The sequence below is a fragment of the Mirounga leonina genome, unplaced genomic scaffold, assembly GCF_011800145.1.
Source record: "Mirounga leonina isolate KUSES-001 unplaced genomic scaffold, KU_Mleo_1.0 Mir_165, whole genome shotgun sequence".
Lineage (NCBI taxonomy): Eukaryota > Metazoa > Chordata > Mammalia > Carnivora > Phocidae > Mirounga > Mirounga leonina.
The window spans coordinates 44,224,422-44,296,510 of record NW_023270415.1 but is presented as its reverse complement, the minus strand read 5'-3'; the positions used below and the strand labels follow the sequence as shown (position 1 = coordinate 44,296,510).

At 38.5% G+C, this 72,089-nt stretch overlaps 1 protein-coding gene across 8 annotated transcripts; it reads right to left on the bottom strand.

Moving 5' to 3' along the window:
* Positions 1-12,379: 12,379 nt before the first annotated feature.
* MTDH (metadherin) lies at positions 12,380-67,522 on the bottom strand. 8 transcript variants are annotated; one of them, XM_035011577.1, is made up of 13 exons: positions 66,798-67,521; positions 53,921-54,022; positions 40,540-40,624; positions 39,646-39,822; positions 38,167-38,232; positions 36,568-36,804; positions 33,970-34,056; positions 31,673-31,771; positions 25,716-25,840; positions 19,976-20,083; positions 16,960-17,100; positions 14,398-14,554; positions 12,380-13,772 (listed from the first exon to the last, which is right to left on the bottom strand). In XM_035011577.1, the coding sequence occupies exons 1-13, from the start codon at positions 67,182-67,184 to the stop codon at positions 13,702-13,704; spliced, it is 1,842 nt and encodes a 613-aa protein (XP_034867468.1). In that variant the 5' UTR covers positions 67,185-67,521; the 3' UTR covers positions 12,380-13,701. The 8 variants fall into 8 exon arrangements, with proteins under 8 accessions (XP_034867468.1, XP_034867472.1, XP_034867471.1 ...); XM_035011581.1 differs by having other exon boundaries at positions 36,718-36,804; XM_035011580.1 differs by lacking the exon at positions 33,970-34,056.
* Between the last annotated feature and the right edge of the window lie 4,567 nt (positions 67,523-72,089).

Sequence of the window (72,089 nt, the reverse complement as noted above, 5' to 3'; positions counted from 1 at the left end):
CCTTGTCCTCCCCCAGCAAACATACCATTCTGGTGGGAGATGTTGATAATGGGGGAGTCTGTACATGTGTGAGCACAGGTATATGGGAAATTTCTGTAACTTCAGCTCAATTTTGCTGTGAACCAAAAACTACTCTAAAAAAATAATCTTAGTTTAAAAATCATTTTAAAATCTCATATATATGTATGTATTTTCTCTTAAGACCCTCAACTGATCAGATGAGGCCCACCCACATTATGTGTGTATGCACACACACACGCACCCGCATTTTATTGGTTCCATTTCTTTGGAGAACCCCAATAAGGGCTTTCTCTGCTTCTCTGCCATCACTGACTGGTCTGTATCAGTGGCTTCTATGTTCAGAAGAGTTTCTCTTGAACACCTCTTTATTTGGCTGGGATGGCGGTGAAGAACATCTCCTCCTTCCACCTTACAGAGAGGGGAGGGAAAGCCACAGTGAGCTGCTCTAAGCCAACCACATTCTACTCTTGTGACTCTCTTCCCATCTCCCCTCCACAGTCTTTTTGGGTGAGAATCGGGGATTGACAAGATGGGAGAACGTGGACCAGGATGGTGCCTGGGGATGGCAGTTCTTTTTAGAATGTGGGGTTCCTTAGCGCTCCTCGGTCCTCAGCTGTAGACCTCAGTGGTCAGTTCCAGGACAATGGGAAAACTTCAACTCAGCATCAGTTACAGTAAGTTTTCAGGATGCTACCAGGCATTCCTTGAAAAAGAAGAGTTCCAAGTCCCCAATATATATTTGGGGTAACTAAGTGAAATAGAGTGAAACACTTTAATACCAGGTTTCTCTGAAACTTTAACACAATGATGTGAATGGCAAGCTCCTTCAAGAGGAAACGACATGCTGGGATTCCTGAACCTTGACTCTGGAACTCAGCTTTGAGACTTAACTAGTAATAACTCCCAGAAGTGTTTCACAGAACAGTGGGTTGGGAAATAGGGAGTTAGCGAGGCAGCTGAGATCCTGGCTCTCCCTTGCTCCTTTCCAACTGTGCAGCCTCTCCGGGATTTAGGACTAATTACTTGACTTTCTGAGCTTTTGTGAGCATCTGAGGATAACATACACAAAGCACCTACTAGAGAATCAATGTTCCATAAGTGATAGCTATTACTTAGTAAAAAAAAAAAAAACAAAAACACCCACAATTCAGAATTTAGACCCCTTAAGAGTATATCACACATTCAATTGTTCTTACAACAAAAGAGTCATTGGTAAAATATACCTACTGATGGTAGGATGGGTTATGAGTTGACTCCATATCCATGAACATCAGATCTTAAGAGGTCTAAATTCTGAATTGTGGGTGTTTTTGTTTTTTTTTAAGATTTATTTATTTGTTTGAGAGAGAGGGAGGGAGCACGCATGAGTTGGGAAAGGGGCAGAGGGAGAGAATCCTCAAGCCTACTCCCCACTGAGCGTGGAGCCCAATACCAGCTCAATCTCACAATCCCCAGGATCATGACCTAAGTCGAAACCAAGAGTCCCATCTGCTCAACCAACTGAGCCATCCAGGTGCCCCTGAATTGTGTGTTTACAAACATTTCTGCTATCATCACTCTTTATTTTTCTCTGTTTCAAAATTGGTACATGGAGGAAATCTGAGCATTTTTCCTAACTCTAAGGTCTGGACAGTGTTTATACTGGTCAAGTTAATTTTAAAGAGATCAGTGAAGTCACAGAGAATGGTTAAATATTAGAAAACTTGATTTCCTTTTACAAACATGCAATGAGTAAACACAATTTCCTACAACAAACAAACAAGTAAAGCCGACAGGACGTGTCCTGAGATAAGAGGGGTTGGGATATAATTAGATTGTCCCCATCCTCTGCCCAGCCCCCTTCTCAGGGGCAAGAGGGGACTCTGAAGGGGGAGTTTCTCGTCTTCTTGCGGGGAGGTTGAGAAGAAACTGCCTTGTGATGATCATTCAAAACCTTAGCCCAAGTTTCGGTCAGATGTGCTAAAGTCCCTTTATCTTTACTTTTGTGCTCTATGAGACAGTACAGATTGGCTGAAAACTAGTGTTTTTTGTTAATTTGCAAAAATACCACCACCTCATATTTTATGTGATTTATGTGATGAAATATTTGGGAGTCCATACATCTATTATTACTGTATTACACAGCATTGATGTTAAAAGCTATATAACATTTAATCATTAAAGTTCTCAGAGAGAGCTTCTTGTACATAAAATATTTAAATTTATGATGATAATATACAGAGTACCATACATTTTCCAGGAAAGACGTTTACCCCCAACTGACTACTGTTTATATTGTTGATGTGACTTGTAACATCCTCCAGCCTCTTATCCTCCCTGTATAAAAAAGGCAATGGCTGGGGCGCCTGGGTGGCTCAGTTGGTTGGGCAACTGCCTTCGGCTCAGGTCATGATCCTGGAGTCCGGGGATCGAGTCCCGCATCAGGCTCCCTGCTCGGCGGGGAGTCTGCTTCTCCCTCTGACCCTCCCCCCTCTCATGTGCTCTCTCTCATTCTCGCTCTCTCAAATAAATAAATAAATCTTTAAAAAAAAAAAAAGGCAATGGCTGGGGCGGTACTTTGTGTTCAGAGTTCAAAGATTCTCAATCTCTCAAGGATGCTGCTGTCAGAATCTCATGTTCCCGATTTTCATCGAAGCTGTCTTAAAGATGTGTTTATTTATTATTGTGCTTAGAACATAACATGAGATCTACCCTCCTAACAGAATTTTTAAAATATTTTAAAGGAAGCTCTATGCCCAACATGAGGCTCGAACTCATGACCCCAAGATCAAGAGCCGCACGCTCCACCGACTGAGCCAGCCAGGCACCCGCACCCTCTGAACAAATTTTTAAGTACACAGTACAGTATAGTGAATTAGAGGCACAACGTAGTACAGCAGGTCTCTAGAACTTACTCATCTTGCATAACTGAAACTTTGTACTCATTGAACAGCAATTTCTCACTTCCCCAAGCCCCTGGTAACCCCCGTCCTGCTCTCCGTTTCTAGGAGTTTGACCCTTTTACATGTCTTATGTAAGTGGAATCATGCAGTATTCGTCCTTCTGGGGTGGGCAGCATTACATTCAACAGTACTTAACATTTCACCCTGAAAAATATTTTTGTTATTTTGCTAATACATCTCCAGTAACCACTATCAGCCCAGAGCGCACTGGCCTCACCACATTTTTTTATCAGCTACCCGTAGGGTGCATAAAGAGATGAATATTCAGAATGTAACATTCACTTCAGTTATTCGGACGTGATGGAGCTTTAGGTGATAACAAACCAAACCAACCATCCCCGAGGGGAGTTTATGGTCTGTTATGCCGCAGCAAAATCTAATGTGGAGACCAGAGCTCACCTTGGTATAAAGCCTTACCTTCGTCTAATTTAATAATTAATTAATTAATCACCTCATTTTCAACAGAACTTGACCTTACTTTCGAAATGGCCTTTGTTTGGAAACCTTTGCTTTTTGGAAATGTAAAATGGTACATCCACTTTGGATAAAGAGTTTAGCAGTTGCTTAATAAGAGGGAATAAGCAATTACCATACAATGTAGCTAGCAATTTCCCTCCTGAGCCTTTAGCATAGAGGAGTGGAAACTGCGTCCATACAAAAATATGGACACAAATGTTTATTGCAGCTTATTCATAACAGCCAGAATCTAGAAACAATCCAACTGTCCCTCAATGGACGAACGGTTAAACAACCTTGGTATGTAGATGCCATGGAATGCTAGGCAGCAACAACAGTGGTAAGAAAAGGAATGGGTTATTTTTGATACAATAATTTGGATTGATCTCAAGGGAATTATGCTGGGTGGAAAAGGCCACTCCCCAAAGGTACATGATTCCATTTACATAACATTTTTGAAATGACATTATAGAGAACAGAGCACATGTTGCCATGGGTGAGGGTCAGGGGTGGGGCTGGGAAAACAGGTGTGGTTATAAAAGGACAGTTGCGCGGGGAGGGGGGGGAGCGGTGTGGTGAGGGGCCGTTGTGTACCTTGACTGGTGCTGACTACACGAATCTACATGTGATGAAATTGCACAGTAATAAATACCCACAGAGAAGGGCGCCTAACACTGAGGGACTCTGAACAAGATGGTGGATTATATCAATATCTGTTTCCTGCTTGCAATATTGTCACCATCGTTTTGCAAGATTCTATCTTGGAGGGAAATTGGGTAAAGGGTTCTGTATTATTCCTTAGGACTGCATATGAATCTACATTTATCTCAAAATAAAAAAGTTTAATTGAAAAAAAAAGGCTTTGCTTGTAGTTGAAGATATTGCAGGGAAAGCAAGCCTTTAAATCTGATAGACCGTTACAGAGCAAAAAAAAGTTTTCCATATCCCATGTATGAGGAATATCTACATGGCAAAATAGAACTGTAGGCCTCAGGAAAGTTACAAATCACTTCTGTTACCGAGAAAGCAATTTGGTATCAGTCTCCTCTGGAAGTCAATGAAGGAGAAGAACAGCATGAGATGAGAGTAACCTCAATTCTCAATGAATTCCAAAGATGAACTTTTTAATTACTGTTCTTATTTTTTAAGCTCAGAATTGGACTCTGTACTTATGCAGGTCCAGACTGCAAATTGCACATTGGCCAATCTTCCATCCCTGCTGTGTGGAAGGCACTGCGGGGGTGAGCAGGGCAGAAAGATGACAGACAAGGAGGTCTCCAGGAATTTACAGTGATATGGAGGGTAATGAGTACACCTCTGAAGAGATACAGATGCAGGCCAGGGCTGTGGGGGGGGTGTGTGTGTGTGAGAGAGAGAGAGAGAGAGTTAGAGATGAGGACTAAGGAGACAAGGGAAGGATTAGAGGAGATGGTATTTATTTATTTATTTAATTTATGAATGATTTTATTTATTTATTCGACAGAGAGGCACAGTGAGAGAGGGAACACAAGCAGGGGAAGCAGCAGAGGGAGAAGCAGAGGGAACACAAGCAGGGGAAGCAGCAGAGGGAGAAGCAGAGGGAGAGGGAGAAGCTTCCTGCTCGGCAGGAAGCCCGATGCGGGGCTCCATCCCAGGACCCTGGGATCATGACCTGAGCCAAAGGCAGACGCTTACCGACTGAGCCACCCAGGCGCCCCGAGGAGTCTGTAGCTCTTTAAATACAACACAATACAACTGAATTAGAAATTCAGTTCCTCAGCTGCAATGGCCCCCTGTTAAGTGCTCATTAGCCCCTTGTGGCTCGTGGCTCCTGTATGTGACAACACAGATATAGGACATTTCTGTCACTGAGAAAGCTCTGTAAGGGCTGTGCTTGCCTAGAATTTGGCTATGTGGAGATGGGAAGGCAACTCAGGGGAGGAGGCAGCAAGAACAGGCAGGAGGGCTTGAGGACAGGGCAGCAGTGGGAGATACAGGGGAAAGGGAAATTGGAATCCATTTCTGAAGGACCTGAGGTACGAAGAGCAGCACCTTTCTTTTTTCACTTAACAAATATATCCTGGTGATCATATCAGTAGATAGAGATTGTCCTTATTCCTTTCTACAGCTGTGTAGAACTCCACCACTGAACGTAATTTATTCCATGAGCACCGCTTGATGGGGACCTGGGCTGTTTTCCAGTCTCTCACTATGCAAGCAAACGCTTAATGTATAAGACACTTCGTATTTTTGGCATTGTTCTCTTGAACTCGGTGCTTCCAATGGTGGCCTCCTGGGGGCCAGCCTAGAACCCACTTCTCTAGCCCCTTCTCATTTGGAAAATAGCAGACAGGGGATGGGGTGAGGGTCAAGGATGCCCTGTGTTCAAATCGCCACCTTGTGGGGGTTTCAGCTTCCTTCTGAAGGTTTTGTTTTTTGTTTTTAAGATTTTATTTATTTGAGGGAGAGCACGTGAGCATGCATGGGGTGGGGGATGGAGAGTGAGCACATGCTCATGCATGAGCACAAGCAGGAGGAGGGGCAAAGAGAGAGGGAGAAGCAGACTCCCCACTGAGCAGGGAGCCCGAATTGGGGCTCAATCCCAGGACCCTGAGATCATGACCTGAGCCGAAGGCAGACGCTTAATGACTGAGCCCCCCAGGCGTCCCTCCTCCTGAAGGTTTTTAAACCTGCCGGGAGGTGGGCAGTGGCAGACAGCCGGGGCTGGAGGACCAGAGGCTAGTCCTGACCACTTCCCAGCAAAATTGCTTGGAATAAAAAAAAAAAAAGCCCTGAGTGAATATAATGGAACTGTTGAATCACTATATTGTACACCTGAAACTAACATAACACTGTATGGTAACTACACTGGAATTAAAAAACCTTCACACATTTTACAATGATTAACTCAAAGTGGATTATAGATTTAAATGTAAAAGATAAAACTAAAATTTTTAGAAGAAAACGAGAGAGTCTTTGGCACCTTGAGCGAGGAGAAGAGTTCTTAAACATGACCCCAGAGACCTGGCCCATGAAAGAAAAAGTCAATACATTGGACTGCAGCAAAATTTAAAACTCTGGCTCTGCAAAAGGCCCTGTTAAGAAAATGAAATGACCAGCTATAGACTGCGAAAAATTATTTGCAAACCACGTATCTGGCAAAGGATTTTTTTTCATGGAAAATAATGAAGGACTCTCAAAATCCAGTAGTCAGAACACACCACCCAACCACAAAATGAGCAAAACATCAACAGACATTTCACCAAAGATGATGTACAGATGGCAAATGACCACGAGAAAAGATGTTCAATATTATTAGCCATCAGGGAAATGCAAATTAAAACCATGATAAGGTATTACTACACCCCTATTGCAACATGTACAAAAATGACACTATCAAATGGTGGTGCTGGGATGGCCTGGGTGGCTCAGTCAGTTAAGTGTCTGCCTTCGGCTCAGCTCAGGATCCCGGGGTCGTGGGATGGAGCCCCACTTCGGGCTCCTTGCTCAGCAGGGAGTCTGCTTCTCCCTCTGCCTGCCGCTCTCTCTGCTTGTGCTCTCTCTCTGAAAAATCAAATATTAAAAAAAAAAAAAAATGGTGCTGATGTGCAGGAACTGGATCTTTCGTAAATTACTGTGGGAATGTAAAATGGTAAGCCGCTCTGGAAAAGGATTTGGCAGTTTCTTATCAAACTAAACCTGGGCTTACTGTTGGCCCTCCTGGCCCTCCACGCTCCTCCGGTGCTAGCATTTATCCTCTTGTCCCCCGCCACCGGCTTGCTTGTCTGGCCTCTAGGCCGGTAAGGCGAGCGCTCCATCTGTCACGACGCCTTGGTGGCTGCCGAATCCCTGCCCCTAGCGCAGGCCCTTGAGCCGTGGAGATGCTTAGTGCTGCGGAAGGAGCGCGCAGCTTCTTGACTGTGGGCTTGGGAACGCCCGTGACGTGCGTCCACCCTGTGCGGTTCAGCCCGCCTTCTCTATAAATGGGCAGCACGTCTGACACGGATGCGTTTATTCAGGTGGTCCCTGAACAAACACTTCGTGGAGCAGCTAAGTCGGGCTTGTTGTAGTTCAAGGAGCCGAAGTGGGCTAACCAGACACGGCGTCTTACTCAGTACTGTGCTCAGAACAAGTTCCTACCAGCAGGTCTAAGCCCTGCTGGGCCCACCTTCCTTTCTCCTTCAGATGTGTTTAATGCTATGCTTTCGTTTGTTAGGTTATTTTCTGTCCTTTTTTAAAGACTTTAGTTTCCATTTGGTCTTGTATTTTTCTTGAAAAATTTAATATTAGATGCTTCTAGTTGTGATGTAATTGGATTTTTTTTTTTTTAAAGATTTTATTTATTTGAGAGAGAGAGAATGAGAGAGAGAGAGTACATGAGAGGGGGGAGGGTTAGAGGGAGAAGCAGGCTCCTCGCCGAGCAGGGAGCCCGATGCGGGACTCGATCCAGGGACTCCAGGATCATGACCTGAGCCGAAGGCAGTCGCCTAACCGACTGAGCCACCCAGGCGCCCTGTAATTGGATTTTTTTCCCATTTTCTTTTCTAGATGCTTATTCTAGTACAGAAAATACTATTGGTTTTTGTATTTCTGTCGCTTGAGTATATTCTTTTCCTAGTGGTCATAGCTTTTTATTAAAATCTCTTGAGCTTTGTCGGTGTACAATCAGAAAAAAATACTTTTTCTCTTCTGACGTTAGTTTTTAAAATTTTATTATCTGTTAATACCGCCCCAAGACAGTCTTGGCGAGTAGGTAACCCTGCTCTGTTCTGATTTCAATTGAGATGACTTTAGTATTTCCCTTAAGTTTTTGTTTTTGTGTTTTAAATCTAAATTGGGAACAGCTATTGGATTTTGTAAAATACTTCTTCAGCAGTGTCATGATCATAGGCCTTCTCTGCTTTAAGTTTGTGGTGAAATGAAATGTGTTACTGGATTTCCTGATTATCAGCCCACACTTGCATCTTTCATGGTGTTTTACTCTGTTGATAAATTATTGGATTTTGTTTGCTAATAACAGGAATGTCCCCGGGCTTTTGGCATTTGGATGTCCCCCTTTCCACTTCCAGTACTAAGGCGGGTTTTCTTCCATCTTGCATTATTGTGAACATTTCAATTTTGATGAGAAATGGGAATAGCTGCAATTTCCCCAGGTAATCCCGTATTTTAGTAAGTTGCTATACAGTTTCAAAGAAAAAGAAATCATCCATAATTACACTATCTTAAGTTACTCACAGCTCCTGCTGTTTTGCCATAAACCCCTTTGTGGTGTTTGTCAGAAAATCGGCAGCCCCTCAACAAACTTCACCAGGAATCCGCACCCTAAATGGGCCACGTGCTGCTCTTCTGACTCCGGGGGCACGCGGGGGTGGGGTGGGGGCACGTTCCTGATAGAGCCTCGCTAGCCTCCTTCCTCAAGGAAAAGAGGTCGTGCAGAGTGCGCTACAGGGCTCTGGGGGCACCATTCACATTGAGCCATGGTGCCTACGTGTACTTACTACGACTTCCCAGCAGATGGCAGTGAACTGAGGGGCGCCAGTGAGGCCGTGATTCCCTTCCGAGACTGGCTAGAGGTTACCTGGACCCACAGCTACTCTGGGCATGCAAAAGGACCCGTGCCAGCTTAGAGTACCCGAAAGCAGCTATCTTCATCCATGCCTTGCCCCCCCCCCCGACCCTGTTAGCGAACGACAGCAAAAGTCAGGCTCACCCCCGATATCCCCTCTGCTGGTAAGTTTCTAGTTCTTAAGCGGAATGGTGTTTTCAGAGGTGTTCATTTTATTATGCTTTATACTTTATGTACATGTTACATATATTCATTTTGAATGCTTTAATACAATAAATAAAAAAGGAAAGCACACATATACAAATAAGAATGCCAGTATCATGGGGAAGACCTTGTATCTGCTGAAATTTTTCTTCAATTAGCCTATTCATAAATCTCAGTACTGTAACTATTAATAGTTAGCAAACATGTCACAATGTACTTCCTGTCCTGATGCTAGAGTTAGAAATCCTTCTCCTGTGAAAGCATTTAGAAAGAATAGTAATGCTTTTTTATTTTTTAGAGATTACTTTATATAGCAGGGCAATTTTTCTGTTGGAACTTGTGATGATACTTACAGGATAGGCATGATAGCAGGCTACTGAGTTTCCTTCAGCCTGTCTCTAGAATTTTTTTTTTTTAAAGATTTTATTTTTTGACAGAGAGAGAGACAGCGAGAGAGGGAACACAAGCAGGGGGGAATGGAAGAGGGTGAAGCAGGCTTCCCGCCGAGCGGAGAGCCCGATGCGGGGCTCAATCCCAGGACCCTGGGATCATGACCCGAGCCAAAGACAAACGCTTAACAACTGAGCCACCCAGGTGCCCCAGCCTGTCTCTAGAATTTAAAGCAGGAACTGAATGGCAGGAATTTCTTCCAGAAAGCTGTTACACATAAGTTTGAACATGACTAGCTGCTGCTCTTGAGCAGTATCTGAGAGATTTCAGAATTTCTGCTCCGTTGGAAACGGTAAAACCTGACCTTAGAAAGGATGCCTGGGTGCAGGAAAAACGCAGCGTATGTCCAACCCTGTGACAGGGACCGCTAGCTGGGCTCCCTGTCCACCTCCCCACCGCTTCCCCCGTAACGAATCCTGGAATATTCACTGGCCCACGACAGCCAGAATAAAGACTATTATTTCCTGTTCTCTTTGTAGCTAGTAGGAACAAGTGATTGAGTTTGAGTTGATAAGCCTACGTGGCATAACTCGAGAAGTGCTCTTAAAGGCAGGGGCGGTGTTACCCAGCTGTGTAGCTGTCGGCAGCCTTGACATGGAAGCCGCGCGCTGAGCGTGGGGGGACCGCAGTCGAGGGGACCGCCTTCCTGACTTTTACACGCACGCACAAGAAATAAACTTCTATCTAAGTCACTATTGTCTGGGGACATGGCCCAACTAATAGTACCAAATTTGAGTTTCATTTCCTTAACCTAAAACGCTGATGCAAGTTAGACACTGCACCTGGTGGGGTGTGTCTACTGCTAAGATGACCTCAGATGGAAGCGGGTTCCCACGGAGAACATCGTGCGTCACAAACGGCTATTTTACGAGGTGCTGAACTCCAAATATCTGACCTCCCACTGGCAAAGCCTGCAAATGCATCTATGGTTTGAAAGAAGCATCAAGAACATCAAAAACTAATTGCCTTTAGACTAGCTTAAGATGCAGAATGACTGAAGTCCCTTCCCATAAGAGAACTTTAACGAGCAATTTAAACAAAACAAAAATGGTTTGTTTTATTTACAACACTCAATGCATTTTACAAATAACATATTTGCATTCCCTAAGTCTTTTGGAAAGTAATTCCAGTTTGTGCAATGAGTTTACAGAAAAGTCTTAAGACATCTCTTAGACATCTTAAACCTAAATTCTCAATTTTGAAAGATATTTCACACTACGTTAATAGAGGACTGTTTTTAATTAAGAAAAACTAAACTCTGTAGTTAAATATTGCCTTTCAATGATCTTTAACCCAAATACAAACTGGATTCGCCTGTGAAATAATACCATTAGATTTGGATAAATTATTTCCACTGCTTCCCCCACCCCCAAAATGCATGCACAAAGTAAACATGGTAAATTACATTAACGACATTTTATTTCAACTCTTTTTTTTTTTGGACTCTCTCAACTATTGTTTTGCTCAATCTGGGGTACAGATAGGTAGGATTCCAGTCTGGGGAAATCCTAAACCCCACTCCAGGTTAGGGAAAGATTTTCAGTAAGTACGAGGAGAAAGGTCAGGATTAGGGAGATTTCTAAGCAGGTTCTCTGAGGACGCCTCATTTGCTAATTAGAACAAGGTTCCCCTTCAGGCTTGATGAAGCCTAAAGGGATCAGTTATCTTCCTACTGACAGTTTGGGTAGCATCTAATGCAAGTCTCCAAAGGACAATAGGTTCCTCTCTTTCCCCTCTTCCCTGAATCGCTACCTTCATTTTAGTGCCTTCTAAGGTTGATGATGGAGAAAAGTTCCTGTGTTCAGATTCCAGAAACTGATTTAATGCCATATAAAGATCTTCTGGAACAGGTAAAGAGCAATGAACAATGATACTTTAATTGTGCAAGAGTTTTCATCTCATGCATATGAAAAAAATTAATTTTATCACTCATAGCTGCCATCTCGTAAAACATAAAATCCATGTCCTCGCTCTTGAGCTGGAGAGACAGAGACATCTCCACACCGGATCCACCCATTTAGCAATGCACTTCTCCATCTCCACACTAGATCTCTCCTCAAAAGACAGTGTCCCTAACATCCGCTGTAGGTGGCTGTCTGGGAGATACTAAGCTGGAGAAATAAAGCCCAACATTTGACTCAGCCAACAAAATTCTAAGATAAAGAAATGGTGAGGTAGAGTTGAGAGAGTTCAATTGAATTTTCTGAGCTTAGATCTTTTGGCACATTCTAAAATTATACAGACTCCTTCTCAAACTCTCTGTGATACCTTTACAAAGTGCTGGCAACTTCAGGAATCCTTTATCTATTTAGGAAACATCTATGTAAAGCTCACAGAATAAAGTCATTTGAAGAAATGAATTCCTGGCAGTTGAGCTTATTTACCCCAATATTGAAGCAAATAAACACAATGCTGTCCATTTGCTGAATTTATTTAAACAAATCAATTTAGAAACCTCATAGAATGAAACAAGACTTCTGACATGTAAACATACTGCTGTGTTCCTGAAACAGATGGTAACACCTGATAGAAGTTAATAATTGCTTGTTAGGAAAGCTGTCCATTAATAAGGCCAGTCTTCAGCAGTTACTAAAACCATTGTGTTTCTTTAGCTTTCCTAGTGTCACAATGCAATACTATCAAACCACAATCAGATCTAATAAAGACAAGATTGGATGGACAGATCAGTACCATTGGTTACAGCTGTTAAACAGTTTCATTCTTGGCGCCACGTAAAAACAAGCCAATCACATCAAATAAATCATGGCTTTTTTTTCTTTATCACAATTCACTAAGTGATGTTAATTATGGTCTTTGTCAAACACGTTTGGTAAAGGCTATTTACAGTGTACATGGCTGAGCATGCACTATTTATAGTTACAAAGATACCTGCCAGTTTATTACAAGAGAATTACACAGTGCCTGAAAATGGTGAAACATCTCACACGTCATTTAAATCAATAGTTTCAAGCAGAAAACGTTCCTTATTTGACCACGATCGCAATAATTACATGAAAATTCTTATAAAAACACGAATCCCCCTCAAGAAATTGATGCATATTCTACGCACTATAGGTTAAGGCAGTAAAAAAATGTATTCCTGATAACTGGAGGTCTTGACAATGTCAATTAAAGCTGACTCTAGTTTTTCATTCTCCATCCTTTACTCAAAGTTCTGTCTGTATAACTAATTTGTGAAAGATTTCATTTTTAAAGTCGAAGAAGTATTAGCAATGAAGAGAAGAGCTGATATTGGAAAAAAGAAACTGCTAGGGAAAGGGAAAAAGGTTAAGTTGCATTTTGCCTGAAAGTTTTCAAATTCTAAACAAGAGCATTATTTGTGAGTCTGAACCTTAAAAGTATAAAACAAATACATATAGTTTATCTTTCTTAATTTAAAATATACTGAACTTTGAACAATTCAAGTAATGTAAGACTATCAAAAATAACTTCATAAGCCATACAAGCATCAACTGCATGTTCAATGTTTTTAATTAAGAACTTTTTAAAAATTGTAAACTAAACCAGGAGTTTAGTTAACAAATGATAAATGACCTTTTATTTGCACTTGTGATTCCTTTAATACAAATTGCTACCAACATATATGTAAAGATATGGCAGATTATGCATTTGATCAAAGCACTTAGATTTAAGCATAAAACAGATTCAAATGGTTTAAGTTCCGTGCATAAGATCGCAGATGTTGCCTACGCATCCGCAGGCAGCTCTCTCTCTAATCAGAATCCTTTATTCCTCAGCTGCAGATGAGACAGGGCACAAGCTGTTGTAAACAGGGCACTGCTGTAAAACCAGGATAATATGCTTAAATTAAGACCGTTCTTGTTCAATTGAAAAGACTTTCCCCAAGTGTCTTCCAGCACTGGAGTATATTCTGCTGACCTCTGAATTTCATAAATTAACTTTCCTTTGATTCCATTTTTATGGTGGTTGTGTTCACAGTTTTGTTTTAAAAATTGGTTTAAATTTATATAAAACTCTGTACATGTTCACAAATTATTGCATAAACAGCATAATCTTCCAGACAGTGTTTGAAAACACATGTCCAAATCAGGAAAAATATATTCACGTTTCCCGTCTGGCTTTTTTCTTCTTTTTTATTTGTTTGGGAGATTCCCAGCTAGTTTCAGACTTGGCTAAAGGGAAAAAAAGAAAGAAAAAACAGGAGTAAATACTGTTATGTCTCAAAAATGTAAAAGTAGCATCAATGAAAACATGCGCTGAAATAAACATAAAGGTTGAAGCATTATCAGGGGAGTTAAGTGTTCACGTTCCAGTGACATGTTTTATAGGTTATTCTATGGCTGCCGTCCTCTTTTCCTTTGAATCCCAATGTATTCTGTTTTTTCATGACATGGAAGGTATTTCACTGGTTCTGATCTAGAAAAGCCATCATTTAATACGGCTCAATCTAAGTAATGAAAGTGAAAATGGGCAAAAATGGACACTGAAGGGAGCTGAAGGGAGCAACGGAGGGAAAAAAGGCACAGAACAATTCCCAGTCCCAAGAACACGTGCACAGAAAAAGGGAGGGACCAGATGGACAAGGGCATGTCTCTGCCATCTATGTTCCTGGCCACCCCCTCTTGCTTGGAGTGATCTCAGTCCCTTGGCCCTCACAGCTGAGGTCCACAAGGTTCCAAGGAATGTAGCCTTTGCCAAGGAAGGAAGGATTATCTATTAATCCATTGGCCTTCTGAGATATTAGCGCTTATCAACAGTACAAGAACACACAAAGAATCAGAATGGAGGATTACTCACTCTGTGAAGGAGGCACACTGTTTTGCTTAGTATTTGACTTGGATTTATCTGTCTCTTGTAGCATCGGTGGCACTTGGGACGAACTCTTGTCAGAATCACTTTTTGATAAAAGAACAGATGGCTCGGTAGAAATAGCAGGTGGAAGAGTCTTGATAGGCTATTTTGGAATAAAATTATCTTAAGTTCTTTTGTAAAAAGTTTCAAATAAAATTAAATATAGTAATACCAAGAGGCTGTTTAGGACCAAGTAAGTACTAAGACCGTTTCCAAATAATTTACCAGAAGCACTACAGCCCGTGCCTGCCCTCTAGCGGCGTAACCAAATAAATCCTTACCCACAGGAGCCATCAATTTAGGTTGAGATAAAAATGGATGAAAGTATAAAATTACAAGATGTTTACTGAATCTCATATAGGGGGGAATAATTCCATTTTCATGAACCTTTCCATTTTTCTTTTTCATTACAAATAGAATGATTTTATATGTTTTAGTAATTCAATGTCTGTCCACTTCTTACCAACTCTTTAATTCCTCAAAACTTTTTCATGTGAAAGACAAAAAGAAAAAAGCGAATTTCTGAAATACCAATAGGTGATGTTCCCTTCTCTGCTTCTCGAGAGGTAAGGCTAACTCAAACAGGGCAACAAATCACTTCCGTTTCCTACCCACAGAAAACGGTGGCCTCAGACAAAAGCAAACTATGGCTACTAGTCCTATCCATTAAAGGAAGCAGTAAAACTCAGGTCCAAATTTTCAGAGTTCTATCCAGTCTGGTAGTGAAATCATAATGCTGAGGGCCTAGACTCTTACACCTTGCTTCTCCTCTCCAACCTGGAAGCAGAAAGGCCTCTGTGAGGCCTGTAAATGCATGGTCAGGAGAGGTAAGGATGGAAACCCCAGTATTTGGAGTGCCTTGAGGCTGTAACAGAGGAGATCAATTCATCCTTAGCCTTATCATCATGATTGAATATAGAAACAAGGCTAAGTGATGTTTCTCTTGCCCCTTGTTCCTCTAGGCTCTGTAGGTGTAAGAAAACTCAGCGGAAAAGGAAACAAGAAGAGGAAGCTGTGTGCATGCAAGTAATTACTAGGATTCCTTCCTTCTGTTTCAGGTATCCAAAGCTGCATTTGTCTTGCTTGGCTCAGCTTTCTTATTAGTGTTCTCCATATTTATTTCTTACCCAAAAGTTTTAGTATTTATTTCCTGTATTCTCCCCTCTATTCTCTCCACTTAATCTATGATAAATCACAGAAGGACTCAAAATAGTCTTTACAAAATGGCTTCCGAAAATGACTTGCTAGTAAGTAAAACATCAAAATGTCAAATGACCCTTTGTCTCCCTACTATTAAACCTATGCATGTACTGAGATCACATCCTTACATCTCAAAAGGGAATTCTTCTCTTAGGGAATTAAAAGCATCAAATCCAAATAGGAACTATGGTTAAGATTTTATTTTGGCACAAGACTGTTACCAATTACTTCTTTTAGCGGTAAATCAGGTTCTTTTTTTTTAAAGATTTTATTTTTTTAAAGATTTTATTTTATTTTTTTTAAGATTTTATTTGACAGAGAGAGAGACAGTGAGAGAGGGAACACAGGCAGGGGGAGTGGGAGAGGGAGAAGCAGGCTTCCCGTGGAGCAGGGAGCCCGATGCGGGACTCGATCCCAGGACCCTGGGATCATGACCTGAGCGGACGGCAGACATGTAACGACTGAGCCACCCAGGCGCCCCTAAAGATTTTATTTTTAAGTAATCTCTACACCCACTGTGGGGCTGGAACTCACAACCCCAAGATCAAGAATCATATGCTTTACCAACTGAACCAGCCAGGCGCCCCTGTAACTCAGGTTTGTGTCTGAAGCTGTTTCATTAAAAATATGTACGCTCCAAAAAGGCAGAGATGTTTTTGATCTGCTTTGTTCTCTGATATATCCTCAAATAGTGTGTGGCATTGTAATGGGTTCTCAGTAAATTTTTTTGAATGAGCATATATAAATGAACCATGCAACTCTAGTAAGATTTCATAGATTTCTATACAATTTACCTTTCTAGAAATTAGATTTTAAAAAACTATGCGTCACTGGCCTAGACCTTTTGTAAAATGATCCTTTCTGACACATCAAAATTTTCTACCAATGGCACAGATTTCAAGAACCTGTCACCGATTTTAAACAAATGTTAAATTTTGAGAGGTTGGACCACAGCCATATTATATATTATGGCATGCTTTTAGGAAAATGCAACCAGTTACATTTTCTCTAAGCCACTATCCCCTGTATGTTTTGCTATTTAATAGGAGAAAGCACAGTCTATTGGTTCTGGTTTCACCACTGACAGGCAGCTTGGGACTAGTTATTTAAGTTCTCCAACCTCATTTATATAATAGATCTTGACCTTTCTCATGGGGTTGTTATGAGGGTTAAATTAGTGTATTTAAAATACTCAGCACTTTAAATTAGTGATTAGCAATGCTTAGCACTTAGTACTTCGATAAAATATGAGTTATGACACAACTCTCAAGTCATCAAAATTTTATTCCTTAAATATCAAAAAATTACCTGGCTATTTTTGATGAGTGCTTCAGCTGGATCACTAGTGCTTATGGTCTTCAAAGAAAAAGCTTTCTCCTGTTTTGGACGGACTTTAGAGGTATTCACTGGAAGCTCTTCCCTAATTTCTTTTTCTAATTCTTCTGTGTCCTACAGAGGAAAGTAGTCTATTAGATGATATAAATCACTCTTTTTTACTAATTAAAAATCTATTTGTAGTGTTAATGTCCAAAAGATATTCCAAGAAAATAATTTCACTTCAGTAACTGTCCAAACAACTTAACAGAGCATATAAAAACAATCATTCAAAGATTTAAAATATACAGGTACATCTGGAACAACAGTGATCATCCCTGCTCTCCCCAGGGACTTAAATCAATTGGGAATTAAAAACCAATACACTCCCATCCCCAAATGCAAACCATTCTAATTTACTAAACCAACTCAAACGAAATAAACTAGAATTTTGTCTTTTAAACAAAATACACAGTGAATTAGGTGATACTCAAACTAAGACTTTAGAAATAACATTTTAGTTAATGACATCTTCAAGGAATATCTGTACATGAGTACATTCTGTAGATAAACGAAGCTGACATAGTACAAAGTACATTTCAGTTCCGGTCTGCTGCAGCCTAGCTGTGTAGTGTCAAAGACAAATCATTTCATTTCCCCGAACCTTAGTTTCCTCTCTCAACTATAAAATAAAATGTGCCTAGATAATTTCTAAGGTCCTATCCAAGCTTTAACATTTCCATTCTTAGGCCATCAGACTTTATTTTATTTTTTAAAAAAGATTTTATTTATTTATTTAACAGAGAAAGAGAGAGAGAGAGAAAGAGCACACACACAAGCAGGGGGAGCAGTAGGGGGAGAGGGAGAAGCAGGCTCCCCGCTGAACAGGGAGCCCGATGAGGGGCTCGATCCCAGGACCCTGGGATCATGACCTGAGCCAAAGGCAGATGCTTAACCGACTGAGCCACCCAGGTGTCCAAAGGCCTTCAGACTTAAAAAAAAAAAAGTTTCAACAAAGCAATTCTAAAGCACATTACATGTGTAGGTATGTGAAATAAATATGAAATAGAATACATTAAACAGGACCATCACTGCTAACTGTATGATTCCTTAGCCAACACATACATAGAAACAACTGGCTAGGGTGATCTTGGAAGTCTTCTGCTAATACTGATACTTTATAAAACTTGTTCAGGATGGTAGTGGGTTTAGACAGTAATATAAATTTTGTTGTGAATTTAAGTTGAAAAGTAGCTTTGGAAGTATATATGTAAGATTTGCCATCTGTACAAAATTAACGTGAAGACATCAGTTAGTTTTATCCTAAGCTGTACTCTAACAGTAAAGACGCCCACCAACCACGTACCCACAACTAAAAAGAACAAATTCCCAAATGTACTACGGATAGGATACTATGTTCTATGACCCTGACACAGAATTTCATGGCTGTCTCATTTAATTCTCAAAGCAACCTATGCAGTCAAGTCATCTGTGCAAAGAAAAACAAAAACAACCAGTAAATGGCCAAACTGAAATTTGAATACAGATCTGACTCCAAAGACTGTATACTTACTCAGTTATTTATTTAAAAGATTTATTGATCTGAGAGAGAGAGAGAGAGAGAGAGAGGGAGGGAGGGAGGGAGGGGCAGAGGGTGAGAGAGTCCCAAGAGGACTTGGCGGTGAGCGCAGAGCCCGATGTGGAGCTCAAGCTCAGGACCTGAGATCTCAACAGGAGCCAAAACCGAGTCAGATGCTTAACCAACTGCGCCACCCAGCTGCCCCATACTCACTGTTATTTTTAAAAACATTTCAAACATTTTTAAAAGAAGTATAACAATACCAAAAGAACTTTCACAAGTTAATGACCTTTGCCAGTAAGTTGAAATTTACAGATTATATCTGTCCCACAAAATTTCTTTTAAAAGGAACTCATCTAATCCACAAACCAGAAAAGTAGTCTTTAGTAAAGGCTATAATGTAAGTCACAGAAGTCCAGGAAAAGTTTGGCTAAACAGAGTTCAGACAGTATTACTAACAAAAGATAGCTGTCCATAACGGTTGTCATCAGCTAGCTCAGCTAAGGAGAGAAGCACCCTTATTACACAGTATATCCATTGATCTCAGTTACGTATATTACTGTGAGAAAAAACAAGCACTGAAAATGGATCAGTGTCATTTATGATGGGCTGTGCTTCCCTCAACAAAAAATGAACGCAACACGTATTTCCTTATGCACCAACTTTTCCCAAAGAGAATAAACAGGAAAATTACTATGGAGGCTATCCTCTAGAAACTCTGGCTCTCTCCTACATTTAAAGGAATAAAAACAAGTAGCCACATGGTTGTAGGTAAGGAATAAGATTTTTGTAATTTGTAATATAATGGTGATAGTGCTTTCAAAGAGAAACCCATGCATACTTCTAGTAATCTAGTATGTTTGCAATTAAAGTACCTTTGTTTTCATTTATACTGTCATTTAAAATTAGTTTTCCCAATAGGAGAGACCAATGAAAAAAGAAGGAAAATGGAGTGACGGAAGTAGAAAGTTTCTGTCAGAAGCCAAACAAGCAGATGAAGATACTAGGTGAAGGTATTAAGAGGATACTAAGTGAAACAGAGAGCAAACTCTGGAGTGACACTCCACTTGTGACTCACACGTTCTAAGCTAAAATTCTAACTTGCTAAATTCAAGTTATTCAAAAAGCATTTTTGTATGTGAGAAATACTGTACCTCTTTTTCCATTTCACCTTAATATAAATCAAAATGCATCTAATTTATTACTTTTGGGTTTACACCTTTGGTACGATTTTTTTTACAGCAATAGTTATTATTACAGTAGGATATAGAAGATCTTTAAAACATTCTGTGACTTTTCAAATGCTTTGCAAGTAAACCTATCTCCTATAGTGTCTTTTATCTCTACATATTCTTAGTATCTGCATATTATCTTTTCACATTTGAGCAGTAGGTGCTTAACGAATGACATCTATCTGTTTTGATACTCTACCTGTGCAGGAGAGTTATCTTCACCTTGCTTCTTCTTTTTCTTTTTTTTCTTTTTAGATTTCCCAGTTGGAAGAGCTCCCTCTCCCTTTTCTTTATCATCATCTGAAACCTGATGTTAAAAGCAAAAGTATTAAGTAAAACAATTGGTTAAGTTTTCATTATTCAGAAATTATGGAATAATTTCATTCATTAGGCTCAGTCTTTATCTCCTAAATGCTAAGTAAAGAATTAGTAATGAGTAATAAAATGGATCTAAAATTACATATTTAAAAAGAACAAAGTACGTGGAACTTCATTCTCCTATTGTCTATGATAGACCACTTTTTTTTTTTTTTACATCTTTCTGATTGTTTTTATATGCTCTGTTAAGAGAATGACAAGCTACCGAGTGGGAGAAAATATTTGCAAACCATATATCCAACAAAGGACTCATGTCTCAGACTATAGAAAGAACACTCAAAATTCAACAGTAAACAATCCAATTAGAAAATGTGTAAAAGATATGAACAGACATCTCACAACAGAGGACAGATGGCAAAGCAGCACATGGGAAGATGTTCCACATCATCAGGTATTAGGAAAATGCAAATTAAAATCACAGTGAGTTCACTACACACCTATCAATAACGGCTAAAATAATAAACAGTGACAAACAAGTGTTGGCAAGGATTCAGAGAAATACGATCACTCATTCACTGTAAGCAGGAATGTGAAGTGATACAAGCACTCTGGAAAACAGTTTGGCAGGTTCTTAATATATTAAATATGCATCTATTATACAACCCAGGCACTGTCCTCCTAGGCACTTATCCCAGAAAAATGAACACTTATGTTCACACAAAAACCTGTACATAAATGTAGATAGCAGCTTTATTCACAATAGCCCCAAGCCAAAAACAATCCTGATGTCCTTCAACAGAATGATTAAACAATCTGAGGCATATCCACACCATGACTGCTCAGAAGTAAAAAAAAACCAGCTAATGATGCACACAACAATCTAGATGAGTGTCTAGAGAATTATGCTGAGTGAAAAAAATAACAGTATGAAAAGGTTACATGCTATTATTATTCTATTCATAGAACATTCTTGAAATGATAAAATTATAGAAATGGAAACAGATCACTGGTTGCCAGGGGTTACCAGGGGGGTGGTGACAAGAGGAGAGAAAGGGTGGCTATAAAAAAAAAAGGGCAACATGAGGGGTCCTTGCAGGACGGGAATGTTTTCTGTATCTGCATTAATGTCAGTATCCTAGTTGTGATAACTGTTCTCAAGTTTTTCAAGATGTTACCACTGGGGGACACTGGGTAAAGAGTACAGGGAATCTCTCTGTATCATTTCTCACAAGGGCCTGTCACTCTACAGAAGGCTTAATTTAAAAAAATTGAATTTGAGACGGAATGTCATTGAAAATAACATTCCGCAGGACAAAAATAGTGAATCAGAACTGTTAAACTAGTATTCAGACTATCCCTTCACACATACCATATAGTTGACTTTTCTATGAAAAAGTGCTTTTTGTTTCTTCTGAACAGATGACAGCCAAGATTCCTAGCCTATCCTTATAGGATGAGATGATGGGGTAACTACTATTTCTCTGCTCAGTAGCACAGTCATTAGGATGAACCACCAAACAGTTCACAGAAACTACGAACAGATGGAAAAACAAAATCCTACACAAACTTAGCTAAGAGATGTTCAGTACAAGTTGGTTGTCAGTTGTGGAGAAACTTCCACAGAAGTTTTCACCATAAGCTCACAGTGATTAAAATACCACGTGAAAAAATGTATCCTATAAGGAATATTCAGGTCACAAGGACTCTGAGCACTCTGCTTCTCAGCCAATTATCATCCAACCATGAGAGAACTGTAGTTCCTGATGGCAAAACACTAGTTTTGTTCATGGGGAAAAAGGCTGAAATCAACTCCATACCATCTTTTAACTCACACAAAAGAACTGACATTTTGACACATTTATTTTAGATTATTAAAAGACATTACTGATAAACTTAAAATTCCTTAAACCCTTCCCAATCCCATTTCCACACCACCTCCCCTAGGGGTTTACCCTAGGGTTAATCATTACCATTACCACTACCATGAACTTCTTTTGTGTCCATCCAATCAAGTTTCTTTTTATAAATTCTGGTGTGTTCACACATACAAAATTTATATAAATGGTATCATACTGTATCTTTCTGTAAACCTGTCCATCATTCAACATGTTTTTGAGATTCTATTCATGTTGATATTAATGTAACTTATTTCATTGATATTTAACATCTAATATGTGATTGTACAAACCTGTCACATTTTATTTCTCCATTCCTCAACTGATGGGCCTTTGGATATTGCCCCATTTTTGCTAAGAGAAATGAAAGACGATCTCCGAATATACTCAGAAAAAGAAGTGCTATGATATGTAACCGTCTTTACTCCATTCAGTGATTCTACTCTGTAATTCTGATGATCGGGCACAAGGAAGTTTCAGTTAAAGAAACAGATTTTTGGTTGCACATTCACTAAACATTCAACAAATATCAGAATGATTACTGTGTGTTAAGGTACCGTACCAGGAAGCTTTTCTTTCCTAACAGACTTTATTTTTTAGAGCAATTTTAGGTTCACAGCAAAACTGAGCAGAAGGCAGAGATTTCCATATACTCCCCAGCCCCACACATGCACAGCCTCTCCCACGATCACTATCCCTCCCCAGAGTGGGACATTTGTTACAACTGATGAGCCTATACTGACACATGATTACCACTCAAAGCCCCTAGAATTTACCTTAGGGTTCACTCTTGGTGTTGTACATTCTACAGCTTTGGGAAAAATGTATAATGACATGCATCCACCATTACAGCGTCTCTACAGAGTAGCTTTACTGCTCTAAAACCCCTCCATGCTCTGCCCATTCATCTCTCTCTCCCCCTAACCCCCTCGACCTTCATATTACCTATCAACTGCCCCCCCCCCCGTACATTTCTTTACACCCTTAATAATAAATCCCATTACTACCTCTTCCTTCCTGTGGTCTCTAAAGATCAGAGGTACTACCATCCTATTATATTAAAGGCCAACCCACAATCCACTCATGCCTAAGATTCCTCTACATCTACTGCCAGGAACTTACCCTATTAGCCACATCTCTCAGTTATGTTTAGCTTTTACTTTACTCTAGATCCTTTCCCTTTGTGTCCACAGATATGTTAAAGCAGGGGTTGACAAACTACAAGTCTGGTCCGATGCCAGATTTTGTAAATAAAGTTCATTTCCCTACAGTCTACGGTTGCTTTTGCACTACTGTATGGAACTTTAATAAAAAGTTTACCGACGCTGTACTAAAATCTCTCCTATCATTAAAACACAAACAACCCCCAACAAAACCCTTCCTGATGCTACAGTGTGCTGTCATCCACTACCTCTCCTCCATTTCTATCCAAACTTACTTTAGAAAAACCTTGTAATTGTTACTACTCTTTCCTAACCATTTACTCAACTTACTGCAATATGGTTATTAGTCCAAGATTTCTTTCTTTTTTTAAGATTTTATTTTTTGACAGACAGAGAAAGTGAGAGAGGGAACACAAGCAGGGGGAATGGGAGAGGGAGAAGCAGGCTTCCCGCCGGGCAGGGAGCCCGATGAGGGGCTCGATCCCAGGACCCTGGGACCATGACCTGAGCCGAAGGCAGACGCTTAACAACTGAGCCACCCAGGCGCCCCTAGTCCAAGATTTCTAACGAAACTGCTCTTAATTACCAGAGAGCAGATGTCTCAGCCTCTGTGACCCAGAACTCTCTTCCCCCAGTCTCTTTCATGGGCTTTTTTCTCCTTAAAACTTGGGAGTTTCCCAGATTCCTATGTTCATTCCATTGCTCTTTTCAAGTCTACAGATTTTTCCTAGATATTTCACCAACTCTCAAAGTGTTTAACAACCATATACTAATAACGTCCAAACAGATCTTTTCCCTAAGCTTTAACCTGGCACAAAACCAACTTCTCTTAGGCATTTCAACAAAACGCTCTGCATTTAACATATCCCAAATGGAACCAACCACCCTTCCCCCAATTAACTAGTCTTTGCTCCTATATTTTCTCTGTTGGGAGGACTACTTCCACCTTCCCAGTTACCCAAGCTAAAATCCTGGAAGTCATTTTGATGACTCTTCCTCCATTCAATTCTTTTTCTTTTTTTTAAATTGTATTTTATTATGTTATGTTAATCACCATACATTACATCATTAGTTTTTGATGTAGTGTTCCATGATTCATTGTTTGCGTATAACACCATTCAATTCTAATCATGTTCTGTGGATTTTATTTCAATGTATTTTTCAAGTCCATTCTGTATTCCGTGTACCATTCTTACCACTACTGTCCTAGACTACTAAGCAACCTCTGAACTGGTCTTCCTGCCTTTTCTCACATATGCCTCCACCTTTTCCTACATGGGCTACCAGTGTAACCCACGGAGAAAAAAACACTTTAGCTTAAAATCCTTCCATTACTTACAGGATAAAATCTATGGTTTTAAATATGACATTCAAGAACTTCTAGCATCTGGTCTCTGCCTCCCTCTCTAGTTTAATTTCTGACCACTCTTTGTTTCGCATTCTGCTTTTACCTTCAGGATGCTTTTGCTAAAACTCCCAAGTGCTTCCCTAATACCCAACACATACCGTAACACGACTTTTACCTGCCGATGTGCCGGTCTCCTTCCTCTCCTCCCTAACCAGACTGTAGGCTCCTGGAAGGCAGTAACCGTGTCTTATTACCGCTTCTCTACTAACCAATACCTGACTTATGGCAGATGTTCAATGAATATTTGTTGAATACTAACGGCCCTATTATCTTCAGAGCCTCTTTGATTTTTCCCAGTTGCAGTTTGATCAGTCGCTTTATATCTCTGGTAAACACCACTTCCATTTATTTTTCAAAGCTATCAATTTAGTTCATTATCTCCTACCTGATTCATGTAACTGCCTCTTTAACACTTACCCCAAAATAGTACAAAATAGCTTCCCAAGCTTCTTGTCTTTCCGTTGTATCCAGCCTAATTTTCCTAACCCCAGTGATGATTAGGTTATCCCTAGTTTAAAAGCCGCCAACAGGTTATCATCTACAGAACTTCACAAAAATGTGGCAAGGTTATCGATCATTCCTTTCATTTATTTACTGAATGCCAAGCATGTTGCTAGAGCTACAAAAAACAAAACAAAACAAAACAAAACTTCACGGTCCCTTTCTTTAAGGAACGTAGCCTAGAAGGAACGTACTTTTCATCAACTGATTCCACACATGTGTACTATTTATCTCTCCACTAAATTATTACCTGTTTTCTTGCCTTGATGGCTTTTTCATGGTGTTCTCAGTCTTATCTGCTGCTATGAAGCCTTCCTAAATCTTTCACTGGCAACTGATCTAGTCTTCTCTAAACACACTAAGAGTTGATATAATACCAACTATTATTAATTCTGATAAGAGGAAAGTCACTGTGTTTTCTTATCAGTGCCTAATAGTGCTTTCCACATATCACAATTCTCAATAATATGTGGAAAGAAAAAACAGTGATACAGAGAAGGCATGCAGGCATAAGGATTGAAGCAAATATAATCAGAATGGCTCAGAAGCAATTCTATCACTGGATGTATTTATAATACAGAATGTAACCCCTAATAATTATAATATAGTTGGGTGCACAGAGAAATAGACATACCCGCCAATGCCTTTACTCACTTTTTGATCATCAGGAATTGGTTCCTGGGACTTTAGAAGTGAAGCTCTTTCTTCATCTACCCAATTTCCCCACTCTTCTGCTGGTGCATTCCAATCAGAGCTGGGATCAGCAGAAGACAGACCATCTAAAATTTAACAGTGTGAATTAGGTATCTATCATTTCTGCCAAAAACTAAAATGCAAAAACTAAAATTCCTTATGTTGAACTAAGCTGTATTTTTAAACTGTTGTTCTTCCTTCTTTCTCCCATGCACATTTTAAGAGCTAGAAGAAAACCTAATCATGATGGTAAAAACCTCTGTCCCACCTGTGCTAGGCCCATCATATGGCTAATTAAATGGAATTTCTAAGAAACTCTAGGCAACTTAAGAATTACCTATTTAATTCTACTCTCCCAAATTCCTTTGTGATCAACCACCTGACTTTGCTCTGTTTGTACTTTTTATGTCTAATTTGGTCTGGGTCCTGGTCATTTTTTTTCCCTTGGTCATTCCATTTTTGTACTTGATTTATTTTCTAGGGTCCAGAATTAGTGAATCTTGAACAGCAGTGCCAAAATTATGGTCCCCACCCGTCCTTTTACACTACACCTCCTCCCCTCCTTAGGAGCTTTTCAAGATTAGGTTCTTCTTCAAATTCACCAAGTCACGACAGAATATTTAATGTCTTCTTTCTTCCTTTTTTTGGGGGAACAATTACTTTGTCACTTTTAATGGTTAATACTTAATCTGTATCTTCTTACATTTTCCAAATTATTCAATGCTACTTTTATCATTCCAAAATATTCAGGTCACTTTCAGGGTTTCTATCATCTATTCTCAAGAATAAATTTTTATTTTAGACCTCTAGATCCCTTTCTTTCACTCTAAAAGGCACTGAATTTTACCTCCTTTCGGAAGCTATCACTTGCTTATTCTAAAAAGGGAAAAACAATCTTTGGCTTTATCCTGGTTAAGTAGCTCTCAAAGTCAATTCTTCTCTCCTCTCCCTGGATTTCTGAAATGCTTCCACATCACCTCTGCAAGGACTACTTACAGCCAGGTTTCATTTCCAGTGGTTTAAGATGATAGGGGTTAAGCTCTATTTCTAAATGGTGAACAAGTCATTCTAGCACTGCTTTATTGAAAAATCCAATCTTTTCCCATTTATGTCAAATGTTACTTTTACTAACTACTGAGGTCTTTCACATACACTTCAGTCTGTTTCTGGAATTTCTATCCTATTTCACAGATATATTCCTGGGATGGTGCCATATATGACTCTGTAATACTTTTTAGTAACTCGAATGACAAATCTGCCTGATTCTTATTTTCTTTGCTGTTCTTATTTTTTCATGTGAACTCTATTATTTTTGTTTAAAGGGGAGGTATTATGATACCTCACGAAGGCTTTAAAACCTATGTTTCGGAAGAATATAATCTGGGAAAGTGCTCACAGAAAAAACAATAGACAAAATTGTCTTTAAAACATGATCCCAAATTTATATGAGGAAGAGATTGAAGAAAATAATATAGTAACAACAGATATATCTTAATAGTAGAATTACAGGAATTTCACCTTATTAAGCACTTACTATATATTAGAACTTGAGCTGGGTAGGTACTAGACATACAAAAATGAGTACAATATACCCCCACCCCCAACATGGAGCTCCTGGTCTTATCTATTCAGAGATGAAGATAGGTAAGTACAAGAGACATTTAAGTACAGAATGAGACTTTCTGTCACAGGGGTATGGAAAGGGAGAAGAGGGGCTAAAACGGTAGAGGATGGAAAGAGACTGAAAATAAGAACTGATAGTCTAAACATGTAACAAGTGATGACAACTGTGAAGTATGTTACAATAAAGGAAGTCCCTCCCTAAATTTACTACTACGAGCAGGAATCCAGAGGCAGTATTGCACGGTATACCCACATCGGGGTTAAAGGCATGGACCTGGAGTCAAACAGATCTACATGTGAATGCTGATCTACCACTTAATAACTATGTGATATGGGTGAAATTTCATAATCTTAGTGGGTTATACACTAACTCTCCAGGATGACTGAGATTATATTAGATACATCTAAAGCAGTGCACAGCAATGCAGTACGTGCTCAATGAATGGTAGGTGTTCTGTTTAGGTAGCACTGATGACATTAACAATAGAAAGCCAGTTTCTAAGCTATCAGGCACACACAACTAAGAATTTATTTCTTACAACCCCGGTAAATCTCTCAGTAAGATACATCTGGTGTGTCGTAGTGTAGAAATCATATTTATAAGTATAAAGGCATCTAGTAGACATCTGGAACCAACTGCTCATCTTACATTAAGCATTCATTAAGAACACTGTAAGGAGATCTGAATGTCACAGGTTTTGCTTAAACCTCACAAAGAAGAAATACAGATTTGGCATATTGCTCTCCATAAGCCAGGTCTCTAAGGCCTCTGGCCAGAAAAGATACTCTCTTTTATAGGAGAAAAAAAAAGTTTAGACAAGTGGGTGGGCAATATACTAACATATAAACTATTTTCTTTCCTTTTTTTTAAGATTTTATTTATTTATTTGACAGAGAGAGAGAGCGAGAGCAGGAACACAAGCAGGGGAGTGGGAGAGAGAGAAGCAGGTTTCCCACTGAGCAGTGAGCCCAATGCATGGCTGGATCCCAGGATCAGGACCTGAGCGGAAGGCAAATGCTTAATGACTGAGTCATCCAGGCGCCCCATAAACTATTTTCTTAATAAATACGGTGGTGTGGGGGGATAACAGGTAAAAATCTAGTAAGTATTTAGTAACATTACTTTTTTAAAGGCTTAGATAACCAGAAAGGTTGGGGAATGACTGCAGCCTATGGTTTAACCTATGTAAGAACATTAACAGAGGCACAAATCTCTATTGGCTTTATAAAGGTTTATGGTGATTTTTTCCAGGTTTATTGATTTCAGGTTTGTTTGTTTTCTTACTAACTGGGATCAAATAAAACTACTTTATAAAACAAAAGATTACCTAAACATAAAAGTTGTCACCAGGAGACTTTTCAACACATAATTCTTAAGATTCATGGGCCTAATATGCTAAAAACTTCTTTCCTTTAAGGAAACTATGCAGTATAGTTTCATTCACTGGATAGTTTTCTCCATTTATAAACAGGGTAACTTCTCATTTTTCAAAATTCTCCCATCGGTTTGCCAATATCTTTTCAAAGAGCTGTATTAGTGTCTTTTCAAAATGGTAAGGAATTTATCTATTTAATTTGCTTGAATAATGCTTTAGGTTTAAGCATCTCATAGCTAATCTCTTATGAGTAAAAAAATGGCTGTCAGCTGCTTCTGGTCAGAACTTACTTTAGTATTAACTTTAATACAACAAAACAATTATGTTAGAAAGACTCTCCAGTGTTCAAACAAACAATACTAATTGACTCCACCGAGTAGACAACTGTTGCCCCTAGAAGAATATCAACAGCACCACAGCACTTACTGAATATTCAGGCAGTGTTCTAAGTGCTATATTTATATACTTTATTATTTAATTCTCTCAACAACTGTGGGAGAAGAACTATTCTTTTTGCAGATGATGAAACTGAAGCATACAATGACCATGTACCCACCTAAGTTTATGTCAAGGCTAAGATTCAAACCCAAGTAGTCTGTCCTCAAAGCTCATGCTCTCAACCCCTAACTATGCTGCAGCAAATTCACTCACTCTGGTGTGCCAACAAAAACAGAGTTCTGCTCAAAATCTGACTTTTTACAGGGGTTATGATGATGTTGTTCCTTTATGATCCAGACAACGGATAAGAGTAACACCTGCCTTTAAAAAATGTATCTTCTGTACTTTAGCATCTTAACTTAATATTCAAGTGTTCGGGTAAATCCAATGCCTTTCTGTCAGATAATGATGTCTATGCCTCACACCAGAGGGTCAGTATATTAATCATATCACACTACGAAATGTAAAGCCAGCGTATGTGTATACATACATACATACACATATACATACTCTGTGGATTAGTAATCTCAAATACTAAATCATGCATTTTGTAAATTTAGAAGGAATAATTAAGTGCACGGAGTACCAAAATTAGCCACATTATAGATGATAAAACAAAAAATAAAATTCACAGAGAAAAACGAGGTTAAAGAGAAACTTTGGACTTAAAAGACTGCTAAGAGCCTAACCAATGAAAGATGGTGTCAAAGATGGTGTTTCTGATACTTTTAACTTTCAACAGAGTCCTGTGGATACATCTTTTGCTTCAGTCTTTTATTTCGGCAGCCAATCATGTTTTTCATGTTATAAGAATTCTAAAATGGATAAAAGTGGAGTAATCCTGTGCAGGCAGGGAAGCCTAGAGCCCTGATGCTCAGCTGTCCTCCGCCTCAGCCCATAGCTGCCTCACCGCTATTCTCTGGCATTCCTACAACCCACTCTTCAATTCTATCCTGCACAGAGCTAATCTTTCTTCAAAAGTACAGAGACTTCATTTTCCAAAATCGTTACCTTCACATCCTGTAATATACCCCTGGATTTATATGGTACTTTGTAATTACAAAAAGCTTTCATGTTCATTCACTACCACATTAAAACCTCACAACAATCTACAGAAGTAGATGGGACAGATTATTTGCTCCATCTTACAGCTCAATTAATCTAGATTCCGGAGATAAGTGCTGAAGTCAAGCCGTATGAGGTACAACGTTTTAAAGTGAGGACTAAAGTAGGAAATACCTTCTTCTCAAGTAGCACGCCAACCCCACCTCCCTAATCTTTAGCCAGCAATTCAAGGCTTTTTATGGCCTAATCTACCTTTCCACCTCACTTCCTTTCATCTATAGGAATTGTGCTTTGGTGAATCTATGGAGACTTATTAATCTACAGACTAATTTTTGTACTGCATTGCAAGTTTACCTTCGCAATTACCATCATCATTAAGGCTGGACCCTGTGGTGGTTAAGAGCATGAACTCTGGAGCCAGACTACCCAAGTTTGATACCACTTCCTCCACTTAACTAGCTGTGTGACCTGGGTCAGATAACATTTCTTTGCCTCAGTTTCTTCATCTGGAAAGTGTGGGGAAAAAAACACGTACCTTGTAGAATTATTGTAAGCATTAAAATAAGCTAATAAAACCCACAAGACTTAAGACGAGTGCCTGGCACAGTCAGCTGTTTGCTTTTCTTATCATTATTACTACTGAACACCTCTGTATAAAGCACTGCGCTAGGTACCGAGGATCCAAGAGTAACTGAGAGTTCCTATTTTTAGAGGGTTTCATTTCAACTCTACTTGAAGAAACACAAGATATTCTTCAAGACTTTTTTTTTTTTTTTGCACTAGCCAAATGGTGGAGAAGTCCACAAGGTAACGTATAAATGCTAAATAAAAAGAAAAGGATGGCTGTAAAAATTCTAAGGAGTACATTCTGAGGTTTGAGGTTGTGCGGGGAAAAAAAATCTCAGATTTTTTTTTAAGTGAAGATGGCATAAGTTCTCTGAACGTAAAAACCATATTCTTTTTCCCTCCTCTTTTTTTTTTTTTTTTTAAATAACTCTGGTCATTAACCTTCCTAAGTTTCTACTGGGAATCAGGCTAAGAAAATTATTTTAAAATACAAAACTTGCATACCTCACAAACTGAAAGCCATTCCTATATATTCACTCTATTATACTAAAAGTAAGAAGAGAAACAGAATGTTCATATAAAACAAAAAATTTTTAAAATAAAAAACTATAGAGCAACTATAAGAAAACATCATGTTTAAATATTGCCTCAATCACAAAAAGTATAAATTTAAATTCTACAGTTATTCAAAAACATCAGTTTAAAAGTAGTACACATTTGGTATTATATTACTATGGCCTAAGAGGTGAAAATTAGGATTAAAATTAAAACATAAAGCATGAATTTAGGGTGCTAGAAAGAAAATTCTGAAAAAACAAAAACAAAAACATAATTTTTAAAAGGACATACTTAACCCAGACCATTCATCATCGATATAGGGTTGATTACGGCTAACATCCCACTGATAATCAGAAGTGGTAGAATGAGAAACTGGCTCAGCAGTAGACCCTTAAATGAAAACGAATGCAATAAAATTAAAAATGGAATTTTCTAATGATGCTTCATAACAATAGTTCTATACTTTGCACACGGAGTCTAAATTATTTTTTATTTCCCCTAAAAGGAAAAATTCAAACATTAGAAAAAGAGTTAAGATAAGGAAAAGTAGAATTGAGGGTAATTTCAGATTAAGCATGATAATACTTGACTGAATTCACTGATGGGAATTATATATTGTCCCTAGCACCAATCCATTCGATTTTGTCTTTTATAACACATATTTCAAACTGATTATCTACAAATTTCAAGAAGGTGAAAAAAGTTGTTTTATTTTTGTTCTTAATGAAAAATAATAAAGCACAAAAGAAATCCTGAATGTTTCAGGATATGCCTATAACCTGACGACCTTGAAAAGAGAGAGCTAGAAAATATCTAGGTTTGCTGGAACCTTCTGCCTAAGAAAAAATTAAAGAAACAGAGGATTATCTAGAGAGGTGAGACAGAGGGAAGCCGGTGGTTTAGAGGCCAAGTTAAGTTCAGGTGCACTTAAAGAGAAGAGCCTATTATCTCCTAAGTTCCTTCTGTTTTCATTTTTGGGGAGGAGGTGGGGTGAGAATGGGGTCACATAATTTTTAGAATCTGATGAAAGCTGTGATGGACTCTGTCCAGAACCTACACAAAATTTTGCAGATAATTTTGGGGGCACAGAAATTCATGGGTGCCAGGTCAAAAACCCTTGTTCTATAGCTGTAAATTCATTTTAGAATGCAAACATAAAGCAGGGATTCTCCACTAGGGATACATATCCCCCAGACGCTCTGAATCAGAATTTTCACATGCACTGGAATCCTTGGGAGACTCTGATCCTCACGTAGGATTTGGAGCCACTGATACAAAGAAATGCTTAAGAAAACCTATTACCGTAAAAGCCTTACATACAATCATGTCCTCTTATAAAAGCCCTTCCTAACTTAAACGTTTTCACCTGGTTATAGATGATCTTCCCAGCCTTCCATAATATAATGGCTTGATACATACTTAAAGTAGTTACGTATTTTTTAATAAAAATTTTAACAGAACAACCCTATAAATCCATATATAATTAGTATATTAGCTGCTTATAAGCACCACAGTAACACTATTGCTATTTCTTTAGCAGCCCATGCTGCTTTCTTTTTCTCTCTGAATACACGAAGAGAATAGCATCTGTGCTGTACCAAGTCACCAAATGAAAGAGGCAATTAATTCTATCTCTGGAACTGAAATGTAGTCTATGAGAGCAGGGGTTGGCAAACTATGACCCACAGGCCAAATGCAAACAGTCCCTTTTTGTGTGATTCATAGCGAAGATCAGTTTTTGTATTTACAAATGACTGAAAAAAGATCAAAAGAATAGTATTTCAAAACCAGACACAGCCCCCTGTTTATATGTATCGTCTCTGGCTGCCTTCCTGTTACAATGTCAGAATTAAGTGGTTCCACAGGGACAGTATGGCCCACAAAGCCTAAAATATTTATTACTGTGCCCTTTACAGAAAAAGTCTGCTGACCCCTAGAGTTCTAGTGACTCCAGACACTGTGGAGCTACATAATTAGTACACTGGGTCCATAAATGCCATAGTGAACAAAATGTTACAAACTAAACACCTCCCATATTTATGTAGTATTTGTTAAGTACATATGACTTCTACATGATTAATAAAAGGCACATCCATTACAGCATTTAAGTAATGCTGAATTGGTAATAGTTTATTAGTAATACTCTATTTTCTAAATCAATAGATACTCTTAGAGTTATTATGTGAGGTTCTACATAACCTAAAAGGCTTAGATATAAACTCATGATGAATAAGGGCAAATAGAAATAGCAAACTGCAAGTAGAAGTATGGTAGAAATACACTAGTAACAGAAAAGTATAACCCTGAAGGGAAGGCCTTCTATTTGTATTTATCTGTATGCCAAGGAACTTTCACTTATGTTATGCCACAGAATCTTCCTATCTTCACTACAGAAAGGAACCAAGCCACTTGCAGATAAGAATTTAGGTCTTCTTTTCTCTCCTTTTATTAAGGCCTCAGCTACTTTATATATCTATTATTTATGCTGATAGCAGTACTTGACTCTCTTATTTTTCGAATAGCATAAGCTACAAAGAATTTAAACAGAAATTCTTTTGTTAACTAAATGAAAGACTGTTTTCACATACCAGAAACAGCAGAGTTAAGTGTGAGAGATGCAAAAGAAGAATTCTGTTCAGAGGTATTCATTCCCCTATCCACACTAGACCAAGCAGCTGTTAAAATAAAGAACGTCACTTGGAACCTTCAATTTGCAAAAGAAAAGGTGAAAGATATGTACAGATTTAAACTATGATAATAATATTTAAAGATAACCTTAGAAATTAGGACAATATAGCAATAGCTACTATTTACTGAATGTCTATTACAGGCCAACCTCTTCATACCAAACACCTCTAATCCTTAGGGTAACCCTGCTAGGCACAATTTCAGAGTAGTTAAATGACTTTCTGACAGCCAGAAAACAGCTGAGCCATGACTGGAACTTAAGCTCATTTCCAAAGCCTATGCCTTTCTCCACTTTAGCAAGCTACCTTATTATTTACCATAATTATGCTACTACTTGGGGCCAGGCACTGAACTTGGTACTTGACATTCATTACAGCCAATCCTCACAACTACTGAAATAGAAGGTTCATACAGGTTAAAAAACTAAGCCTGATTTCCATAAAAGTTATTATGTGGGAAAATAGGGATTCATTCCAAATAGGTCCATTTCCAACTAGTCCACACTCATTCCACTATACTGTACTATTTCCTCAATATTTTCAAGCTATTTCTTACTTATATAAATGAGTATTTTAAGGAACGTATACATCCATGAGACCAGTCACACCAGTCTCTTCTTAGTGATTCACTACAAACCCAATTTAATATAGTTCCCTTTCAATTTCAACAAAGGTCCTAATCCAACTAGGCAGGAGCTCTAACCTGCTGCTTAATTTTATCTGTAGCAACCATTCAGCAAGTACCATCTAATTTATGTCCTAATTATGAAAATGCTACGTAGCTTTTATAAGTAAATTGCAAATATCTGAAAAGGCCACAGTTTTTAACATTACTCGATAAAATCTGATGATCTTCTGTTAAATATGAAAGGATGCTTTAAAGCATAGACATTTCTGCTTTCTTCACTATGGAAAATGAGGCTGGGAATTTAGGGACTGTCTTCTTCCAAACAAATTTTGATATTTCTACACAATTTCTGGACGTTGTAGGGAAGAACAAGCTTAAAAATAATTATCAGTAAATGATCTAGAGTTTGCTTCTTGGGGACAATAGTCAACATGAATCTTTTTAGGCTTAAAAGTGATGGGAAAAGCAAATAACATTGGAAGAAGGTTTTTTGGTACTTAATCACGAAAAACTGCAGTGTCTTTTGCTCTCCCAAATAAAAGAAATAAAACAAAAATATCTGCAACAAGCATAACAGAAAAAAAGTGTATGTTTAACGTACAAGGAATTACAACTTGATTTAAAAAAAAAACAAGAGGCCATTAGACAAATGGGCAAAGAACATGAATAGACAATTCATAAAATAGAAATGACCAAGAAAATTGTGAAAAATATTCAACCTCATTTAACCAGAACAATTTATGTATTTTTTGTTTATCAAGTTAGAAAAGATTTTTTAAATAAGAATACCCAATCTTGGTCAGGACAGGATAAATGGCACTCATATAATAGATGCTGACAGTATAAATTAGAACTACTCTCTTAGAAAATACTTTGACAACATGTTACAGAGCACTGTATGTTTATACTCCCTTTAGCCCAATAATATCACTCCCAAGAATCTATCCTAAAAAAAAAAACAAACCCCAAAACAGATATATTAATGCCATGCTACTTACAATGGTTAAAAAACAGAAAATTCTCTTGATAATATGGGAATAGCTGAATAATTTATATGTTATGCTTATACAATATATTACAGGGCCTTCAACTAAAAATCCTTACAAAAAGGAAAATGTTTATGTTACAATATTAAGTGTGTGTGTGTGGGAGGGACATAAAAATGCGTATCTAATTTAGATTATGTAAAAAAAATTAAAAAACAAAACACAAAAAAACCCCAAAAAACTACACAGGAAAAAAAAGACCATTAACGAAATATAAAAAACAGTGGTTGTCACTGGGTGGTGTAATAACAGTGGGTTTTTCCTTCTAAGTTTTCCATATTAAACATGGACTTCTTTTCTATAACACATACACACACACACACACACACACTGGAATTAAGCTGCTTTTTATTTGATGGCTCTCAACAAGAATAAGCTTCTCAACTATTGTCTTCATCTTTAAAACCGAGGAGAAAAATTAATTATATATACTGCAAAACAGTATAAAAGTGGATGCTGTAAACTTTTATTATTCTTACTTAAACTCAACAGAACTGTTGAAATTAATCAAAAAGTCTGTTCACACACTACATTTATAACATCACTAAAAATACACAATTATACCCCTTAGCTACACTGATAATCAGATGTGATAAAAGTATGTGAGAGCACTAGTAAAGAGCGAGTAATACATGCTATTATTGACTTTTTTAGTTACCACTTTGCTCTATGTGAAGGTTTGAGATGAGTTAGTTATTACTATTATTTCTGAATAGCTTTACTCATTTTTCTACTCATGGATTTTTTTTTTCATTCCTGGAAAATTCAAAATGTACTGGAAATAAGCAATTGTAAATGAACTTAAAATTTTCTAACACTTCTTACCAATGCCAGAAAATATTGAACGGTCACTCCAACTCCTTCCCCAGTCTTTTCCATTTACATTAGCATCTCCAGTGTCTTGACCCCAGGCAGATGGCTCACTTTTCCTCTTGCCTGCAGAAGCAGGTGAAACAGAATTCCACTTCTCCTCACCTGCACTGATCTGTGAGGAGAGTTTTACAGACTTTTCATTCCAGCCTCCTCCATTTACAGTGAGGTTTTCGTTCAATCCTGAAGGAACTTAAAGAAAAGAAAAGAAGATTAAAAACTGATACATGACTCCTTATGAAAACTGGGATATTTTCAAATTTGCTTGGTTTATATTTATCACTCATTTTTTCCCCTACTGTCCTCTAAACAGCTTGAGCTTTAAAAATAAAAATGATGTCCTAAAAGTGACATGACCACCAATGGATGACTTTAATTTAGAAACTAAGAGTAGGCTTGAACTTTATATTTTAATGATGTGTTCAACAGCAGAATGACTTGCTCAAAGAAAGTACAAAAGACAGGAAAACAACACATACTCTGCTATGCTCAGAATACTCACCCACTAAAAATATGAACAATTCTCCTTAGTTCCATGTTCCGTTCTTATTTACACACACACACACACACACACACAGAGTATAAGGCAGTGATTCTGAAACCTGGCTGCACATTAAAATCAACTGAAAAATTTCTTAAAAGTAGACACTGGAGCCTCAGCCCAGACTAATTAAAATCAGAATCTCCAGGGGTGCCTGGCTGGCTCAAGTTGGTAGAGCATGTAACTCTTAATCTTGGAGTTGTGAGTTCAAGACCCATGTTGAGCATAGAGATTATTTAAGAAAATAATAATAAAATAAAATCAGAATATTTGTATGCAGGTATATGTACATATGTGTGTGTGTTGTTTTTCTAAACTTCCTAGATGACTGTAATGTGTAGCCAGGATTGAGAACCATGGGAATGAAGGAAGCTGACAGGGTTAAAATAAGCCTGAAACAAGAAGGTGCTTTTCATTTCTGAGTTTATATTTTACTACCACACTTTTAGTTTCTAGGTAAGGCATATCACTCTACTTAATTCAATCTTTATCATAAACAAGTAAATAAAATATATTTTCTAATTGTGAAGCACAGTATAACTTCAGACTGTAGTCCATTTGTTGTAAAATATTTGATATTGTTAAGGAAGCAATTTAAACGATTATAGGTATTAAGGTTTTTTTCTTAATAAACAGGGGTAAAATATTTTATCCCATATATGCCTATATTAAAACCAAGTCCTCCCCCACCCCAAATCTTTCTTTTCTCTATTGGCTTACACAATGCAAGCAAGAATAAAAATCACATGTAAACTACTACTAAAAAAAATGTTTTTACATATGGGGAGAGGGAGAAACAACTAGAACATACCAAAGACTGTTAGGAAGTGGGAATGACTTTTCTTTTTTTCCATTTTCCAAAATCTCTGGATTGTGATTATGTTACTTTAGTAATTAAAAATCATTTCTAAGCCTTTTTTTTCCTTCTGTATCATTCATGTGAGGAAACAGACATGTATATAAGTTTCTATTTTGATGGGCCTTCAATTTAAGTTACATGTAATTTCTCTCACCCTGAAGTGTAGAATCTCCTTTTCCAGACTTAAAGTTGCTAACTTGAACATTTAGATGAGAATCACCTGGTTGAAATAGAAATAAAATTTATTTAATACTGAATAGGCCACTATGCACATTAATTAGGAGTTAACATATAAATTAAGTTTTCACTTATTATTTTTAATAAATTGTTTCTTCAAGTATTAAATTCTTATACTGGAAAAGAGTTTTACTCACAACACACTTGACATGTCCTTAAGGAACTGAGTTCTATAGTTACCATATTCTTAGTCAACTAAAATGGCAATATAGGAACTGGAAAATCTCGTAAGTATACGTAGAGTCTGCTGTTCTGTAATGCTTATGAGATTCTTTTAAGTAGGAACTGGAGAACTGGGGCTCTGTAATTGGATTCAACTTTGCCACCTCTCAACAATACCAGCTGCCTTTTCAGTAATCCTGGAAGCAAACACATCCAACTTAAGAACACTGCCAGTATTTGGGACCAGGACTTAGGAAATATGGCAAGAGGTACGAATACATATTATAACAAGGATACCATTTCTCTGACACTAAAAAGCATTTAATGATTACAATGTATCAAAAAGCCAGCAGACAGATTGTGCTAGCAAAGGCAGGCATGCACAAGACAGTGAAAAAGGGTCCCCAACAAAATGGAGTGCTAAGACATGGCTAACATGTAACAGCGAAAATGCATAAATAGAAGTCATTGCTGTACCAAAGCAATACATTTCAGCAAGTCATCAAGCAAAAAAGTAAAATACACCAAAGCTAAGAAAGTGGTCTGGAGACAAATGCAGGGTGAGGAGGCAATTAATAAAAAAGTGAAGGAAGAAAAGTCAATGCTCAAGTTGAATAGTATCACTCTGCAGACTGATGTCTCCAGGGTAAAAATGATGGCAATGTAAAGAGCTTTAAGAAGCCATCAGTACTGGATAGTGTGAGCACTTGAAATACTTGGGAAGAATATCAGCTCAACAACCTCTGAAGTTTCAGTCTAGCTTTATCAAACACCTATGGCATTCTCAAAAAGTTAGGGTGATAAGAAGTCCAGATAGAGCCTGCACTATCCAGAACATGCTTGTTTCATCTTGGAATGAAAGCATCCAACATGCAGAATGGTGACAAATAATTTTATTTAATAAGTGTCTTGTCCACTGTAAGAAATGGAGATGTAAGAGAGTTGGGGCAAAGCAATGCACACAAGAAAAAAAGGCAACATCATTTTCTCACGTGACTCAAGGCAGAAAGGCAATTTTAATTTAGCAGGCCATTCATCAGGTGTTACGTAACAAGTAACACTGCTGGTTATCAGGTAAACCAGTATGTGGTCCACAGTGCTCTCACGAAGAAGGGTATATCAGCACAATGATGTAAGCAGTTCAAAATAGTCAAATTTTGACATAATGATATTTTGTACATCTGATTAAAAGGAGCTGGATTTGATGTATGACTCTTATGTTCCACTAATATACCTTTATTCTTCTTGGAACCAACAGGAAATGATGCAGTTGTAAGTTGCTCGGTGGTAACTGTGATGGTATTTTCTATCCCAGGGATAGTTGAATCCAATGAACCAGAATCAGTCTGCACCTTATCACGTTTACGCTGCTGTCGTTTCTCTCTGTGACTAATTTTAGTTTCCCAGGCTCCTGACATAGCCCCAGAAAAAAAAGTGTTATTCAGTAAAGGGGAAGACAAAACGTTGTAGTTCTGAGGGGGGAAATGGGGGCAGGGCACATAAGATATCATGATAAATTAAGAGAGTAAACTAAAAACCCAGAGTACTGATTATATTAATTTATCCTAAGAATTTATTCTAATCCCAATATGTTGTTTTAGGCAGCTAACTGCCATTATTATTTATTCTGGTAATTTTTATCAACTGTCATCTATGATTTAGGAAAAATGATAACTATAAGTCATCCTGTAGATCTTTTTATCCCGCTGGAGAGAATTGAGAGTGTTATAAATAATTACTAATAAATGGGTTTATTTGGTGATGACAATAAAGGGCTTCCTCAAGAATTTTGTACACAGCCTTCTAGGGATAGTGTATTTAAGAACAAGAGAGAAAAAGTCCAAATCATATTTCTAAGAAACAAAGACAAAACAATTGCTCAAGATACTAAGCTACACCTTAAATCTCAAAGTGGTTCCCTTCAGGAAAAGCACGATTAGATTCTTATAACTTAGATTAAAAAAAAAAAATGTTTTCTAACAATGTCACAGATCTGTACATTAAAATCTGTAATTATTAAAAGAAAACTAGATACAAGATTAAGCGACACAAATGCAGCTTTTATATAATGCACCATGGTAAAAAAGGATTAAAACTTTTTCTATAGTCCTTTCACTTGCTCAAGTACCTTCATCAACTTCCTTTCCATCATGGCGTGAACTGTTTTGCACTGCTTTAGCATCTGACTTTGATTTCTTCTTATTTTTCTTTGACTGAAAGTAAAATAGAATGTTACTTAATATTTCATTATGTTTTTGAAAAGGTAGGAGTCAGTAAGATACATAATGAAATGTATGATGCTGACAACCAAAAAATTTAATGTTTGATTAAAAAACTTAACATTAAATGGCAATAATAATATGAGGTTACCATTTATTCAGTGGTTACTCTATGCTAAGTACTTTGCACTCGTTTTCTTCTTTATTCCCTAAAAAAAAAATCACTAGAGAAGGTATTATTCCCATTTTAGAGATGAGGAAATGGAGACTTAGAGCTGTTAAATATTAAATAGGCTGTCTGGGGTCACATTAAGAGTTAGTAAATGGTAGAGTCAAATTAGGAAATAGGTCTATCTGGCTCCAAAGTCTGTGCCCTTAGAAACATGCTACCCTAATTTACATCATAAATAAGGTACTATAATATGATGTGTTCAGAATAAAATAAAAACCTACTGCTAATGTTCAGAAAGAAAATGATGCACTGATTATTGGTTTTTGGATTTCATAAAACATATTGTTGGAATACCCTACTGTATAGCAAATTAGTGAGTCAACTGTACAAAGTAGATAATATTTTGTTGGTTTCAGAGCAATGTGAAAATACCTAGAATTCATATATGGTAGATGTTTAGTATTTAGTAATTCATTAAAGAAAAAATACCTACACACACAGAAGGTAAGGATATTTTGAAATAGCCTTCCAATTCCCTTCCGCTAATATTTTCTCTTCTCAAAAGTTCATTAAAACCTCATAAAGCCATGATTCCTATAGATTAGTGCTTCGAGAAGAGTACTAACATTCATGAAACAGTGATTTTATTTATAATTTGTATTCACACATTTAACTATTTATTAATATTGGCTACACATATGTATTATTGTACACTATCTTAAAGTTAAGTTTACCACCAAAGAAGATTGTATCTTGATAGTAAGCCTTTTTCATGGGTAAAGCAGTAAAGGATAGTTTGAGTAAGCAATGAATGACAGCTCTTCAGAGTGATTAAAAATTCTTTGACAACAGGAGTACACAACAAACTATTCAAAACAATGTTTATTTCCCATAGTTGATCTGTACTTGTTTCTTCGCATGTTCTCATGAACATCTATCATGTCTCGTGTACTGCTTTATTACACCTACCAAACCAGGCTCATATCCACTTTACAAAAATTGAGCTATCATCTACATTCCATAATATTTATCCTTCTTAAGTGTACAATTCGGTGGTTTTTAGTATACTCGAGGCTGTACAATTATCACCATTGTCTAATTCCAGAATGATTTCATCATCCCGAAAAAGAAAGCTGGTACCTAGTATTAATCAGTCCCCACTACCCTCTTCCCACTGGCGTCCACCACCAGGCCACTTTCTGTCTGTCTGTCTCTCATATCCACTCTCAAGTACACACAATACCTTGAGCACTTTTCGATTACAGCCTAAAGTAGGGGTCAGCAAACTTTTTCTATAAAGGATCAAACAGTAAATATTTTAGGCTGTGCAAAGCATATGTATCTCTACATGTAGCAATTGTACAACTCTGCTATTATAGCATGGAAGTAGCTGTATACAATATGTAATTAAATGGGTATGACTGTGTTCCAACAAAATTTTATTTACAAAAATAGGCAACTGGTTGGATTTCGGGGGCCAGAGTTTGCCAACCCCTGGTCTAGAGCAGCACTGTCCAATAGAAATATAATGCAAGCCATGTTAGTAATTTAAAACTTCCTAGCACACAGGTTAAAAGGTTAAAAGAAATAGGTAACATTAATTTTAATAATATATGTAAATCAACACATTCAAAATACTATTTCAAAATGTAATTAATATAAAAAACTATTAATAACATAGTATGAGAAAGAGTGCTCAATAGCCATGTAAGTAGCTACCACATTGGATAGTACAGACCTACAGGAACTACCTAAAGTACCCTCATTTTATAGATGCGAGAACTGAGGCCATAGATTATATAAATTGCCTGAGGTCATAGGGTTATTAAGTGGTAAAATGAGCTAAAATTCAGTTCCAACTCTAGATCCTGCCCTCACAAATACTCTGCTATTCTGTCTCTCTACATTTAACTCTAAATACAAATTTAATCATGTATTAGGTATGTGATTTTGGGCTAAATCGCTCTAAACCCTTTTCCCCAACTGCCATACGGGACAAAAATTCCTAACCTCACATAAGGTCTTTTAAGGATTAAGTAAAATGTGAAAGCGGATTGCCAACTACAAAACAGTATACATAAATAAGACTTTTTCAAGGAAAGCAACTATGAAAAAAGGATAGAAATTACATTCACACTGAAATACTGTGATGTGTCACTAAAATAAAATCTGCAGAAAAATAAAGACAACTATCTTGGCTTAGGTCTTGTTTTAGTTACCTTTAAAAAACTAACCAAAAAATCATGCTTACCCAGATGAGACTTAATAACATATTATAAAAAGCATTAAAATGAATATGCATACATGCTACTATTTGCCCCAGTCATCCTACTCAGAGGAACACCTTACTTCTGGGCAGCTCCACTACAGTTAACACTTTTGAAGGAAAATTGCAAATACAAAGTTCTAGCTCCCTTGTTACTATAGTTCTTTCCCCCAATTCGTTGTCAGACTCTACCATGGAGCTAGCCTTAGCCTCTCTTGAATGGCTGGTCATCATGCAATCAAGATTTATTAAATACCTACAAAGTGCTAGACATACACTCCAAAATGCTTATTTGTAAATTTTACACATATCCTACTACTGATGATGTATACATGTGTAAAACATCAGAGCAATAGGACTGAATATGCTTCATTATTTTTGAATAATCTTCTAAATTCATGCATTTTAATACTTTAATACTTTTAATATTAAAAACTATCATACCTGACAAAGGTACACAGATCCATTTAAATGAAGGCCACGCTTAGGGCGCCTGGGTGGCTCAGTCGGTTAAGCGACTGCCTTCGGCTCAGGTCATGATCCTGGAGTCCCGGGATCGGGTCCCGCGTCGGGCTCCCTGCTCAGCAGGGAGTCTGCTTCTCCCTCTGACCCTCCTCCCTCTCATGCTCTCTGTCTCTCATTCTCTCTCTCAAAAATAAATAAATAAAATCTTTAAATGAAGGCCACGCTTACTAAAACATGACATTAATTCTTCCACCTCATCCTCTAAGTAGGCAAAGGTTTTTGTGGAAATATAACTAATAAAATTTAGTCTTCCTCAACACCAGGTGTTCCTGCAATTGAATCTGATGGTTTTACTTTATTTTGGCATTTTTAAAAAATGGATTCACTAAAAACACTTAAATTAAAAAAAGTTGGTTGTAATTGCTATCACTTATAGACCTTTCTAATTAACCCAGTTAAGTCTCAAAATAGCTCTATGAGGCAAATGCTATTATTTCCACTTTACAGATAAGAGAAGGGAGGCACCGAGTGGTTAAGCAACCAACCCGAAGATCACATAATTCTTAAGTGCCAGAGCTGGGATTTGATAAGCATGCTCCAGAACCTGGGCTGCTATGCTATTTTTCTGTTAGAAAACTGCTCCTGAGCTGTTAAATTATGCAGATATGATAATTTTCACAAGTAACAAATAATTTTTAATAACAAAATCACACAATGGTGTAAACTTCTCAGAATACACTCTTCGTTGCATTAGTTTCTTAAAAAAAAAAAAAAAAAAATCAGCTACTTTCTGACACACCTCGTTAAAGTTTCCTTAACATTGACGGGACAGATTAAGTACAAATTTTTCCCAAAAAGATCTGCTAAGTATAATCTGTCATTATAAAAAAAGATCAACATATTTGAAACACTTGAATTTTAGTAAAAGAAAAATGTGTGGCTCGCTTTTTAAGTTGGTCAGCTTTCTAAAAGTATTTTGACAAATATAATCAATGAATCTCTTCTTTGTAGAATAAAAGATGATGATTCCCACCTTGCCCTTACCATAAATTAAAGGCCTCATTTTCCAATTTACAGTCTGGCTTTACACCTTTTTTGCCACCACAGATTTCTAGAAATAATGCAGTGAATGAATTTTGTGCATGCTATCTCTATGGCTTCATCTCCCTATTCCCCAAATTTTATTTTTTTAAATTAAATTCCAGTTCACATGGGCCCTCCATCAGTGGCTTTTATTTAGTTTTTCCACACCAAAAAATTTAAATTAAGTGATCTATTCTTGAGAAGGTATCTTTGTATTTTTTTTTTTATCTTTAGTTGCTCACAAAACTAGTTCTTTATGCATTTCATTACTGAAATAGAATATACCGAGTTCCCCAAGTGTAATGTCAGAATCATCTGTACATTTTTCCAATTTGCAATTTGTTCTGCTACTGATTTACTTAATTCATCAACAATGTTTTTATGCTGCACCCAACAGTACATGCTGATGAAAGAATGTGTTCCGGGTGATTGTCATATTGTTTTTTGCGATTTTACCATGGCAGAAAGAACAAGTGTTTCCCCACATATGTCTTTCCCTTTTTAAACAAGAAACCTCCAAGAGTGGCTTCTAAGCATTCTTAATTATATTTAGTAAAATTCTGTACTATTGGGTACTGCATAAATAATCATCTTTAAAAAAAAACTGCGGAGGCCAATCTTCACATTCTGAATGCTTAGATATCCTGCTGATTGAGACAGTTTCAGAATATCACTAGCTAAAATCTTAAGTCACAGTATAAATGGGCAAGGCTTCTTACCAGAAGTAAGAATATATTTGTTTCAAAAATCTTCCTTGATGATTCCATTTTTTGTGACCAATTTCTTATTAGGTCTGATTAAATCATCTTAACCTCATGATGATGTGACTGACAGAGGTCTTAGTAGGAATAGTAGTGCCCACTCTATTTTTCTGTTTATTTGCATTATCATCATCTACAGTCGGCAGCTTCCTAGCCTGTTCACTAAAGGTTAGTCTAGTTTAAACTGGGTAACACAATCAAGAAACCCACAGAGTTGAGCACACATCAATTGCAATCTGTCAAAATATATTATGAGAAAAGAACCAATGAGGGCAGTCTTTCCACTGTAGCTTCCCATTCTTCTCAGGATCTGGCCCACGTAGTGTCTTACTACCCTCTAATATTCCAAATGAGGATGCCAATGACATCATATATTGAAATGAATAAAGCTTCATTTGTTTTAATAAAAAACTAAGTATAAATAGAAAGTCCAATATTCTCTTCCTTCATCCCAATGGATCCTCCTGTATACTCCACTCTGGAGACAATGGTCTTAAAAAGCACAGCTGAAGCAGTTCTAGGACTACAAGTAATATGCTTTCGAATTCACAGAACTTAAAATATCAAAAATTATAAGCTGAGTTATCAAAAAAAGACACTAAAATGACTTCCATAAATAAGCTCAGCCTCTACCTTTAACTTCCTAACATAAATGAATATTCCTAGTATTAGACAACACCCAAAAATAAGTGATAACACTTATTAGAGCAGCAAAAGGTATTTGTTGGCAGCAAAAGCAGATCTACCGAAATGGCTGCTTCTTAGCAGATTTTAAGGAATTGTGAAGTATTAAAAAAAAAAAAAGGCAGAGGAGTGCTCAATTTTAGGGAGTCTAAATATTCGTATAGAGTCAAAAACTATCATTAAGAGAGATACTGTACAAATTTTAAGTTAGAGGATACTTTATTTTGCAATCAGTTATATGCACCAAAGTAGGCAGCCAGATTCTAAATGTAATCCTTACTCAATTTCTTAATTTTCTTTTCTGGAAAATACTGGTCCTTAAAATTTTGGTGAACTGACATAACTGATATTTAAAGCCCTATAATTATCTAAAGCCACTGCTGGTAAAGTCAGGAGTGATAAAGGAAATGGAACCTGAAAAAGAGGAATGCTGAGTATTTCCTAGAGGTCAGAAGTGGATACTATGATGCTTTTGTCTGCGGATGAGTGGCTAGTATGTAAGATTTTCCACTAATTCATGACAAAAACTATTCTGTTTTCTGAGATTTTTGTTCTTTCTCTTTCCACTGTGTCAAAATTCCTTTTTTTTTTTTTTTGTAATGGTGACAGTGGTTTTAAAAATGTACATACCTGACAAAATTAAAATGTTAGTTGGTGAAATCAATTGCCACTTGGAAAATCTGAAAACTATTGCTTTAAATCAATTTCATTCGCTTTCTGCCTAAACAAATATGGCAAGTCCTTATTTTACATTGTTCCATATTTAGCACTCTTTTTCTCACTTGTCTCAAACATATAAACAAGCTGGGCATGGTTAAATGGCAAAGGATGGACAGTTCAAAGAGCATATTACTTACATTTTGCTACACCAGCAATTCTTAATCTTAGTAACTTGGTGACACAATATTAGGATGAGATTAATTATAAAAAGTGTCATAAACCTTTTTAAAAGTAGAGAGAGTTGCAATTGATGTCCCCCCCTTTTCTGGAGGAGGTGGTGGTGGTGGTGGCTGGCAGAGGTGGTATAATTCAAACTAGAGCCAAGACTATTCTACTCACTACTATCCTGATGCATTTTCCTGAATGCAAGGAAGGAGCAGGATTGCAGGTGCAGGGAAGTGCCCACAACTTAAACTTTACCTCTTTCTCCTTACCCTAATTATATTTTCTTTCACAGCACTTACCACCATCTGACATGAGAGAATATATTTGCTTGTTTTCAGTTGTCCCCCCGCTCCCATTTTATCAACCATTATATTCCTAGTGCCTAGAATAACGTACCTTGCAGAGAGAAGGTATTCAATTAATATTTGGTTAATCAATGGAAGAGCCTAAAAGTAGACTGCATTACATATAGCCCTGTCTGCCCAACTCTCACTGTCCCCAAAATAAAACCTCTGGGCTATCATATTTGTATACTTGATCCATCATCCAAGCCATTAAATTATTTAAATATGTTTAGTGTGAGCTCATGAATTATGGTACACCACATAAGTAGCATGGCTATCTACCCAGAATCTTAAAAAAATTACAAGAAACCTTCCTTAAGAACTCTTTTTATCTAGCCCCGAACTCTTTCCCAGATACGGTTCTCATATTTCCAATAGCCTAATAAATTAATTCCACTTGGAGACCCCATTTTTACCTCAATTTTAGTATGTTTAAAACCAAATTCATTATTTCACCGTATTTCGATCCCCTCCTGCCTCATACAACTACAGCATCATGGAAAAAGGATGGGCTAGGGTGGAAGTCCTGGTTCTGGTCTCATTTCTGCATTTGTCAGAGTTTAGACAGGAAATTCTAGGAGCAGAAATGACGTTTCTCTGGTAAGATACACCCTTTTTTTTTTTTATTTTAAAGATTTTATTTATTTATTTGAGAGAGAGAGAGAAAGCATGAGGTGGAGAGGGTCAGAGGGAGAAGCAGACTCCTCGCTGAGCAAGAAGCCCGATGCGGGACTCGATCCCGGGACTCCAGAATCATGACCTGAGCCGAAGGCAGTCGCTTAACCAACTGAGCCACCCAGGTGCCCAAGATACACCCTCTTTTATAGAAAATAGTGTTTGCCTTAAAGGGGATACTGAAAACTAACTCCTTGGATGGGAATCCAAGACTCACGAAACTAGATTTTGTGGCCCAAGGAGCCCGAAAAGTCAAAAGTCCAAGGCCTACACAATCAGACTCAAAGCATTCCAGATAAAAACATTTTAATGAATCCAAAAGACTATACTGGAGTTTAAAACAGGGTTTCAGCAAAAAAAAAAAGTCAGACAGTAAATATTTCAGGCTTTGCAGACTATAAGGCCTCTTACAACCACTCAACTTTGCTGTTGGGAGTACAAAAGCAGCCATAGACAATAAGTAAGTCAGTAAGTGTGGCTGCATTCCAACTCCCTTTCAAAAATAGGCAGAGAGCTAGACATGGCAAACAGGTTATGGTTTGCCAATCCCTGGTTTTAAATTAGTTTCTAAGATGTGTTATAGAAGGTAAAACACAAATGCATGTAGGCTCACTGGGCATGCAGGCGTTCTCTGTTTTGCTAAGAGCTGCTATACCTTACACTTGTTTAAAATCTATGATGCCTTGGAGTAAGTTTGTCTTTGGTCCTCTAAACACTGATTACTCCTAGAGTGGTGGTTCTCAAACTTCTTGGATATAGGATTACTCTTAAAACAGACTGAGGATGTCAAAGAGCCTTTGTTTACATGGATTATACCTACTGATATCTACCATATTATAAATTAAAACTAAGATATTATTTAGATATATATTAATTTATTTCAGAACAGTAGACTCATTACATATTGTATAATTACACCTATATGAACCATATTTTCCACAACAAACATTTTAGTGAGAACAGTGGTATGCTTTACATTTTGCAAATATCTTTAGTGTCTAGCTTCATAAAAGACAGCCTGCATACCTGCTTTTGCATTTAATTTTACTGTGTGATACACTATTTGAAGCATATGAAGAAAATCTGGCTACATACACATACATATATAACTGGAAAAACGAGGACTATCTTAATAGTTTTTTCAGATAATTGCATTCTTCTTTGATATTACACCAAAGATTAGTGGTTGACAGGGGCTGGGGCTAAGAGGAAAAGAAGGGAAAATGGGGCATGACTGGTAATGGGCATGACTGGTAATGGGCACAAGATTTCTTTTTGAGAAGAGGAAAACGTTCAAAAACTACACTATGACTCTGCAGATACACTGAAATCATATACTTTAACAAAATAAATTCTACAGTATATCTCAAAATAAAGCTGTTTAATAAAAAAGAAAGACAGAAAACCAATGTGTTTGGGCTTAGGGAGGGTCAGGGATAGGAAGAGAGACTTGAGCGGTTATGTTCAAGACTGTGGCATAAGAGCAATGGGAAGTTGTGAAGAGTTTTTGTTGTTGTTGTTTTTAAAGATTTTATTTATTTATTTGAGACAGAGAATGAGAGAGAGAGCACATGAGAGGGGGGAGGGTCAGAGGGAGAAGCAGGCTCCCTGCCGAGCAGGGAGCCCGATGCGGGACACGATCCAGGGACTCCAGGATCATGACCTGAGCCGAAGGCAGTCACTTAACCAACTGAGCCACCCAGGCGCCCAGCTGTGAAGAGTTTTAAGCAGAGGAAGGAAGAAACACTACGCCAAAACTTGTCAAGTGGTAGTTTCTTAAAAATTGTTGCAACATGAAATCTGTATCGATAAACTTTCCCATATTCTATTGGTCTATCCTGCACTTTGAATGAATCTTTTACACTGCCTGATTTTGTAACACGCAAGCATTGGTCATTTGGAAAATACCGGTTCAGTGAGTCACACACATCTTCTAAAATGTTAAAATATTCCATTGTATACAGTATTTTTAAAAATCTCAATCGTTAATATCACAATTGATCTTATCAGAAATTCTTTAAGCACTGGGATGCTGTCAAGCTCATGGTAGCAGATACAAATTTTCTAAATTTCCAATTTTCACTTGGAAACAAATCATTATATCATTTGCAATAAATACTAAATGTTGTTTTCCTTGAAGTGACAGGATCATCCTGACTGTTTTTGAGAAAATGTCTGCAAATACCCAACTCTAAATCACCATGGCCTATCTATCAGTTCTTCTTTCATGTTAAAATGGAGCAACATGAACGAAGTGGCTAGTCAGGACTGTAATTCAACGGTACTGGTGTTTGTCCTCAGGACAACCACTGTTCTTCACTACACAGCACACTGTATGTATAATTCCCATTTCATCATACAAAATAATTAAAAAGCATGTGTTCAAAGGTCAAGATTTAATAAAACTAATAATGATCATTTTTACAGCTTAAGGACACTCTTAAGTGAAACTGGCATTCTTTTTCTTTTTAATGGTGAGTGGATTGCAATAAAGAATACAGCTACTAGCACTTTGGTGTCACAGTCATGATTTGTGCTTGGGAGGTCAGCAGTTTTACCTGCTACTGCTTCTGTACCATTAATGCAAATATCAACACACTGAGAAAGGCAAATGTCTCTATTGTTATGAAAACAGTTGGACCCAACGAAAGGTCCCCGAGGCCCCTTTCCAGGGGTCCACAAACCACACTTTGAGAAATGGTGCCCCCGCAAAATTTAGGGATCATTATTTACTAGCTATGTGATGTTGGGCAATCCACTAAACTCTTTTTAATGAGCTGGATTTGAAAAAAATGATTATACTCCCCTCCTTCCCCAACCAAGAGTTATTCATCAGGGCTAAGAGATGTGAAAATATTTGTATTATTGTAGCATCATAAAAATGTAAGAGCTTATTAATACTTATAATGAGTGATATTAGTATTTCAGTAGGATACCACTGACTTCATCCTGAACAACCTGACAGTGACCAAATTTCATACATTTTTGTTTCTATTGTTTCTCTAACGATCTTTACACTGCTATTTTAATTCAGACCCTCATCATCATTGATGCAAACCTGATTTGTTTTCATAAATGTTGCTGCCAGCTGAACATACCTATTTTTGTCATACCCCCACTCCACCCTGACCAGTCAAACTTGTCTAGGGCTTTCCATTGAGTATGTCTGAATATGCTCTTTTGCTTCAGCTGAATAATGTCTGATTGTGTTCATCTGTTTCTCTCACCTGCCAGAACTGGCCTCCTTACTTCTTGTTACTGAAATACCATCCCCATCCTTAAGAGTCCTATTAAGTCAATCTTTTCTGGCCACCCAAATAGAATAATCTTACTCCTATGAATATCTGGCACTCAAAGCCTTGTTACCTGGTATCTTCTCTTGTGCTTGCATTTCCTTAACTAGACTGCAATCTCTCTGAGGGCTAAGTACATCTTCCATTCTTCTTATTCCCTTCAGCACCTAACAGCACAATACATTCAGCCTAGCTAATGGTCCTATGTGGACTCTGCTAGAGACCAGTATCAATGAAGCATTGACCTTCACAGCCAAATAAAGACCTAGACAACTATGGTAGTTTAACTTGCTTTATAGACCCAAGATCTATAACTCTTGTCATACATGGTTTTTAGACCATGTTTTTCTCTGTGAGGTTTACTCAAGTGACAGGGCAAGGTATTCAGTATCACAGCTTAGACTGCAATTATTCTACAGGCAAACTGTACTTCTCAAAGTGCCCAAGATATGGCTCTGAGACGAAAACAGACAATAATGTGTCTTAAGGTTTTTAAGTAGATCTATGATAAGCATCTTTACAAAAAAAGTAATAAAAAGTCTTAAAAAACACATATTTAAAACACACAAAAACACACAGTGCAAGAGCATAAAAAATTAACTGAAATGAGGTCTCTTGGACTGGAACAAGGTTAAAAGCATAAATTCAAGATGCAGATGGCAAAAAGAAACACTAGCCATGAGTTGCAGCATTTACTACTATGCAAAAAGTCAAATCAAATAGGCAGCAAACCAAAGGCAGAAGCTTTGTCCTTAAAAATCAACAGCAACTGAAAGGAGGCGGTACCATCAAGTGATTAACAAGTGCATGGGCTTTGGCACCAGAGTGAGCTGATTCAAATCCTACTTCAGAAAACTATGAAATGAGTGAAACTGCAAAATCCCTCTGTGCCTCAGAGCCCTTATCTGTACGATGGGGCTCTTTCTATTCGCCTTGTAGAGTTTATGAAAGAATCAGAAATCATACAGAGCAGTAAAAAGCACACTTTGAAGTCAGATGGGTCTGGGATAGAACTGACTACTTTTAGTAGCTTTGGTAACTTATGCCTCAGGTTTCTTATTTGTAAGACAGGTATAATACCACCTCCTCAGTGCTCTTGTGAGCATAAATAAAGTAACATATAAATATTCTATAAAGTCTTAAAAGTATACCCAGTAGGTACCCAGTAACTTGTCTCTACTAGATATATGTAAATATATTCACACATATACACACACCTCACCTTGCACAGTGCCTGCCATATTACAGATACTTAACAAATGTCAATTATAATTATTTTCTATCAGAAATTTCAGAATGATTATAAACTCTAAACTATAGTTTTACATCCTCATGCACCCAATCTACATATAACTCATCAATCAGAAATGAATGGTAGTTCATCAATTATTCCAACTACAAATTTTATAGGATAATTCAGGAACTGGAAGCAAGAACAAGCATAAAATGCTCACTAGTAGAAAGCCCAGAAATAAGGAAACTTTACATGGAAGAAGTATAAATCCATATTAGACATATAAACTATTCATTCTGTAAATTCACAATCCCAAAATTGTATCCTTATTTGCTAATACAAGTCATTTACTATTTATTTTTCTGCCAAAGGCAAAATCAGGCATAAATTCAACTCTTTCCCACAACTATCCTTCATTTTAAGCCATCCCACCTGCAACTGTCGTGGCCCTAGACCAATTTCATTGGGTTACAGGGGGAGAACTGATCTTGCCAGTTCTTCAAAGACATTTTGAAATTGCAAGCATTCAGAAACTGTAGCAACCATTTCATACTACTATTCTGTAGGACTGGATCTGCTGCATTCTGATTCCTAGAAACCACTTACCTACCTCTGGTTATTTTTTGTTTTGTCTGTCTTTCTTGAAAAGAAGTTATGCATGTGTAGGGTTTTAAAGGGGGAGGGGGGAACAAGTATTTAATGTACCAAAAGGATTTAAATGAAAAGTCTCTCTCCCACAACAGAACAACCCACTGTTAACAGTTTTTTACATTCTGCCTACTTACAAACTAAATAGAGTCAAATAAAAACTGGGTCAGTTCTAACACTGAAAACTGAAAAATGAATAAAATCCCAGGAATGTATCATTTATGGGGTATGACAGATTGTCTTATTTGAAAACTTAAGAGTGCACATCCAAACCTTTTAATAATGACCTGAATATAGAACATTCTCTTTTGTTAAACAAAGTCAAACTGTTTAATAAGAAGACAACTATATCTCCATCAGAACAGCAATCTGTTTCAACCTTAATACCACAGAACAATTTTGGTAAGCTTTTTATGTCAGAAGTGCACTATTAACAAAGATAACACAGTTCTGTTTTCAAATAAGAGGGATGTTACATACCTGGAACCTTACTCATATAAAAGATGTTCAAGTCATGAGTAAATTCTTTTGGCAAAATGAGTATTTAATAATGCCACAGCATGTTTAAAATACTTGGTGACATATCCTTCCTTTTAAAAGTAAAAAAACAAAACAACTTACCTAAACCTGCACCACCTATCTGCTATGACAAATTCAGATTTTCAGCTGTCCTTAATGGGGAGTATATGTATACTTTTGTGAAACAGAAAAGCATCATTTTTGTATGTTACTCTCTTTATTAAGAGCTTTGCATATAATTTCATATGTTCTCAAGCTTACCTTTTCATTTTTCTTATCTGTCTCTAAGGGCTGCTTTGCTGTAATACTTCGAGGAGTTCGGACAGCTTCCTCGTCAGCCACTTCAACAGTCCGTCCATTTGGCTGCACAGGCAACAGAAAAGAATCTTGTTATCAAACTACTCAATAGGTCAAACCAAAGATTTATACTCAGGAAACAGAATATACTACAATCAAGTTCTACCCCCTGACCCAAATTTAAAAGGTTTCTGTACAGCCATGTTATCTAAGACCTGGACTACTATTCATAGTAACTGTGTTTCATAATATAATTAATAATGAACCTATAAACAAATACATTTTCTGATCTTACTCAGGTATCAGTTGCTCCAGCAAAAAATAATGGACTGAAAGCAGGAAAAAAGGGAATTATACTGCATTTGCACTCTAACTACCAATTAGTTGTGTAATCTCCGAATGTTTCGCTCATTATCTTTTAGTCTTATTCTACATATATAGAATGATAGATCTGATCAATTCAAAAGTTGGCACGCTCTGTCAGTAAAGGGACAGGAAATATTTTAGGCTTTGTGGGCAATATCGTCTCTGTTGCAACACAAAACTCCACTATTATAGTACAAAAGCAGACACAGATGAATAAATTAATGAGTTTGGCTATTTCCAATAAAGCTTTATTTACAAAACACAGGTAGAGGACCAGATTTGGTCCATGGGCCATAGTCCGTTGGCCTCTGTATAAGATTATCTCTAATATCCCTTGTAATTCTATTATCTAATGGCTCTATTGTTCCGGGGTTAAGAAATTTACCAATCCGCTGCTAAAGCTTAAGAAAGGCTACCTCAGCTTTAACACTCCTAAAATAAAATGATAGCTCTTAGAGGTGCTCATGAATAAAAATAAGTCTGTGAATTCCAAATCTGGCTTTTCATTAGAATCACTTGTTTTGGGGGCTACCCCCCCCAAAAAAAACAATTTCTGAGCTCTATCACCAGAAATGTATTTAGGATTCAGGAATTTGAAGAATGGGGTCCAGGTATCTGTATTCTAACCTCTTCTTTATGGATCCTACTACTTCTTTTCACTTGCTTATTCTCCTCATATTCCAACACAATGAGTTAGTAAATCAATACACTAGTTTCAGTTGCCTTATTTCCAGTTCTTGCAGAATTGACTTCCACCAGATTATTCACTATAGCAGAGCCATACTCAAGAAAACAATATGAATGTTCAAGTTTCTATAACTTGACTTTCCCTGAGTGTGTTCAAAATTACCAGGGATATACAGTTAGAGAAAGAGACCATTAATATTCTAAAACCCAATTTGTAGGCTTCACAAAGATTTATGGAAGAAAAACCAAAACAAAAGCTGTCTTTTGAAATGAAATTCCCAATTAATCCCAATTTAATCTGCTGGCTCTTAAGCAACTTGAAGTCAGTCAGATGCCAAAACCAGGTCTCCTCACTCTTCATTTGGTTTTCTTTCTCCCCTGCTGTTTTGTCACTTTCCTGCTGCTTCCTCTAATCCACCTTCCTGTGTCTGTATATGTGTGTGTGTCTGGGGGACGTGTGGGGGGGGGGGGGGGGGGGTACTACAGAGAAAGGTAAGAAACCCTAAAAGGAATTTGGACTTAGAGCCATAACCACAACAGGAATATAAAACTGTTTAATTCTACTTTCTAATATCCAACATATGCTAGTTCTTAGTTCATACTATCCTCTTTAGCCAAACTTTTTCTGATTTCCTGTGGTTGGCTTTACCTTTCTATATAAGCCTTACGCCACCTTAGATTTGGCAGCTCCAATTCCAGTTTCCCACTTCTAACTGGCAGCTCACAGGCTTACATTTCTAAAAACTTCACTTAACTAATCCCTTCAGGAAACTGTCCATCATAGTCACTTAAATAGCATTTCCATTTTACTCATGTAAATGACTACACGGAGTCATTTTAATTTATTTATTAACTGCTAAAAGGCAAGAAATTAAGTGGTTTAAAATGACTAAAAAGTTCAATGCAATTCCTTTGAGACCAACTGCAAACACTGTTGATACAGCCTCCCAAATGAAAGATGAAACAATCTCTCCTCTTAATCAACCAGGAAGTCTGAAGTCCTCTATCAGTGACTTACAAAGGGAATACTCCGTTTCCATCTCATAGACTCTGAAATGACCACCAAGCCGGAGGTTGGTCCCACACCATCAACCTGTGCCAATTTTACTTCCTTCTTTGCACCATAAACTTAAGCAATGGCTGTTACTGCAGCTGTTCCTTTGGTCTCTGCAGATGTCCCAATGTTCCACTAACTCTGGGGCTTTATATTGCTCTCACTACTACTGGGAGTCCGTAAGTCAGCAACAACTCCCCCCAAATGCCCGATAACATGAAACAATAAGCCTCCTTTCCCAAGAATAAAGTCAAAGAGCTCTTGGACAGCAGGAGAAAAGGATACACTATGGTGGCTGTGCCTCTTCTACCCACCAGCAACACTAATCTGTCCCCTTACTTGCCACTAGTTGGTCAAGAAGGCCTCGCCCTGGAAAATTGTTAACCATATTTAAATCAGCAAATCCAGAAATGGAAGAATACTATGTAGATCTGCTCACATGAAAAGTAACTAACTGCAAACCAACACTTTAAATATAACCTGACTGCCAATCTGGGTTTTACATAAAAGTATTATCTTCTCTCATCATGAAGCCTTAATATATATGGTGTGTTTCCATAGATTAGTAACTACATGAGCCTCTTATTGTACCCTAGTATAAAATTTTCTAGAACGCTCTGAGGGTTCCTTCCAGGGCCAACCAAGGCTAATTTCATATATAACATACAATCTATATTCTAAATTAGACAAGAACATTCTCCAAATCTCATGAAAATCAACTAATAACAGAAGAATGACATAATCATTTCTTATATGGATAAAGTCCTTGTAGGCATCGCTATGCCTGCCTTATTATTATATATTCCCCAATTCCTATGCCATTCATGAAAAGAACATAGTGTGTGTTTGTGTGTTGGGAGGGGCGGTGATAAACCAGAACGAAAATACCTAGCTGACAATCAAGAAAATAAAATGCAGAAGGGGGACACATAGGGGAGTAGGGTCTCTTATTTAATAATGCCTGATTTAAAGGAAATAAAATTCTTTGTGTTAGTGAACCTTCGAGTTATTAATTCCATACAATTCCATAAACATTTAATAAGTACTTCAGTACCAGGCAATGGGCTAGGGACCTCAGGAACAAGGACAAATGAAAGGAATTTGCCCTCCAGGAGTTTCAAAGTTTAGAATAAGAAGATATGCTCTTTTTTTTAAAAATTTTTTTTAAAGATTTTATTTATTTATTTGACAGAGAGAGATAGCGAGAGAGGGAACACAAGCAGGGGGAGTGGGAAAGAGAGAAGCAGGCTTCCCGCCGAGCAGGGAGCCCGATGCGGGGCTCGATCCCAGGACCCTGAGATCATGACCTGAGCTGAAGGCAGTCGCTTAACCAACTGAGCCACCCAGGCGCCCCAGAAGATATGCTTAATAACAGACATCTACTCCATTTGAGCAGCCTGTACATATTTGTCAAACTGATTCTAAATTGCAAAAGAATCTACATCTAAGATAAGCATATATAAGGTTTAACATTAGACTTCTAAAATGAAACCATTTAGAATCCCATTTTCACTCAGCTATGTAAATTTTATTTCTAGACATAAAATATAAAAATCATGACTTAAATTACTTGGAAACGCCTTAAGTTTAGAAACTAGAAAGGCAGTCTACCAACTACCAAAAAAAAAAAGGAATATGAAAAGACCATGGGCTTTGAAGCTGGACAAAACTGGGATCAAGACTCGACTTCTGTATTTACTCCCTGTGATTGTAAGCATTTTCCTTGACTTAACCCTTGACTTCATCATCTGTAATACAAAAAAAAAAAAAAAAAAAGTACTTGTCTTATATAAGTTTCTTATTAAAACAACAATAAAGGAGAGAACATGGCTAGGATGGCTCAAATCCCTATCCTCATGTTCTAGCATTCAGGTCACTTTTCAAACTAGAAGCTCAAAATAAATGTTAAGTCCTGGTGGTCAAGAGGGCCAACAAATAATACATGTGCTCAGTACTCCAGACACAAATTCTTTTGGGAAGTTAAGAGAATACAAATGGTAAGTAAATATATCCTCTCAGAGGCCAGAAATAGTCCAGGCTTGTTCTAGAGACAGCAATGTAATATTATCTTTCTTTAAAAAAAAAACAAAAAACAAAAAAAAACCTGCTTATAGTTTCACCATTTCCTAAGAAAAGAAAATTACATCATATTCACTTATGTTCATTCACTCAACATCCAGTAAGTGAACATAGTAGAGTAATACGTAGAACCCTTAAAAGCTTGAAACAAAGACAAGTGAGGCACAATCCCTGCCTTCAAAAAGCTTAGAACCTAGCAAAGGAAGAAGACAACATCACATTATAAAATACAAGGCAAAAGGTATACTCTGCCCCCTTCTCCCTACCCCTCCAACCCCACCCCTTAAAGGCAAACAGTATGGGTTTTGAAGGCAAGCTGAAACCAGGGTTGAATTCTCAAATGTGTGCCACCTGGACAAGTTACGATGTCATTGGAGTTTCAATTTTCTTAGCTCAAAGTTATATTGCACATACAGGAGGCATTAAGTATATACATTATACCCTTCATAAAGAAGATAAAAGGCAAGATGTTATAGAAATTCAAGGTGCATCATCCTTAGCTGATAGATTAAAGATAGCCTGACAATAACTAATAATTTCCAAGTATTTGCCATGTGCCAAGCACCTTGCTAGATGCTTTTTATACACATCAACTTATCTAACGAACAAGACCTTGCCTCAGTCAGTTTATTTTAGTTTGAAGAGTTCTGATACAAATTCATGATAGAACAATTCCTTGTCATTTATTTGAAAGCACGAACTGTGTCTTTTTTCCAAATGTGAATATATCAATTACATAAACTAAATATACAATAAACTACAGCTTTAGTCATAGTAATTTACCAAATTATTTTTAAATTCAACCCCAATTTTAAACTCTTTAATAACCGAGAGAACAATCTTAAAAATATGGCCTATAATTCAAATTTGCACAATCTTGCTGTGTATCCTGAGATCTTTCCTTTAGTAGTAAAGATCCTGTTGCCTTCTAAGCAGCTAGCCAAAGACTCAACTCTTTTCAGGGATTCCGAACTATCCACTTGTTGACTGCATCAGGGATGCTCAGAGCTACTTTCAAAGGATAGAGAGATGACACGCCACACCTGTCACCTGGCCAAATTATGCTAAGAGGATTTCTGAAGAATTCAATACGGTATTGGTTTCAAAGGTTTTGCTTCTGATGGGTACTGAGATAAGGACTACATTTGATAGAGCAGATACACAGCCATGTACTTCCTTGGATCCTGTTGGATGCCCTCTGGAATACTGGCATTCTGTGGCACAGTTTGAAAACTATTAGCATAGCTGGACAGAAAAAAGTAAACTTTAAAACTGGTCAAATAACACCAATTCCTCACTCAGAGCCCTTGATTTTGCCTGAATAATAATAATTTAAAAATACTGTCAAAGCTTTCATGAACTTGAGAAGTAGTGCATTAAGCAGTAATGCCCAAATGCAAAAGAAACCCCAGGTGTTCAGAGGGTTTATTGCTGCTCTCGGTATCTAAGATAAGCAGAACTATTAAAGGTCTTCTCTACTAGGCCTCTGGCAGGAGAAAATGACAAGATGAAAAAACCCTGTCGGGCACCTGGGTGGCTCAGTTGGTTAAGCGACTGCCTTCAGCTCGGGTCACGATCCTGGAGTCCCGGGATCGAGTCCCACATCGGACTCCCTGCTCAGCAGGGAGTCTGCTTCTCCCTCTGACCCTCTTCCCTCTCATGCTGTCTCTCATTCTCTAAAAAAAAAAAAAAAGAAAGAAAGAAAGAAAGAAAAAGAAAAAGCCCTGTCATATAACCAAACAAATGGAGCCAAAATTCTGGAGCTTTGGTAAAAGTCATTACAATTTTCAGTACAAACTTCTGATTCTAAAAGTAAATTTTAAAAGCAATACAGAGAGCTGTAACTCATTGGGAAAACTGGATTTGCTCTCTGAATGCAAAGTAACATCCTTGAACATGCTACAGAAACCAGAGAGGTACAGTGGAAGTAACAGTTGAGTTTGTAGACTAAAAATTAGGATACTGTTTAGCTTTTGAAACTCCTTTGCTCTATGACCTTGAATAAGTTATTTATTTTTTTTAAAGATTTTATTTATTTATTTGACAGAGAGACACAGCGAGAGAGAGAGAGAGCACAAGCAGGGGGAGTGGGAGAGGGAGAAGCAGGCTTCCCGCGGAGCAGGGAGCCCGATGTAGGGCTCGATCACAGGACTCTGGGATCATGACCTGAGCCGAAGGCAGACGCTTAACGACTGAGCCACCCAGGCGCCCCTTGAATAAGTTATTTAATCTTTATGAATCTCAAGATTCCTTTTCTGTAAAATCAGGAATATTTGTTTTAACTATGACTTGGGATTTTTTCATCGAATGATTATTCATTTACTTATTTTCAAATGATTATTCTTTTAGTACTTAAAACTAACGGCACTAGTGATTTAGAGGTAAAAAGAAAATCCTGTATGTAGGTGGCAAGTGATATAATTTACCTTTACTAATACCTGGTATGATACAGCAAAACTACTACTTAAGAATAAAAGATATAGGGCGCCTGGGTGGCTCAGTCGTTAAGCGTCTGCCTTCGGCTCAGGTCATGATCCCAGGGTCCTGGGATCGAGTCCCACATCGGGCTCCCTGCTCGGCAGGAAGCCTGCTTCTCCCTCTCCCACTCCCCCTGCTTGTGTTCCTGCTCTCGCTATCTCTCTCTCTGTCAAATAAATAAATAAAAATCTTTAAAAAAAAAAAAAAAGAATAAAAGATATAATTCTGTTGGAGTATCTTAAAAGATAAATTTATTTAGCCAAATAAACTATCCAATTAAACTGTGAGATATCATTATAGTTACTCTGTTCAGAATTGATTTCAACAAATAATTATCAAAGGCTCTTACGAGTACTGGGCACTGTTTGCCATTGCATTTCAAGGCCAGTGAGGCTTTCCCCTAGTGGAGGCAGAGGACCCCCCCAAAAGTTAATGGATAAGTAAGTAATTTACAAACTCTGATACTTACAATAAAAAACATCCCCACATACCAAAAGTTGAGACAGAATATAGAACGGGATGACTATGTGAAATAGGGTGATCAGAAAATGATTTTCTACGAAGGTGAGATTTAAGGTGAGAGCTACAGGCTGATTAGAACAGTGGGGAAAAGATTATTCCAGAAGTGTTAATAATAGTTCATGTAAAGGCACTGGGTTGTGAAGGAATTTGAGGAACTGAAAAAAGATCACTATAGCTGGAGGTAATAATAAGAGGAAATTAACTCAAAATCAGCTTAGAAAGAAACGCATGTGCTGGGCCACATAGGAAAGAAGTTGAGGTTTTAAATGCAAAAGCCACTGAGGTGTTGATTTTAGACAAGTGTTGGCTTTAGGACTGGAGGCAGCCTGCAGAAGCTCCAGCTACACAAGTGAGCTAAGGTGCCAGACAACAGAACAGAGTAGTCAAACTGAATTACATCTTGGAGATAAAATGGATGGTATTTGCTCCTAGATTAGACATGAGGTAGGGAAGATACAAGGAGGTGAGGAAAAGGGAAGAATCAAGAATGATTCTCAGATTTTTGGCTTGAATAACTGAATGGGTGGCAAGCAGTCATTTACCATTCACAGAAATGGGGAAGACCAGGAGAAAGCAAGGAATCATGAATTGTTTTGGAGATGTTAAAATTTGAGACAAATGCCAGATTTCCAATTGGAGAAGTCAAGTATATGCCTAGATATGAGGAGATGAGAGGAATGGTCCAATTATAGATACAGACTAATATAAACTTGATCTCCATTATTCAGGGATTCCATATTGGCAAGTTCACCTACTCACTAAAATTAACTTCTAATTCCAAAATCAGTACTTGAGGTGCTTTCCTGATCACTCATGGACGTGCACAGAGCTGGGAAAAAAATCTGAATTGCCCCACAGGTACATTCCTAGGCAATGCTCTGTCTTCTTGTTTTAGATCATAATAAAATATAAAATAAACATATAAAAAAGAGACTAACTCTACCTGGGGAGCTAGGGAAGGCTTTATAGCAGAGAGAGCACCACAGCTGGGCCTTCCTTGAAGGATAGGTAGAAACTGTACAGATACAGAAAGAAAGGCTTTCCAATGGAACAAAATAATATGAATAAAGAAATATTGCAGTCTAGTTAATGGTAATGCATTTGGGATAATGGTTAAGAGATAAATCTAAGATGGGGTTACATCATGGCCATCTCATAGACTGGATTTTACTCAACATGTGATGGGGAAACTACTGACAAGATGTGAACATGAAAGTCACGATCAGAGCTGGGCTTTAAAAGATTTAACTAGCCGGAGTGGGTTCTAGAAAGGAATGGCAACAAAGAGACGGAAAGCAGGAAAACCAGTTAGGATGCTGTTAGTATAGTTGAAGCAAAAGGTAATAAAGTCCAAAAGTAGGGCAATGGCAATGAAACTGGAACAGAAGTAGTAACTACAAAAGATACTGCATACTATTAGAATGAATTATTGGCTGTAGAACGATGGACCTCACAAAATTTTAGTCAGAAGAGGCAAACACAGCCATCATCCACTGTAAAAATAAAAAGGTGGCTCATATGGCTGTTTACCAGGCATGAAGAATGGGAATGAGCTGTATAAATACTTTGGTAGGACATCTTACTACTTTATGCATTTGTTAATTATTTATTGAGTGCCAAGCACTATGCAAGGTTATACAGCAGCAAACAAGACAAAACACTACTCTATTCAGTGAATTTATTGATACCAATGACTGCACTATAGCAAATCTTTATGAGAAGTCCTACACTAATATAAAAATAGCTTTTTCACTAAATGAATTTTTGTTGAAGTTGATCCTGGGTTATAGGCTTCCAGTTGAGATTCAAAGCAATGATTTTTTTTTTTTAAAGATTTTTTATTTATTTATTTGACAGAGAGAGACACAGCGAGAGAGGGAACACAAGCAGGGGGAGTGGGAGAGGGAGAAGCAGGCTCCCCGCAGAGCAGGGAGCCCGATGCGGGACTCGATCCCAGGACCCCGGGATCATGACCCGAGCCGAAGGCAGTCGCTTAACCGACTGAGCCACCCAGGCGCCCCAAAGCAATGATTTTTTGTTAAAGACCAGTTATCTGAGATCTCACATCCATCTAAATCACTGCTCAGACTAAGTCAAGTTAAAAATATTTACTGAGTGCCTATTTAATACTCACATCATACTAGGTGTCACGGAAAATACATAACAATGATTTCCAAAAATGCCAAGAAATAAACCCAGAAAAGTGCCACCCCCTCCACTTTTAATAGGGAAATAAACCGCAATTCATACCCTAAAAGACCTATGCCAGGATATTATTGGGGGATAAAAACCAAAATGATATAAAAATTTCAAAAAGTGCTTATGGGTAGATATTAGAGAACTAAATATCACCTACTCTACAGATAAAAATAAGCTACTAGAAACAAATTTTTAAAACTTGAGTTGCAAAATTTGGAATGACTTGAGAACTAAAAATAATGGGATAAAAAGATGAGAATAAAATATTTAAGTAAACATGTAATATCCTTTTACAAACCCATAGGAGTTTAGTTGGATCAGAGTAAGGTATATCCTAAAATGTGTATCAGAATGATGTAGTAATGAAGAGATGAATTGTAGGATTAAACATGACTCCACTTAGAAACCTCTCCTATTCTATGGATCTCATGGTCTCACACCAATGAGTCATTTTTAAACTAATAGCAAGGATTTACCAAGGGAGCTCGTTAAAATGCAGATTCCCTGGACTCAGTTCCAGAGATTTTGAATTTGTAAGATCTGTTCTGGTGCTCAGGAATCTATAAATTTTAGTAAGCATTCAAAGTAACTCTATCGCAAGTAGTCGGAGATAACATTTTGAGGAATCCTGCAGTATTTTAACTCAATTAAGATCCTCAATTTATAAACAAGACATGCTAAACAGAGCAAGGTTAAACGCCTTACTTAAGTTTAGTCCCCATTCCTCACAGGCTGACGGAGTTAAGTCTTCCTCTACTGGGCCTTTTCTGTTGCTTCAGCCTCTTCCACTACCTTGCTCCTACCCACATTCAAAGCCAGATTGTGTGATAAGGCCGTTCACAGCCTCCTGGGCCCACACTGGGTTGGCGATGTTAATTTTTTTTTTCGTGTATCTTTTTCCACAACTGGAATAAAAAGCTCCCTGGGGAGCAACTGAGCTTTTACTTTTGTATCCCTTCACAATGAGACATATGAATATTGCGTTCTTTTTTACTGCCTTCAAATTGCAAGCAGTATGCTGCTTTTCTCCAAGTAAGTACTTAGCACAGTGCAAAGCATTTGAGTACTACACAAATGGGTGCTTTTACTTTTCAGTCCCATAAAGCAGTATTTTTCTGTGGGTCATGCCTCACATTGAAATGTGAAGCCAATCTGATGGGTCGCAAATATCATTAAAGAAAAACAGAATGGTTTGATATGTGGGTGGGGGGAGAGTGGGGGCAGGTACTGTAATGTAAAATGTGTTTCTTACTGTAAGTTGCAGTCAAAAAAGTTTGAAAGCTAGGGGCGCCTGGGTGGCTCAGTCGTTAAGCGTCTGCCTTCGGCTCAGGTCATGATCCCAGGGTCCTGGGATCGAGCCCCGCATCGGGCTACCTGCTCGGCGGGAAGCCTGCTTCTCCCTCTCCCACTCCCCCTGCTTGTGTTCCCTCTCTCGCTGTGTCTCTCTCTGTCAAATAAATTAAAAAAAAAAAAAAAAAGTTTGAAAGCTAGAATTTTGTTAATGCTGACAAACTTTTCCAACACTTCTATACCATAAAGTAGGCAAAGATATTTTCTCACCCAATTAACATTCTACCACTTGATTAGTCGTCCCATTCTCCACTCCCCAAAGCTTAATATTAGATTGATTTATTTATTCACTGCCCCATTCCTTAACTAAAATGAAAAAGAGAAGCAGTAAGTCCCAAGTCTGATGAGTATTTTTCACAGTGTAAGTTTCACAGAAGTCTGTTCCTTCTTCAGATAAAGGTCATCTGAGTGTTATGATGCACTTCGGATGGGCTCCTGGAGCACCCGTCTCTGGACTCCAGTCTATCCGAAATTCTAGACATCCCAAACAGCGCTTTGAAATGTTCACAACCTGCTTCATCCACATAGGGTTTAGGCTTACTAATGTATGTGATTTTTTCAAGATCACCTTCTTTGCTTATTTTGGAGCCAAGTTCTCTATGTGCACCATAACATTACTTTCTGGTAACCTTTGATGTGCTCAACAAATTTAATTATATATGTTCCAAATCAGTTCTATTTCCTCTTCTAACTTAAGGTAGAATTCATACTGACCAAGTTGTACCTTTTCTAGATTTCGTATGTATCTTACATCCTCTTAATCAGCAGACAAAATGTGATCACTTACCTAGGCCTAATAATGCACTCACTGTGACCTGTCACTTCTCTAATACTGACTTATTCTTTGTACTGGTACCAACAATACTCTCATTGCTTTAGTTTGAACTCAAATCCCCCTTCTTCCAATAACTTCCCTAAATTCCTTCAACGGAATTAGTCTCCCACCTTCCAGACCTCATTAACACCACTTGTGCTCCTACAGCACCTGTCTCCTACACTAATCTCCAGGATAGACTCTTAACTCCCAGGTGTATGCCTCCCACTGCCCAACACACACCAGAGGGCATATCACAAAGTATGGCCTTGGTTACATTTACTTTATTGTACTGAAAGGTAAAGAGCTTAATTCAGCGTACATAACAGGCCAAGAGCGCTTTCTAATTCTGCACATCCTCCGAACTCTGCTCAACTGTAAAGTATTTTAAAAAACAAAACTATAAAAGATATAATGGGAAAACGGCAGTAAAGAAAATACAAATAAAACAGAAAGGCATGATAAAATGGATGTAATGCTCTCTGCATTTCCACACGCGGTCCGGTAGGTAAATCGGTGCCTAAAGCTCTCTCTCAGACTGCACCATTCTGCTCTGTCATCCCCTTTTACTCTCTTTCAAAACCTCGCACACCGCTCAACTTGCCTTAGGTCTCTCTCCTGGGGCCATGTACCCCAGAGTAAATCAGGCAACCGACTCCCTCTCGCCTGACTCCTCTTCAGGCCTCCACTGGCCACATTGACAAGAATAAGAGTGGGCAACCATTTCCCTTAAACAGTCTAACCAAAATGGAAGCGCGTCTAGACCTGGGTACCTTTAATCCTCTGTAAGCCCCAGATTTTTTAGGTCATCGTATCTCCTCCACTGACTACCGTCTCAATATGCCTTGAAGCAGACATCTGTCTTCCAGTCACTGTCTCTCCACAACGTCCCAACACCACCTTAAGGTCCCATTACTCTGCACACATGCAGCCTACCCGGTAGGCCTCAAGAAGGGCTGGTACGTAATTCCGGCGGTCAAGGTTCCCGAAAACGGCTTGACCTCTGGGCGCTTCGAGTCACACGTACCGCACGCCGTCTGACTTCCTTCCTCGAAACTAGTCTTCCCCACCCGTCCTACACTTGCCGAATTTCCACGATTCCCCAGTAACGCGTCCACCGATCCCCTCCTCCACCTGGAGAGATCGGAGTCCCAGCTCTTGACTAACCTCACTTTTCCTTTTCCACTCCCGGCTGGGGCGGCTGGGGCGGCTGGGGCTCGGCCTCCCGCTCTCTCGAGGGTTTCCACGCCGGCCCCTGGCCCCTATTCTACCGCCGCTCCACCCCTACTCACTTTGGGCTTCTCGGGCAACTTCTTGCGGTTTTTCTTCTTCTGCTCCTCGCTCCTAAGATTCTTCAACAGGGCCAGATCGTCAGGGGCCGGGGCCGGGGCCGGCACTGCCGCCGCCTCCTCCCGCTTGCGGGGCGGGCTCCTCCGCTTTTTTCGGGCGCCGGCGCAAGCCGCGGCCCAGCCGTAGCAGAGCAGGAGAAGCAGCAGCAGCCCCAGCGCGCCGGTGCCCACCAGGATCACCCAGCCCGGGTACCGCTTCGGCTCCAGCCCCAGGTCGAGGCCCAGCTCGGTGCGCAGAAAGCCTAGGCCAACCGAAAGCATTTCCCGCAGCCGAGCCGAGCCCTCCTCGGCCTGCCGGGCCAGCTCGTCCTGCCAGCTCTGTGCAGCCATCTTCCCTCCGTCAGCGAGACTCGCAGGATGACGCTGGGGCGCACAAACGCCGTCCAAGAGTCAAGGGAGGCGAAGAAGGGCCGGGCCGGACTGCCTCAGGCGGAGCGCATCGCGGCCGCCCCTCGCGCCGGAGCCGGGGATCGACAGCTGCCGCCGCCAGGAGAGGGGGCTCCGAGGTCCCCCTAGCCAGCCTCACTCCGCCGCCGCCAGAAGGAGGGGGGCGGCGGGAGGGAGTGTCTCCAGTGGCGGCCGCTAAGCGGCGTCTCGGCGCCAGTGCCAGGCCCCGCCGTCGTCCCTGGGCGGAACAATGGCGGCTCGGGCCGCGATCCACGCCGCGCGCGGGGATGGCCGCGGGTCACGTGGGCGCCATGGGCGGGACGTGGGTGTCACGTGGGCAGGGCGGGGCGGGGCGGGGCGGGAGCCGTTGGGTCGAGGGCGCGGCTCCTGCGGTTGGCGGTGACCCGTTCTGGCCCTGGTGGAGGCTCCGAGCCTCGGGATCGCAGACCTTGGGCGGGCGTCTGGGAGGGGTTAACTGCAGGAAGCCTCCGCCGGGTGGCTGGTCCCTTGGCGCTAGGAGACGTGGCGCTTTGAAATAGTCCAGGGGAGGGGCTTTCGAGGAAGTCGGGGGTGGGGGGAGAGGGTGAAGAGCGTAACTGCGGGTCGGGGTGTCTGGGTCAAAGTCGCCCTAGTAGGTGTAGGTTTTCTCCATTCTTTTTCTGGGAGTGCTGTTGGGGTGGAATCAGCATTTGCTCCCTGGGTCACAGGGCTAGATCCTAACAGAGTGGGCTCTGAGTATGAAGCCGGACGTTCCACCTCCAAGCCCTAGGTTTCATTCACAAACTGGCTCTTTCTCTTCAGGGCCAACTAACATACCGCGTGCCTATCATTCGCTGGCCTGGCTTGGGCGGTTCGCATCAAATTCGCTCATTCACTCCTGCTCTGGGTGTTCCCCAGAATTCAAAACTTGAAAAGCCCGTGGGCGGCACTATTTTCCTACTAATCTGTAGCTTTAATGAGAAATAACAAGAGAAGCACGTTGGACCGTGTTTACGCGTAGAGGTAGCTTCCTCCTTGTGTTTTATTTTAAGCTTTCATACAAGACCACAAAAGGAGTTTGAAAAAAGTCTGTTTTTAGAATCTGTGTTGACCATCTCTGGGTAGAGTTAGGAAGAAATGAATTGCCCTTTCATATTTTAATTACAAAAATGATGGTTTGCGGGGTGCCTTGCGGTTTCTTTCCACTTTGCTATAAGGAAGTTGTTTAATCATTAAATAATAGCATGTAAGCAAGTATCTTAAGTGGATTAAATATTGTTGACCCTTGAACAACTCAGGGGTTAGAGGCACTGACTCCTGGACAGTGGAATATAACTTTTGACTTCCCCAAAACTTTGATAGCCTACTGTTGCCTGGAAGCCTTACCAAGAACACGAATAGTCACCTAACATATTTTTGTATGTTATATGTATTATGTACTATATTCTTATAATAAACTAGAGAAAAAATAAGAAAATCTTAAGGAAAATACATTTACGGTACTGTACTGTGTTTATTGAAAGAAATTCACCTGTAAGTGGACCTAGGCAGTTCAAACGTCTGTTTTTCAAGGGTCAGTTGTACAGACTTTCTCAAAGAATAGAAAAGGGAGGTAAGATCAATAAGCACCTAATGCCAAATATCTATTAAGGAGTATTTTGACCTACTTTGTGATTAATGGGTGGAAGGGAGTTTTGTAAATGAATAGTAAAAATGAAAGACTACTCTTGCTAAGCTTTATATAGACTTATAATTAAAGACAATGTAAGTTACAAGGCCAAAAACTTAGATGATGACATTGGGATCCGCTTTAACCCTAAAAGTTTCCAAATTCCATTTATATTTATGAAATTAGATTTATAATTCCACATTTTAACATTTTGTTTCTAGAGATGGGAAAGATGATGACTTTAAGAAGTTCAAATGCCCGTTCTAGGTTAACACCTGTGGATTTATGAATTAAGCTATCATACGGTAATAGTAGCAGGATGTGCCTGTTCCTTTGGCAGCCTAGCAAGTGTTGATTATGTAAAATAATTTCACTTTTTTGTGACTGTCCCTAAAAATGCCTTTTAAAAAAACCTTAAAAATAGATTAAAAATGGGGCGCCTGGGTGGCTCAGTCGTTAAGTGTCTGCCTCCGGCTCAGGTCATGATCCCAGGGTCCTGGGATCGAGTCCCACATTGGGCTCCCTGCTCGACGGGAAGCCTGCTTCTCCCTGTCCCACTCCCCCTGCTTGTGTTCCCTCTCTCGCTGTGTCTCTGTCAAATACATAAATAAAATATTTAAAAAAAAATAGATTAAAAATGTATTTAGTAATACAGATATCATTTTTCATATATAACCGTATAGTCATCCAAGTATTTATATTTTAAAAAGAAATAAGGTCATATGCTATTTACTGTTTTGCACTTAATGTGGTCATGAACATTCATGTTCGTTGAGAAAGTCCATCTGAACACCAGGAACACACCTGTGGTGCCACAAATTTGGGTTTATTAACTTATGGCAGAATGAAGTTTAGGTAAAGCTTAAATGAAGCAATGCTTTGAAAGACTCTAAGCAAAGCAGGCTGTTTGTAAAGGAGTTACCAGGCCTGGCCCAAGTAGATTCAGAATCCTAATTCCTCAGAAGTGGCAAAATTAAGATGAATGTGAAATGTTCCTGAAACCTCTTACCTGAAACGTGGGTTGGAACTAAAGACTGCTTTTTCTAAGTATCAAAGTGACTCATACAATTGAATACCACTCAGAAAGAAAAAGGAATGAATTATAAATACATGCAACAACGTAGATGAATCTCAACATAATTATACTGAGTGAAAGAAGCCAGGCAAAAAAAAAAAAAAGAGTACATACAGTATGATTCCATTTATATAAAACTGGAAAATGCAAACTATAGTGACAGCAAATCAAGAGTTATTTGGGGGAAGGGGGTGGGAGCAAGAAGTGGGAGGGAGGGATTACAAAAGGGTATCAGGAAATTTCAGGGACTCATAAATAAGTTCATTATCTTCATTGTCGTGATGGTTTTATGGGTATATATGTATGTGAAAACTTACCAAGTTGTATACTTTAAATATTATAGTTTAAGTTGCTACACCTCAATAAAGCAGTTCAAAGACATTTTTTTTTTTTTTAAGATTTTATTTATTTATTTGACAGAGAGAGACACAGCGAGAGAGGACCACAAGCAGGGGGAGTGAAAGAGGGAGAAGCAGGCTTCCCGTCGAGCAGGGAGCCCAATGCGGGGCTCGATCCCAGGACGCTGGGATCATGACCTGAGCCGAAGGCAGGCGCTTAACGACTGAGCCACCCAGGCACCCCAGTTCAAAGACATTTTTAAAAAGTGACCTGCATGGCTCAGACTCTTATAAGAGTGGGAAGTTCCATGCTTACTGAGGAGATTTCTTTTGTTTTCTTTTTAAAGACTTTATTTATTTGAGAGAGAGAACACAAGTGAAGGGAGGCGCAGAGGGAGAGAGAGAAGCAGGCTCCCTGCTGAGCAGGGAGCCCCACATGGGGCTTGATCCCAGGACCCTGGGATGATGACCTGAGCTGAAGGCAGACACTTAACCAACTGAGCCAGCCAGGCGCCCCTCTGAGGGGATTTCTGACAAAATTTTTGCCAGTCTATGATTTTAAAAAACAAGGTTTCTCAATACTATATCCTTGATGTTTATTTTTTTTTAAAGTAGGCTCCATGCCCAGTATGGAGCCCAATTCAGGGCTTGAACTCACAATCCTGAGATCAAGACCTGAGCTGAAATGTCCATAGTAGCCAAACTGTGGAAAGAGCCAAGATGTCCATCAACAGATGAATGGATAAAGAAGATGTGGTGTATATATATACAATGGAATATTATGCAGCCATCAATAAAACCGAAATCTTGCCACTTGCAACGACGTGGGTGGAACTAGAGGGTATTATGCTAAGTGAAATAAGTCAATCAGAGAAAGACAATTATCATATGATCTCACTGATATAAGGAATTTTAGAAAACAAGACAGGATCATAGGGGAAGGGAGGGAAAAATGAAACAAGATGAAACCAGAGAGGGAGACAAACCATAAAAGACTCTTAATCTCAGGAAACAACCTGAGGGTTGCTGGGGGGGGGGGGATGGAGTGGCTGTGATGGACATTGGGGAGGGTATGTACTATGGTGAGGGCTGTGAATTGTGTAAGACTGATGAATCACAGACCTGTACCCCTGAAACAAACAATATGTTATATGTTAATTAAAAAAAAAAAAAAAAGACCTGAGCTGAGATCAAGAGTCAGATGCTTAACTGACTGAGCCATCCAGGAGCCCCTATCCTTGATGTTTATTAACAAAAGCAGTTTCCATAGGTTCACACAGTAAATATTCACTTATTTTATTGTCTGGCTCTACTGTAATTTAACATACTTTTATTGTTGGTTAGAATTACAGAGTTTATTGTTTGTTTTTGTTTTTTTGCTATTGATAGCAATTCTGGCATGAACATGCTTATAACTAAATCTTTGTGACTATCCATAATTACTTCTTAAGGTTATAATCCTGGCAGTGCAATTGCCTGAGTCATAGCCCACAATATGTAATCTAACCCTTTTAATTAGGAAGTTCTAAGGGGCCCAAAGAAGTTCTACTTAAGTCTCTCATTTCATAGAAGAGAGAAAGAAGGCTTCAAAGGGTTGTCATACCCTTGAGTCAGAGTGGCCAGGCTCAGAGTAGAATGCAGTCTTCTCATTGCTTTGACCCCTTGGCTGCTCTTCTTTTTCAGTATACTGTGTGATCGGTTCTTGGGATTAGAATGTGTATTTGTCTGCTCAGGCTGCCATAATCAAACTCCATAGACTAGGGAGCTAAAACAAAAGATTTATTTTC

Coding starts and splice junctions, on each gene's coding strand:
- MTDH (XM_035011577.1), bottom strand. CDS start 67,184: ATGGCTGCACAGAGCTGGCAGGACGAGCTGGCCCGGCAGGCCGAGGAG. Junction 54,023..66,797: donor AGTTGCCCGAGAAGCCCAAA/GTGAGTAGGGGT, acceptor TTGCCTGTGCAG/CCAAATGGACGGACTGTTGA. Junction 17,101..19,975: donor AAGATAACTCTCCTGCACAG/GTAGAGTATCAA, acceptor TTTCCTCTGTAG/GACACAGAAGAATTAGAAAA.